General features: G+C 35.4%; 2 protein-coding genes across 2 annotated transcripts; one reads left to right on the plus strand and one right to left on the minus strand.

The window, feature by feature from the left end:
- Positions 1–37807: 37807 nt before the first annotated feature.
- On the minus strand, positions 37808–38290 carry LOC131075229 (uncharacterized). The gene has a single exon (XM_058012060.1). The coding sequence runs from the start codon at positions 38288–38290 to the stop codon at positions 37808–37810; it is 483 nt and encodes a 160-aa protein (XP_057868043.1).
- A 17502-nt stretch (positions 38291–55792) lies between these two features.
- LOC131075224 (protein VARIATION IN COMPOUND TRIGGERED ROOT growth response-like) lies at positions 55793–57304 on the plus strand. Its single transcript, XM_058012055.2, has 3 exons — positions 55793–55914; positions 55999–56909; positions 57038–57304. The coding sequence occupies exons 1-2, from the start codon at positions 55820–55822 to the stop codon at positions 56606–56608; spliced, it is 705 nt and encodes a 234-aa protein (XP_057868038.1). The 5' UTR covers positions 55793–55819; the 3' UTR covers positions 56609–56909; positions 57038–57304.
- The last annotated feature ends 14785 nt before the right edge of the window (positions 57305–72089 follow it).

A 72089-nucleotide genomic window follows, 5' to 3' on the forward strand; every position in this document is an offset into this window, starting at 1 on the left:
ATCTGTGTATAAAAAGAGTAAATTGGATCCCAATCCATCAAAGAATTTTATTACCAAGTCTACATTAAGCACATTGTTGTTCCTAGAATGAAAGCAATTGAGTTAACTTTAGAATATGACCCCCAACATACTTTCCAAACAAAAATGTTATCTGCATTCCCTCCTGAAGAGATTGAATATATTAGGAGACACAAGGATGTTAATTTTGTGCATTTTCGTGCTATTCAAGTCACAAAAGGGTCATGTATTCCTGAAAATTTAGACTTGTATCATATCTTGCACTCTATGACTATCATCAAGTTGACTACAATAATGCTTGACAATTTTCTAGTCTATCTAGATTGACCAAAAACTCTATGTGCTTTACCTTTTCCCAAAATCTTACTACTCATGCAAGAGGCAAAGCTCATGCAAAAGTTAAGTATGGTTCTTTAAATTATTGGGGGGGGGGGGGGGGTGGTTAGTTCTCTCTATGGGTTGAATATGTTTGGAAAATTCAAATATTTTATAGTCCAAATACAAATCCTGTATTCCATGATGAATACCAATAATCCTTACATTCCTAGATAGTTGGCCTTATGTTAGAACTCTTAACTAAGAAGTTTAACTCCAAAAAGGTTACATAAACACAATAGAGATACCGATGGATGCTTAATTGGATGTAGCATGTCACACCAAAGTTGTAAAATAACTATAAAATATTTGGGCAAGCTTATATGCAAAAACTCATGCTTCCTGATGGGTTTATGTCTGATTGTTTCTTTTGTACGGAGGCAGGTGCAGTATCTTCCCTGTAAATAGAAGATTATATCCTAGAATATTTTATATCATTACAAGATTAATATTACAATTTTGCTATTTGTCATAATCCAGAAGTGAGTATATCTAGCTTTCAACAATTGTAACTGGAAAGGTAATAAAGCTATCAGTTTTAAGGAATTTTTGTTAGGGATCGATTGTTTTCTTTACTCATTTAGAATATGGGTATCAAATCAATACTGGGTACAATGTCAATGCTCAAATGGCATTGATTATACTGGTCTCAATGCAAACCTGACCATCTATAGAAGGAATAGGCATTATAGTTTGATTGATGATAAATATAAGGTTTGTCTGATTACTCAAGGTCTTCATACATTGGGTACATCATATGTATGCTCATGGATAGCATTTGACATCAAGGAGATAGTAAAGATACAAAACCCAGGCAATAGCATATACCCAAATCCATGGGGAGATATAGAAGACATTTTCAAAGTAATATCTAAGCACAAAGCATCTTATTGAATTTAGATTTCTAGTTTGCTTATGGTACATCACACAACATGGAAAACAAGAAATAATCAATAAATAACAAGATTCATTTATCTAGTATTATCACAATCTGCACTTGGCCTTCAATATTTTCTCCTCCTAACACTGTTTATCCATTACCTGTCAAGTACAGAACTCTAAAACCCATGGCTATTAAAATACATAAGACAACATTGTAGCATCTTATAATCATCTATTATAAAATCAAAGCACTTGGGAGTGATTCTTTTATTTGTCATAGTCTAGGAAAACAGTGTCTACTAGAGCCTTGAACAACTGACTAGAAAGATTTTTAATTCCTTTTCTTTTTCCTTCTGATTTTTTCACTGTCACTTCCATCCTCCGAGTCAGATGCCCTCACCCTTTTCTTTCTTCTTGTTTTTTCATACTCATTGTCATGCTTTGAATTATTTTTCTTTCTTGGTGACTTCTTACTACTCTCACTGTCAGTTTCACTCTCAAAATTTGATGAACCTGATGAACTAGAAGAATCATCATTAGAGGTAGATTCATCTGACTTAGGAATAGACTTTTTCTGCTACATTATAAGCCTTGGCATATTTTTCAAATGCTCACGTAAACTCTCAGTGATACCACCAAGGCCAATAGAAGTAAAGAAATTGATAGCAAACCATGAATTTGTGGGATTGTCCTCTGGAAAAATTGAATCAAAAGACTCCTACATTGTTGGATTCTTCAACCTTTCATTAAGAAACAATATGCCAAGCTGCTCTGCCAGCTCTTGGAAGAGAATCTTTATAAAAATACGGGAAGAGGAAGTAGTATCTTCCTTTGTCATACGTATATAAGCAAGACAATGCCATGGAAGAGCATTTGTGCCAAGTAAGTGGGCAAAAAACTTTGCAACATTACGCAGTTTATTTGTTTCTAGTCTGTGTATCATAGAATGCTATTGTACAAAACACTTATCAAAAAATTCCTACTAAATTTTATTGATCATACAGAATCTTTGCCCAAGAAGACCATAATAACGAAGATATGTTCTCTCTTGACTGTAGCATTTTAACAACATGATGCATAATTCCATCTCTTGACCAGGTTCAAGCTTGATCTTTAGTAGCTTATGATCAGCTTCCTCAAAATCAACACTTGACATGATTGTCAAATAAATTGTACGTCTTAAATTGACCAAGTTTGTCTCTGTCTCATCCTGTATTCTCAGTTCTTCCTCACCTTCCTCTTCATCATCATCATCATCATCATCATCTGAATCATCACCTGAATCATTCTACCCTTCTCCTTCATCTGAAGAAGAATCTCCAAGGATATCTTTCTTCAATTTTTCATAGGTTGCCTCATGCTCTAAGAAATCAAGATCTGGCTTGAAAACATCCAAACCAGCTTCTTGATCAAGTTCATCTGCTAGGAAAAATTCATGTGTTAATTGATCTTCTTGCTCTACAAGGTCCAATTCTAGATGCACAGCTAGATGACCCTCGAACTTAGCTTTGTGAATTGCAAAAAGGCCTTCAATTAAAAACTGTACTCATTTGTCAATTTCCCCCTCATGGAGAATACTTCTAAATCTTTCAAAAATCCCATAGAGACCTTTGGGTGAGAGGTCTTGCAACAAAGAACCACATTCTTTCACGAACCCAACAACAACCTCTACACTGTCATCTGTGGGGTTCTCCAGTAAAAGGGTGAGAAGTTCCAAGGCAATGATCTCATGTGCAACTTGTTGATTCACTAAATGAGCTATGAATTTGGTTGTTGCTATCAACATGTGCTTGTCATTGCGTTTGTATGCCCTCTTAAGCTGCAAAATAATTCTTCACAAAAGCAGATTGCCAACTTCAGGAAATTTTGTATTTACCACAACAACCAACGCAGCAAAAATATCTGTAAATCCAGGGGATGCTAATTTGGATTTCATACAAGACCTACAAAATAGACCCATCCCATGGATGAGATTCTCTACAAACAACTCTGGAATCATGTTCTTGATGTTAGATGCATTTACCTTGTTTGCATGGACACTTTTCTGCTCAATGCCCTCCGAGTGATCAAAATAGTGAAGAATAAAAACAAGAAAAATTTTACAAAAAGAAAATGTGGAATCCTAAAAAGAAGTTTAATTTTTTCAAGAAAAAGAAGAGTCTCTTTACTAAAGAAGACTCTGAAGTTGAAACAGATGACTCACCTTGTGAAGGCAATGAAACTTTGTTCATGGCAGAGATAGAAACTTCTTCAAAGAAAGACCTGATTAGCAGAATAGAAAATAAACTTTATGATTTGGATCAAAGTGAAGTTGATCTTGAAGGAGACTTACTTTGTGCTCTCAAAGAAATGAAGAAATTAAAGAAGCTTGTAGGTTCTCATAAAAGCTCAAATCAGATCCTACAAGTTGATCTGAATGACTCAAAATTGGCAATTACAAACCTGAAATCTCTTCTTGATGAAGGAGAAAATAAAATTGAAACTTTATAACAGCAAACAATAAAAATGAAAAAAGAGATTGAACAATATGAAAGTACCATGCATTTGAATGATATCTTGAGCAAGCAAAAGCAACACTAAAATTTGACTAGTATAGGTTTTGATAAGTTTGAATCATCAAACCAAATTACTAGGCCTACAAACAGAAAGCAATTTCAGGCTTACAACAGAATGACGCCATATAGGTTCGGATTTTTTCATGGCTATTACTTTTATTGCAATAAGTTTGGCCATAAGGTAAACACTTGCAAATTTTTGCAGCATAGAACTCATATGTTTGGACACAAATAAGCCTATGGCTTTCCAAACACTGTGAAGTGGATTAAATGTAACACCTTTGGACATACCTCTACTCAGTGCAAATCAAAGCCAAACATTGATAAGGTGTGGAAACAAAAGTTTGTACCTAGCACTGAATAATCAATGATTGTGTAAACTACATTTCTATCAAATAAGAAATCAATGTGGGTGTTGGATAGTGGTTGTTCACACCATATGACAAGAGATAGAAATAAATTCCTTCACTTGCAAGATTTTGATGAAGGTTTTGTAAGATTTGGTGATAATTCAGGAGCCTTTGAAAGAGGTAAGGGTACACTTCTACTGAATGATGATACTCCACTCCATGTTGTATATTTTGTTGAAGGATTAAAACATAATTTGGTGAGTGTTAGTCAAATCTGTGATAGCGGTTATAATGTAACTTTTAGTTCTCGAGGTTGTACTATCAAAAATAGGTCTCGTAAAATTGTTGTTGCTACTTTGAGAATAATTGGAAATGTTTACAACTTGCTTGACTCCTCAAACTGTGAAAACAATGAAGGCATGTGCCTTATGGGTCAAGTAGAGGAAAACTGGCTATGACACAAGTGCTTGGGGAATGCGAAGTTTGATAATCTAGTTTGAATCAGCAAGAATCAGAATGTTAGAGGCTTACCCATCTTGAGTAAACCAACAAACTCTGTGTGCAAAGAGTGTTTGAAAGGAAAAAAGACAAAAGTATATTTTAAATCTAAAGAACACTCTTCTACTAGACTATTACAACTAGTTCACACAGATTTATTTGGTCCAACAAGAACACAATCCATCAATGGTGAAAAATACTTCATGCTCTTTGTGGATGATTGCGCAAGAATGGTATGGGTCATTTTTCTCAAACACAAATCTAGAGCATTTGACAAATTTAAAATTTTTCAAGAAAATGGATGAATGTGAAACTGATCTAAAATTAAAAAGCTTAAGATCAGATAAAGGTGATGAGTTTACATCTCAAGAATTCATAGATTACTGTGAAAGTCATGGCATTAAAAGACAATATGTTGCTGCCCAAACACCTCAATATAATGGAGTGGTTGAAAGAAAAAATAGAACAGTCAAAGACATGGCTCGCACAATGCTCAATGAAGCAAATCTTCCAGATGGGTATTGGAAAGAAGTTGTTCACAAATTAGTTTATTTTCTGAATCATGTGAAAATCAGGGTAAAATCTATCTTCACTTTGTATGAACTTTGGTATGGTAAAACTGCTTCTATTAAATATTTTAAGATTTTTGGATGCAAGTGTTACATTAAAAGAGATGAAGAAAAACTAGGAAGCTTTGACACTAAAACTGATGAAGTTATCTTTCTTGGATACTCCACTCATAGCAAAGCTTATAAATGTTTCAATAATAGGTTGAATAAAATTGTTGAAACAATTAATGTAAGAGTTGATGAGAAATTTCTTCTAAGTGATGATGTGTAGGATGTTGACGAGGATACTCTAATAAGACTTGGTCAAACTCCTAAGCCTGTTGAAGTAGAAATAACAAATGAAGAGAATGCACTTAGTCCTGAGATTGCATCCAGTCCTAAAGAAAAAATTCCTCTACATACACCCTCTCGAATCATTACAAAAAGACATCCTCAATGTAAGGTTATCGGTGACATAGATGCAAGAATCAGTACTAGGAGAAGACAAAAAACTGATGAACAAGCTCATATGGCTGAGCATTATTGTTTGGTAACTGATTTTGAACCTAAATCTGTGTTTCATGCATTGATTGTTGATTGTTGGTTAAATGCAATGAGAGATGAAATTGGTCAAATAGAAAAGAATAAAACCTGGGAACTAGTGCCTAGACTAGATGATAAAAATATTATAGGGGTAAAATGGATTTTCAGAAATAAACTTGATGAATTTGGTAAAGTTGTTAGAAATAAGGCACACTTTGTTTGTAAAGGCTATGCACAGCAAGAAGGTATAGATTTTGGTGAAAAATTTGCACTTGTTGCTTGGCTAGAGTCAACAAGAATATTTCTTGCATATTCTTTCTATAAAAACTTTAAAATCTATCAAATGGATGTTAGAACAACATTCCTAAATGGTCATCTTGATTAGGAGGTGTATATGGAACAACTAGAAGGGTTTGTCCCTGCAGATAAACCTGAATATGTATACAGGTTTAAAAAGGCTCTTTATGGCCTTAACCAAGCTCCAAGAGCTTGGCACTCTAGGTTGGATGCCACCTTACAACAATAGGATTAACTAGAGGTGGGGTTGACAGTAACTTATATGTTAAGGTTGAAGGTAATGATATTTTAGTTGTTGAAGTATATGTGGATGATATTATTTTTGGCTGCAATAATGATTCCTTGTCCAAAAAAATTTCATAACTCATAGAATCTGATTTTGAAATATTCATGTTGGGTGAATTAACCTTTATTCTTGGTCTTCAAGTAATGCAGCTTGAAGAAGGCATATTCTATCATAAACAAAATATGCAAAAGGAATTCTTAAGAAGTTTAACATGACAAATTGCAAACCAGTTAGTACTCCAATGGAGACTGGCTGCAAATTGACTAAGACTGATGATTCTCCCAAGGTAAATCAATCAGAGTATAGATTCATGATAGGCAGTTTACTATATTAGACTGCATCTAGACTTGACCTGATGTATGTAGTATGTTTGGTTTCAAGTTTCCCATCTGCACCTAAACAATCTCATTTGAATGTTGTGACAAGAATCTTCAAGTACATTCAAGGAACTTTTTATATTGGATTATGGTATCATTAGAAAAATGACTTTTCTCTTGTTGGTTTCACCGATGCTGACTGGGTTGGTTGTCTAGATGACAAAAAAAAGTACCAGTGGTGTAGCTTTCTTTCTAGGAGATTGTCTTGTTGCTTGGCACAACAAAAAGCAAGATTGTGTCACCTTTTCTACTGTTGAATCTAAGTACATAGTTGCTACAGCATGTTGTACTCAAGTAATTTGGATATCTCATCAAATTACAGACATGGGCATTTCTGTTACTAAGCCAATTTCAATTTTCTATGATAATACCAATACCATCAATCTTTCTAAAAATCTTGTCATGCATTCTCACACTAAACATTTTGCTATCAAATCACATTTTCTGCAAGAACAAGTGTTATCTAATGAGTTTCAACTTCTATATATTCCTTCTTAGGCACAAGCAACTGATATTTTTACTAAACCATTATCTAAAGAAACATTTGAGAGGTTCTAAGAAAAGTTGGGAGTCTTCTCTCCATCTTGTCTTCTCACATCTTGAACATATTGAGGGGGAGCATAGCTCTCCACATGCAACACCTTTTTTCTTTTCCCTTTGTCCTTGAGACAAAAAGGGGGAGAAAGCATCATTGACATACAAGATTGGCATGTGGTAGGCTTGAGTGGTAATTTGACTTCAGTGATTTCAGTGATGGTTTGTATGTTTATTGACATGGCATTTGGTATTTGTATGTTTATTAATAGTGGTATTCTAGCATTAGCAGTCTGGCATTGGCATTTGGTATTCTGCATTCTGCATCTTGAGTTTTTTGAAAATGGTATTTTGGCATTACAAAGTCAATGATCGCATGTTTTTTTGCCATGAAGGACAAAGCGGGAGTTTGTTGCCCGTTAGTTGTCCTCGATGACAAAAAGGGCTCCATTGTGACAGGTTGTATATCATTCATACAATTTCATTATGGTGCATGGTTATGAGGCACATTATATAGTGCAAGGTTGACATGGCTTATATTTCACTTAGCACCTAGTGCTTATGGCATTTAATATTTTATATGTTGATTACTAAGTCTTTATTATAAATTAATTAAGTCTATTATTAAGCATAGAGAAAAGTGCTATTGACATATGTTCATTTGGCATTTTATGATGCATGACATTGTTTACATTAGCTTGTTGACATGTTGAAGGTTGTTATTTTAAGAGCTAATCAAGCACTAGATGACTATTGATTTGGAAAATCGGTGATATGAAATATGGTGACTTGACATTCATTATATGCTTTGAGCTTATGTGACTAATGATTTTGTTTTGAAAACACTTGACATTGGTCATCAGAATGAAATGTTTCAAGTTTCTTTGTTGACTGGGCATTTTATGATGATGTGGCAATTATTTGGTCTATTGACCTTTTGGATTTCAAATCATATTTAATTATTGTTTGGGACTCAACTTGTAATGAGTTAGGGCAAGACAAAAGAAAATGAAAGCATTGTTTCAAACCTAATGTGATACCACCACCTTGATAACTCTTCTGGTAGTTGCAGACCAAGATTCATCTAGAATCTTGAAGTGGGTTTCAATTATCGTGAACAACAGACTTCAGAGATTAAGTTGGTGTTCACTTCGGTCGAAGATTCTGGAAATAGGCAGATTTTGTGGGATTATGTCTTCTTTCGGCTTGGGTAATCAAGTATTTTGTATTGTTCATGTTTTTCTTGAAGGTAAATATGTTTGAAACTTGATTCGCTCGAATCTGGAAAACAAACAAAAGCATTGAAAAAAAATTTCAGTTACATTTTGTTTTGGATATTCTAGCAAAAAAAATGATTATTTATTGTTGAAAGATTTATCTTTTTCAAAACAGAAAACAAGAGGGATCCTGAACATAAAGAATAATTCCATTCTCTTTGTAATTTCTATTTTACTTGATATTCGAAAAAAAAAAAAAAAAAGTTATGAGGGGATTAACTAGAAAGATGACACTAGAAAGATCTTTTCGTTGGTCAATATTCAGTTTTTTTGTTGTTTTAGTTATTCTTCAAACCCTAATAAGGGTTTTGTAACCCTTTACGAGGGTTACAATTTGAATACCTTTGGTTTCATTGGACTAGAAATTTAAAAAGAGACAGTTTGTCATGTTTACGGTGAGAAAGTGATTGAATTGGAATGAGGAACAAAGCATTTTATTGTTTTTCAAATACAGGGTATAAAGTTTTTGGTTAAATGATATACATTGGCAAAAGCTTTGATTTGTTACTGTGATTTAAAATAGAGTATATGCTACACTTTCTATTTGTATCACATAGGGATACATAGAAATATGTTGTATTGTGATAATAGTACCTTGTAACTGAAATTATTGCATATCATTATTTCAGAAACCTCGTTCAAACACTGGCAAGTTTTTAAATGCATAAGCATGATGCAGTTATAAATATTTCAGTGTTTGCAACTTGAGATATTATTGATATAATATGAGATATGGGTGTTGGTGCTCCCTGAAAATTGATACTTCTAAATTCAGTGTACAAAGTTGGTTCTCTCTGAATTAATAAAAAGAAATTCTTTGCCGAGTGGTTTTTCTACCCCAAGAGCGTTTTCCACTCATGAAATCTATGGTGTTATGTGCTCATCCTTGTCTCTATCTGTTTCATTATTTTAATGCTCTAATACCTGAGTTATTTATATGGTTTAATATTCACAAATCTTGTCATGTTCATTAATTCTTATTCTGCATTACTTGTGATGTTCAAATTTTGTTTACTTTTGCAAAAGTCAGTTATGGTCAAGTTTGATTCTCTAGGGGTTGGTATCTCATTGCTACTCATTGGTTGCAACTTGTCAAAAAAATTTGTTGTGTTGTAACTTTTATATTTGCTCAAATTGTGTCAGAATAACATTCACTCTGATTCACCCCACCCCCCCTCTCAGAGTGAATCCACTTCCAACAAGTGGTATCAAAGCATAGGATTCCTTCATATAGGTCTAACCTAGGGATTGATTTTGGTCTTTGGAAGTCCATATGGCCCAATCACAATAAGGTGCTTCACTTTATAGAGCTCCTCTCTTTGATGGCATAGATTATGTGTTGTGGAAGATTAGGATGGAAACTTACTTGGTTTCGGTTGATCTTAATGTGTGGAACATTATGACCATAGAATATGTTGTTCCTACTACTATTCCCACTGATCCTGATGCTAAGACACAATATGAATTAAATGCCAGAGCTAAGCATGCTATCTTGTGTGGTCTCACCAAGGATGTTTTTGTAAAGGTCGTGCATTGTCCATCTGCTCATGATAAATGGAACAAACTTGAAACTATTTATCAAGGGGATGCAAAGGTCAAAGAATCTAAGATTCTCACACTGAAAAATCAATTTTTCTTTGAGAATGAAAGAAGATGAGACTATTGCATGTTATTTTATAAGATTAGATGAAGTTGTAAACTCTAGAAAAGGTCTTGGTGAAACTATTGATGAAAAGGATGTTGTTAGGAAGGTCATTCAAACCTTGTTACCTAAATTTGAAACTAAGGCTTCAACCTTAGAAGAAAAGAATATTTTTTCTTCAATGGCTCTTGATAGCTTACAAAGCATACTCACAGCCTATGAAGTGAGGATAGGTAGTAATTCTTCCACTTTTAAAGAGGTTGCTTTCAAAGATGAAAAGAAAGAAGAACCTGGTAGTGAATCTGAACTTTCAGATGATATAGAAGCCCTACTTATTAGAAAGCTGAAAAATAAGTATAAGGGAAAATTTCCCTTCAAATGCTTTAATTGTGGCAAAACTGGACACTTTGCTACTCAATGCCCTCTGAGTTATCAAAAGAGTGAAGAATAAAAACCAAAAAAATTCTACAAAAAGAAAATGTGGAATCTTAAAAAGAAGTTTAATTTTTTCAAGAAAAAGAAGAGTCTCTTTACTAAAGAAGACTTTGAAGTTGAAACAGATGACTCACCTTATGAAGGTGATGAAAATTTATTCAAGGCAGAGATAGAAACTTCTTCAAAGAAAGACTTGATTAGCAAAACAGAAAATAAACTTGATGATTTGGATCAAAGTGAAGTTTATCTTGAAGGAGAGTTACTTTGTGCTCTCAAAGAAATCAAGAGATTAAAGAAGTTTGTAGCTTCTCATGAAAGCTCAAATCAGATACTACAAGTTGATTTGAATGAATCAAACTTGGTAATTACAAACTCAAAATCTCTTCTTGATGAGGGAGAAAATAAAATTGAAACTTTAGAACAACAAACAATAAAACTGAAAAAAGAGATTGAACAATATGAAAGTACCATGCATTTGAATGATATCTTGAGCAAGCAAAAGAAACACAAAAATTTGACTAGTATATGTTTTGATAAGTCCGAATCATCAAAAAAAGTTACTAGGCCTACAAATAGAAATCAATTTCAGGCTTACAACAGAATGACACCATATAGGTTCAGTTTTTTTCATGGCTATTGCTTTTATTGCAATAAGTTTGGCCATAAGGTAAACACTTGCAGATTTTTACAGCATAGAACTCCTATATTTGGACTCAAACAAGCCTATGGCTTTCCAAACATTGTGAAGTGCATTAAATATAACACATTTGGACATACCTCTACTCAGTGCAAATCAAAGCCAAACATTGATAAGGTGTGGAAACAAAAGTCTGTACCTAGCACTGAACAATCAATGATTGTGCAAACTGCACTTCTGTCAAATAAGAAATCAATGTGGGTGTTGGATAGTGATTGCTCACACCATATGATAGGAGAAAAAAATAAATTCCTTCACTTACAAGATTTTGATTAAGTTTTTTTAAGATTTGGTGATAATTCAGGAGCGTTTGAAATAGGTAAGGGTACACTTCTACTAAATGATGATACTCCAATCAATGATGTATGTTTTGTTGAAGGATTAAAACATAATTTGTTGAGTGTTAGTCAAATTTGTGATAGTGGTTATAATGTAACTTTTAGTTCTTGAGATTGTCCTATCAAAAATAAGTCTGGTAAAATTGTTGCTACTGTTTTAAGAACAATTGGCATTATTTACAACTTGCTTGACTCCTAAAACTGTGAAAACAATGAAGGCATGTGCCTTAAGGGTCAAGTTGAGGAAAATTGGTTGTGGCAGAAGCTCTCGGGGCATGTGAACTTTGTGTCATGAACCATGCCTAATCTATGTATAATAAAGCCAAATGTAATAGAAATCATAATTTGTGAATATAATGGTTTAAATTCTAATCAATAAATCTTTTGTGTACCTTTATATTGATGTATTATATTTTGGTGTATTATTTTGATTTATTATATTGATGAATTATTAATTTGATTATCCTAATACATTTAAATTGATTTATTATTTGCTAATTTATAATCAGTAATTGATTGTATGATACACCAATTAAAAATAATAATAATAATAATAATAATAATAATAATAATAATAAAATAAATAATAATGATGTTCCTATGTTAAATCAACATAGAGATAATAACATAACAAATAATATTAAATACCAAAAGTATCGGATCTTAATTATAACACAAGAGAGGGACGTGACCTTTATTAAAGCCACGTCTCTCCCCAAGGGGCATCGGACCCATTAGTATAAGACCTGGGTTGCACACGAAAGGAGGGGGGAGATTAAAAAAAGGAAAAAAGCCACGGGAGATAAGAAAGAAGGATACGGATAGACAAAGGGAGAAGGAAACATCATCGGTGGCAGCCCAATCTATTACAAGACAATCCAATAGCAGTCAATAGGAGGTAAGTACAGTTTGAATGTTCTTTTTATTATTAATACTTAAGTTTCACGTATAGCTCACAAAACATGTTGTAAATTATTAAGTATGAAGTGTATTTTGTTTTACAATTTAAGAAAGAGAGATTTAAGAAAATAACCAATCAGCACATATAATATGTAGACCAGAAATATGGTCTACTGCTAATATAGTTTTAGAATTGTTAATTCAATCAGTAACTCGGATACAACTTAATGTCATTAATGCAATTCAATATAATTAATACTAATAATTTAAATTAATATGGCCATTACAACTAAACTATTCAGGATAGTTTAATACATTAATAAAAAACATTCATACAAATTTATTCTATCAATAATATCAATAATGGTAATAATTAAGCAATGCAAATTTACCAAATGTAATGATAACATAATATGTGGACAAATCACTAAATAATTAATTGACAATGCAATTTAAATAAGCCATATTAAATTTAATTACTTAACCTATAGATGGTAGTGAACTTATTCTGCGTCTTTCTCTAATACTTGCAAAGATAGGGAGTGTGTGGGGGAAAGGCAGAGTAAATGAGTCACATGGCGAAAATGTCCCAAGACAGGTAGTAATCCCTAAGGGAGCCGCATGTAGACTGTGTCATGCACCCTTGGCATAGTAAATCTTCCATCTAGTAAGGATTAGCAGAATAGGGAAGAAGAGGCTCATGCAATCTATGGGGTGTAAATCATACAACACAAATTTACAATCCTTTAACTTATTGGAAATACTTTAGTATTTCATTATGGGCATAAGTAAATGATTAATAGGTATGCATAGTATTAGCTATGGTTGGATAATATGGGAAAAGACCAATTTTGTATAAAGGATGAGCTCCTATTCCTAGATCCTAAAATTATTGCTTTATTTATGTTTTAGGGTGATTTTAAGAAGGGGACATCACAAGTGGTATCAGAGCTTGATCCTGCCAGCCTGTGAATACAGTTAATACAAACCTATCAAAGGAGAGGTAGTAAAGCCAAAATGAATGAGCAAATTGCAAATGAAATAAGAAACCTTATGGAGTAAACCCATCAAACTTTTATTAGCCAAATGGAGAATTCAAACCAAGCACTTCTCCAAGCACTGCAAAACATGGGGAACTCTATTAATGACCTTAAGAATAATCCTCCAAAGGGAAGAGACATAAGTTCCAATCATTCAGAGAATAATGGGTCTTCATCATCTAGAGTACCCAAACCACCCTTCCTACGTAGGGAAGATATGCCTAGGGAGGAAGAAGGAATTGATCAACCTAAGAATAGCTCCATAGACAATGCTAGAGCCTATGCAAGTCTTGAACTAGAAATTAGAGAACTTATAACCTTTAGGGAGTTTTGTGAGGCCCAAAGGCATGAGACAGCTAAGAAGGCAAGAATACATCCAAATAAAAATTTTCAACATAAAATAAATAAGGTAATGCTCCCAAATTTTGATGGATCCACAAAAATTACAGCCCATGCTTGGTTGCAAAAGTTGAACACTTACTTCACCCTTAGCCCAATGACTGAAGAAGATGCACTCCAATTTGCGATCCTTCATCTAGAAGGATTAGCACATGAATGGTGGTATCACGGAATCCACACACAAGGTCATCAAAATATCACCTCTTATGAAGAATTTTCCCAAAAGCTGATTAAGAGGTTTGATAGGAAACATCCCCAAGAAAACTTTAAGAAATTGACACAAATTAAATAGCAAGGGTCAATAGAAAATTACATTGTAGAATTCCAAAAGATTTCAGTCCAAGTGATAGGAATTGAGGATGACAGGCTCACTTATCTATTCATCGAAGGACTAAAAGACTCACTAAGAGGCTTAGTGAGTGCCCTGAAACTTGCAACTCTTGAAGATGCCTTCAAAATAGCCTTGAGATTAGAAGTGTCACCATCCAGAAATAAAACCATGAATAACCATAACAAACAATTTCACAAAAAAAATAATAATAAATTTGACAAGAGTTTCCCTTCAAAATCAAAATGGGATGAGCTAAGGAAAAAGAACTTATGTTGCACATGCAAAGGACCATGGGAACCAGGCCATGATTGTAACAAGAAAGAACATATCACAAAAAATCCATGTTATAGATGCAAGGATGAATGGACACCAGGGCATAAATGTGGAAAGAAAGAATGAGTACACAAGATAGAAGAAACCTTCGAAGAGGAAAATGGGGAAAAAGAAAGCAAGAAAGCAAAATATGGAGATGAAGATGAAGAGTATGGGGTAATTGCCACTTTCACACAAGCTCCTAGAAATAGATTGTTGAGAATCAGAAGCAACCTCAAGGGACAAAAAGTCATATCTTTGGTTGATAGTGGGGCATCCCATAACTTTATTGATGAAAGACTTGTTGCCAAGATGAAACTAAAGACCAAAAACTTTAAGGGATTCTCAGCAGCCCAAGCCACGGGATCATTGGTTAGATGTACAAAGATGATTCCACAACAAGAGATCACGTTGGGAAAAATCTCCATTAAAGTGGACTTGCATGTGGCACCACTAGACATAGACATAATCCTAGGTGCCCCATGGATATACTCCCTAGGGTTTTTTCAATTTGACCTTCCTAACTCAAGGATCCACTTTCAACATGAGGGACAAGAAGTTACCTTGGAAGGGATACCCGATGGATCTGCAAAGGTAGTCTCATGTAAAAGAATGGAAAGAATATTTCGGTAAGAATAAATACATAGCATTACTATTGATATATATATATTAAAAAAATAAAAAATAAAAATAAAAATAAAATCATTTGACCTAATTACAAGATTATCATGTTATAATGTAGAAAAGGACAAGGGGAATGGGCAGCACAGTGCATGATCTTGGACAAATCAACTCCACAAGGATCAGCCATACACATTGACATACAACCCATCATAAAAAAACATAGAAGAGTATTTGATGATATTCCACCAGGGTTACCTCCTAAGAGGGGATTTGAGCATATCATAGAATTAGAAGAAGGGGTAAAACCAGTCATTACAACCCCTTATAGACACCCCCAAAAATATAAGGATGAAATCAAGAAGACCATAAAGGAACTCTTAGAAATGGGCCACATCCAACCTAGCTCGAGCCCGTTCGCATCCTTAGTGGTACTTGTAAAAAAGAAGGAGGGGACAATGAGGATGTGCATAGATTATCAAGCACTGAACAAGAAAACTATTAAGAACCGCTACCCCATTCCCAGAGTGGATGAATTGATAGATGAGCTTCATGGAGCTAGATATTTTTAAAAAATTGATTTACGATCGGGGTATCACCAGATCAGAATGTGGAAAGAAGATATACCAAAGACCGCCTTCAGGTGTCATTATGGGCATTTTGAGTTTCTAGTTTTACCTTTTGGCCTCACTAATGCCCCGGCCACTTTCCAATCATGCATGAATCATGTCTTCCAGAAGTAGTTAAGGAAATTTATACTCATCTTGTTTGATGACATCCTCATTTATAGCAAAACATGGAAGGAGCATCTCCAACATATTGAGGAAGTGCTAAGTATCTTAGAATCTAAATCCCTATATGATAAGGCTTCAAAATGTGAGTTTGGTTTAGAAGAGATCCTTTATCTAGGTCATAAAATCCATGAAAAAGGGGTCAACGTGGATGAGGAAAAAATTAAAGCAATAAGGGAATGGCGAAAACTCAAGTCATTAACACAACTCAGGGGATTTTTAGGGCTATGCAGTTACTACAGGCGTTTTGTAAAAGGATTCTCCAAAATAGCTGCTCCCCTAATAGACTTAACCAAAAAGGGGGCATTTGGATGGAATGAAGTAGCAGAAGAAGCCTTCGAAAGGTTGAAGGAAGCAATGAGCTCATGTCCTCTCTTGGCTATCCCAGATTTCACTCTACCCTTTGAATTGCAATGTGATGCTTCAGGAGAAGGGATTGGTGCGGTACTTATTCAAAACAAACATCCTATTGCTTTTGAAAGCCGCAAACTTACAGAAGTCAAGAAACATTTCTCCATCTATGACAAGGAGATGTTAGCTATCATGCATGCCCTAACCAAATTCAGACAGTACCTGGTATGTGGGAAATTCAATATAAAAACTGATCATAATAGCCTAAAGTTTTTCATGAGTCAAAAAGACCTCAATGACCATTAGCAGAAATGGGTGAGCAAAATCCAGGCTTACAACTTTGACATTGAATACGTCAAAGGATCCAATAATGTAGTAGCAGATGCCTTATCCTGATGAGGTTACTTAAATACCATAACAAGCATCACAGGGGATTGGAAAAGTGACATTATTGCAGAATATGTTAAAAATCCACAAGCCAATGAATTAATTGAAGGAAAGGTATCAAATGATGAATATAGGATAGTAGATGAACTTATTTTGTATAAAGATAGAATATTCCTTGTACCCAACTCCAAAGTTAGAAGGAAGATTATGAAAGAGTATCATGACAACCCTGTAGTGGGGCATCCTTGTTATTACAAAACCTGTAAACAAATAAGGGAAAGGTTTTCTTGGAAAGGCCTCAAAAGGGATGTTTTGAAATATGTCCAAGAATGTATGACTTGTCAAAAGAATAAGGTGGAGCAGAACCCCCGTGCTGGTCTATTACAACCACTTCCCATTCTTGATAAAAAATGGGAAAGTATTTCAATGGATTTCATCACCGGACTTCCTAAAGTACAGGAAAAGGATAGCATCTTTGTGGTAGTGGACAGATTGACCAAGTAAGCTCATTTCATAGCTATATCTACTCACTATAAGGCCCCTCAAATAGCAGAAGTATTCTTTTGAGATATCTTCAGGTTGCATGGATTACCAAAGAACATTATTAGTGATAGAGATAGCAAATTTCTTAGCTTGTTTTGGCAAGAACTTTTCCGATTGGCAGGAACAGAGTTAACACCTAGCACCAATTATCATCCACAAACAGATGGACAAACAAAAATTGTCAACAAATGGATAGAAGGGTATCTCAGAAATTATGTTACGGGCCAACAAAAAGCATGGATCAAATGGTTGCATCTTGGGGAGTATTGCTACAATACCACCCATCACATGTCAATTGGGATGAGCCCTTTTAAGGCATTATATGGATATGAGGCCCCCACTTTTGGAAATCTAGTCATCCAAAGTAGCAAAGTACCAAGAGTAGTGGACTTCATACAACAAAGCACATATATTATGAGGACTCTCAAAGACAATCTTCACCACGCCCAAAATCAACATAAGATCTATGCAGATCGAAAACACATGGAAAGGACATTCGAGGTTGGAGATTTAGTTTTCCTAAGATTACAACCATATAAACAATCTTCAATCAAGGTAAGCGGGGCTGAGAAGTTGAAACCCCAATTCTATGGGCCATATAGGGTTCTACGGAAGATAGGAGAAGTAGCCTATGAGATATAATTACTTGAGAACAGTAAAATTCATAATATTTTCCATGTATCTAGACTGAAGAAAGTCCTCGGGCAGCAAATAAGTCCTTGTATAGAATTGCCACCACTTGACAATGAAGGCAAACTTATTTTGGAACCAGAAATCATCCTAGATAGGTGAGAGAAACAATTGAGGAACAAAATTATCCCCGAATACTTAGTAAAATGGAAAGACTTATCTAGAGAGGATGCTACATGGGAAGGGGAAGAAATTATGACCCATCCAAATCTTAATTTGCTTGAGGACAAGCAAATTTGGGACCGGCAAACTATCATGAACCATGCCTAATCTATGTATAATAAAGCCAAATGTAATTGAAATCATAATTTGTGAATACAATGGTTTAAATTCTAATCCATAAATCTTTTGTGTACCTTTATATTGATGTATTATATTTTGGTGTATTATTTTGATTTATTATATTGATGAATTATTAATTTGATTATCCTAATACATTTAAATTGATTTATTATTTGCTAATTAATAATCAGTAATTGATTGTATGATACACCAATTAAAATAATAATAATAATAATAAGAATAAGAATAAGAATAAGAATAAGAATAAGAATAATAATAAATAATCATGATGTTCCTATGTTAAATCAACAAAGAGATAATAATATAACAAATAGTATTAAATACCAAAAGTATCGGATCTTAATTATAATGCAAGAGAGGGACGTGACCTTTATTAAAGCCACATCTCTCCCCAAGGGGCATCGGACCCATTAGTATAAGACCTGGGTTGCACACGAAAGGAGGTGGGGAGAAATAAAAAAAAGGAAAAAAGCCATGGGAGATAAGAAAGAAGGATACAGACAGACAAAGGGAGAAGGAAACATCATTGGTGGCAGCCCAGTCTGTTACAAGACAATCCAACAACAGTCGATAGGAGGTAAGTACAGTTTGAATGTTCTTTTTATTATTAATACTTAAGTTTCACGTATAGCTCACAAAACATGTTGTAAATTATTAAGTATGAAGTGTATTTTGTTTTACAATTTAAGAAAGAGAGATTTAAGAAAATAACCAATCAGCACATATACTATGTAGACCAGAAATATGGTCTACTGCTAATATAGTTTTAGAATTGTAAATTCAATCAGTAACTCGGATACAACTTAATGTCATTAATGCAATTCAATATAATTAATACTAATAATTTAAATTAATATGGCCATTACAACTAAAGTATTTAGGATAGTTTAATACATTAATAAAAAACATTCATACAAATTTATTCTATCAATAATATCAATAATGGTAATAATTAAGCAATGCAAATTTACCAAATGTAATGATAACATAATATGTGGACAAAGCACTAAATAATTAATTGACAATGCAATTTAAATAAGCCATATTAAATTTAATTACTTAACCTATAGATGGTAGTGAACTTATTCTGCGTCTTTCTCTAATACTTGCAAAGATAGGGAGTGTGTGGGGGAAAGGCAGAGTAAATCAGTCACATGGCGAAAATGTCCCAAGATGGGTAGTAATCCCTGAGGGAGCCGCATGTAGACCATGTCATGCACCCTTGGCATAGTAAATCTTCCATCTGGTAAGAATTAGCAGAATAGGGAAGAAGAGGCTCATGCAATCTATGGGGTGTAAATGATACAACACAAATTTACAATCCTTTAACTTATTGGAAATAATTTAGCATTTCATTATGGGCATAAGTAAATGATTGATAGGTATGCATAGTATTTGCTATGGTTGGATAATATGGGAAAAGACCAATTTTGTATAAAGGATGAGCTCCTATTCCTAGATCCTAAAATTATTGCTTTATTTATGTTTTAGCATGATATTAAGAAGGGGACATCACACTTTGATAATCCAGTTCGAATCAGTAAGAATCAGAATGTCGGAGGCTTACCCATGTTGAGTAAACCAACAAACTCTGTGTGCAAAGAGTGTCTGAAACGCAAACAGACAAAAGTATCTTTTAAATCTAAAGAACACTCTTCTACCAGACCATTATAGTTGGTTCACACAGATTTATGTGGTCCAACAAGAACACAATCCATCAATGGTGAAAAATCCTTGATGCTCTTTGTGGATGATTGTACAAGAATGGTATGGGTCACTTTTCTCAAACATAAATCTGAAGTATTTGACAGATTTAAATTTTTTAGGAAAATGGTTGAACGTGAAACTGATCTAAAATTAAAATGCTTAATATCAGATAAAGGTGGTGAGTTTACATCTCAAGAATTCATAGATTACTATGAAAGTCATGGTATTAAAAGACAATATGTTGCTACCCGAACACCTCAACAAAATGGAGTGGTTGAGAGAGAAAATAAAATAGTCAAAGAAATGGCTCGCACAATGCTCAATGAAGCCAATCTTCCAGACAGGTATTGGAAAGAAGTTGTTCACACAATAGCTTATATTTTGAATTGTGTGAAAATCGGGGTAAAATCTACATTCACTCTATATGAACTTTGGTATGGTAAAGCTTCTTTTATTAAATATTTTAAGATTTTTGGATGCAAGTGCTACATTAAAAGAGATGAAGAAAATCTATGAAGCTTTGACACTAAAAATGATGAGGGTATCTTTCTTGGATACTCCACTCATAGAAAATCTTATAAAGATTTCAATAATAGGTTGAATAAAATTGTTGAAACAATTAATGTAAGATTTGATGAGAAATTGCTTCTAAGTGATGATGTCCAGGATGTTGACGAGGATACTCTAATAAGATGATCAAACTCCTAAGCCTGCTGAAGCAGAAATAACAAATGAAGAGAATGCATGTAGTCCTAAAGTAGAAATTCCTTTACATACACCCTCCAAGATCATTACAAAAAGACATCCTCAAAGTCAGGTTATTGTTGACATAGATGAAGGAATGATGACTAGGAGAAGAGAAAAAACTGATGAACAAGCTCAGAAGGCTAAGCATTATTGTTTGGTAACTAATTTTGAACCTAAATCTATCTCTGATGCATTGATTGTTGATTGTTGGTTAAATGCAATGAGAGATGAAATCAGTCAAATAAGAAAGAATAAAACCTAGGAACTAGTGCCTAGACTAGATGATAAAAATGTTATAGGGGGAAATGGATTTTCATAAATAAACTTGATGAATCTGGTAAAGTTGTTAGGAATAAGGCATGCTTTGTTTGTAAAGGCTATGCATAGCAAGAAGGTGTAGATTTTGGTGAAACATTTGCACTTGTTGCTCGGCTAGAGTCAATACAATTATTTCTTGCATATTCTTTCTATAAAAACTTTAAAATCTATCAAATGGATGTTAAAACATCATTCCTAAATGGTTATCCTGATTAGGAGCTATATATAGAACAACCAAAAGGGTTTGTCTCTATAGAGACACCTGATTATGTATACAGGTTGAAAAGGGCTCTTTATGGCCTGAAACAAGCTCCAAGAGCTTGGTACTTCAGTTTGGATGCCCCCCTTTACAGCAAATGGATTGACTAGACATGGAGTTGACACTAACTTATATGTTAAGGTTGAAGGTAATGATATTATTTTTGGCTACAATAATGATTTCTTGTCCAAAACATTTTCAAAAATCATGGAATCTGAATTTGAAATGTCCATGTTGGGTGAATTAACCTTTTTCTTGCTCTTCAAGTAATGCGGATTGAAGAAGGCATATTTTTGTTACAAACAAAATATGCAAAAGAAATGCTTAAGAAGTTTAACATGATAGATTGAAATCCAATTAGTACTCTAATGGATACTGGTTATAAATTGACTAAGACTAATGATTCTCTAGAGGTAAATCAATCAAAGTATAGATTCATGATAGACAATTTACTATATTTGACTACATCTAGACCTAACTTGATGTATGTAGTATGTTTGGTTTCAAGTTTCCAATCTAGACCTAAATAATCTCATTTGAATGTTGTGACAAGAATCTTCTAATACATTCAAGGAAATTTCAATTTTGGATTATGGTATCCTCGGAAAAATGGCTTTTCTCTTGTTGATTTCATTGATGCTGATTGGGTTGGTTGTGTAGATGACAAAAAAAGTACCAGTGGTGCATCTTTCTTTCTAGGATATTGTCTTGTTGCCTGGCATAGCAAAAAGCAAGATTGTGTCACCTTGTCTACTATTGAATCTGAGTACATAGTTTCTACAACATGTTGTACTCAATTAATTTGGATGTCTCATCAAATTATAGATATGGGCATTTATGTTACTAAGCTAATTTCAATTTTTGGTGATAACACCAGTACCATCAATCTTTCTAAAAATCCTATCATGCATGCTCACAATAAACATGTTTCTATCAAATTACATTTTCTGTGAGAACAAGGGTTAGCTAATGAGTTTCAACCTCTATATGTACCTTCTCAGACACAAGTGGCTGATATTTTAACTAAAGCATTATTTAAAGAAACATTTGAGAGGTTCTGAGAATGGTTGAGAGTCTTCTCTCCATCTTGTCTTCTCACATCCTAAATATATTAAGGGGGAGAATAGCTCTCCATAAGAAGCACCTTGTTGCTTTGCCCTTTGTCCTTGAGACAAAAAGGGGGAGAAAGCATCATTGATAGACAAGATTGGCATGTGAGAGACTTGAGTCATATTTTGACTTCAGTGATTTCAATGCTGGTTTGTATGTTTATTGATATGGCATTTGGCATTTGTATGTTTATTGATAGTGGTATTCTGATATTGGCAGTCTACCATTGGGATTTTCCATTCTCCATTCTGCAGCTTATCTTTTTTGATAGTGGTATTTTGGCATTACAAAGTCAATGATCGCATGAATTTTTGCCATCAAGGACAAAGGGAGAGTTTGTTGCCCCTTAGTTGTCCTTGATGACAAAAAGGGTTCCATTGTGATAGGTTGTATATAATTCATACAATTTCATTATGGTGCATGGTTATGAGGCACACTGTATAGTGCAAGGTTGACATTGCTTATATTTCACTTAGCACCTAATGCTTATGGCACTTATTATTTTATATGCTCAGTATTAAGTCTTTATTATAAAGTACTTAATTCTTTATTCTTAAGCACTAAGAAAAGTGCTATCAGGATATGTTCATTTAGCATTTTATGGTGCATGGCATTGTTTACATTAGCTTGTCAGCATGTTGAAGGTTGTTATTTCGAGTGCTAATCAAGCACTAGCTAACTGTTCATCTCGCAAATCGGTGATATTAAATATGATGACTTGACATTCATTATATGCTTTGAGCTTATGTGACTAATGATTTTGTTTTCATAGCACTTGACATTGATCATCGAAATAAAATATTTTGATTTTGTATGTTGACTGGGCAACTTATGATGATGTGGCAATTATTTGGTCTATTGACCTTGTGGATTTCAAATCATCTTTAATTATTGTTTGGGGCTCGACTTATAATGAGTTAGGGAAAAACAAAAGAAACTGAAAGCATTGTTTCAAACCTAATGTGATACTGCCACCATGATAACTCTTCTGGTAGTCGTAGATCGAGATTCAGCTAGAATCTTGAAGTTGGTATCAGTTATGATGAACAACAGGCTTTGGAGATTAAGTTGGTGTTCACTTGGGCCGAAGAATCTGGAAACATGAAGATTTAATGGGATTATGTCTTCTTTTGGCTTGGGTAATCAGGTATTTTGTATTTCTCATGTTTTTATTGAAGGTAAATAAGTTTGAAACTTTATTCCATCGAATCTAGAAAACAAATGAAAGAATTGAAAAAAAATTTCAGTTACATTTTGTTTTGGATATTCTAGCAAAAATAAAAAGATTATTTATTGTTAAAAGATTTATCTTTTTCAAAATAGAAAGCAAGAGGGATCTTGAACAGAAAGAATAATTCCAAATTCTGTTTGGAATTTTTGTTTTAGTTGATATTCGAAAAAAAGAAGTTATGAGGGGATTAACTAGAAAGATCTAACTAGAAATATCTCTTCCTTGGCCGATATTCAGTTTTTTTGTTGTTTCCGTTATTCTTCAAACCCTAATAAGGGTTTTGTAACCCTTTACAAGGGTTATAATTTGAAGACCTTTGGTTTCACTGGACTAGAAATTTAAAAAGAGACAGTTTGTCATGTTTACAGTGAGAAAGTGATTGAATTGGAATGAGGAACATAACATTTTATTGTTTTTCAAATACAGGGTATAAAGTTTTTTGTTAAATGATATACATTGGAAAAAGCTTTGATTTGTTACACTAATTTAAAATGGAGTATAAGTTGCAGTTTCTGTTTGTATGACACAATGATACTGAGAAATATGTTGTATTGCGATAACAGTACCTTGTAACTAAAATTATTGCATATCATTGTTTCAGAAACCTTGTTGAAACAGTTACAAGTTTGTAGATGGATAAGCATGATGCAGTTATAAATTTTTCAGTGTTTGCAACTTGAGATATTATTGATATAATATGAAATATGGGGGTTGGTGCTTCCTGAAGTTTGATACTTCTAAATTCAGTGTATAGAGTTGGTTCTCTTTGAATTAATAAAAGGAAATTCTTTACCGAGTAGATTTTCTACCCCAAGAGGGTTTTCCACTCATGAAATCTATGGTATTATGTGCTCATCGTTGTCTCTATCTATTTCATTAGTTTAATGCTCTGATACCTGAGCTATTTATTTGGTTTTTATTGACAAATCTTGTCATGTTCATTAATTCTTATTTTGCATTACTTGTGATGTTCAAATTTTGTTTACTTTTTCAAAAGTCAGTTATGGTCAATTCTGATTCTCTAAGGGTTGGTATTTCATTATTTCTCATTGGTTGAAATTTTCCAAACAAAGTTGTTGTATTCTAATTTTTATATTTTCTCAAATTGGGTCAAAATTACATTCACTCTGATTCACCCCCCCCCCTCCCAGAGTGAATCCACTGATGGTATGATGAAAGAATAAGATTCTGATCAACTATTGAGAGGGGGGGTGAATCAATAGATAGAAAAACTAATACTAACTTCACCAATCTTAAAATCAATCTCTTAATTTAAACTTATAACTATCAATGTAATATCACTGTTAGGATAAAAACTCTTATGATAAACCAGTTGACTATTACAACAAATTAATAGTAAACAACTTCAAACTCATAAACATCCAAATGCTTTTTCATATGTCAGTAAAACTTCATTTCACAATGCTTCTGGTTATCATGACTTATCAGAGTGTATTAAGTAGTCAAGCAAATCAACCATAAGAACATAACCACAAAAACATTCACCACTTGACACAAATATTTTTAATGTGGAAACCCAAATGGGAAAAACCACAGTGAGATGAGACTCACAAGATAAATATCTAAACTCTTCTGAAGTTCGTCGTATTAGGAACCTAGCCTGTTAAAGCTTTACAAAAGTCCTCTTAAGAATAGATTCTTTTAGGGACCACCTGGTTAAGGGATTGACTATAATTCCTTGTTAGAAGCAATAGCCTATAAGGAGTAACCTTGGTAGAGGATTTGAAAATCCAAGCTAATGGATCACCTTGTTAGAGGATTTGAATAGCACCAAGCTTGTTAGAGCTTACCGAGTTAGGGGATTTCAATTCTGCTGTAATTGTTAGAAAATAATAGGAGTTTGCTGATGTGTTTGAATAGCACTACACTTTCTTGATCATATCCTTTTCATGCTCCTATCTGCCTTTACTCAAACTATAGATACATCATTCGGTTTGGCAACCACACACTCAACTGATCTCTACCAACACAAAAACTAAACAACTCATCAACCTTATATACAAATCCATTAGGTCGGTAACACAACAATAACTTAATTCTCATAGAGATTACAAATAAGTCGGTTCAAGTATGACCATTAGATTACATAGCCATCTCTACACATCAATCAAGAAAACCTCAACTGCTCCTTGATCACTGCTCCATTAAACCTAGTGACTCATCATGCGCTTTGAATTATATGCAATATACTTGCTCATTCCCTAGACAAAAATCAACGCACCCAAATCACTTGAAATTGTCTTCACACAATGATCATACATGTCATAATCATTACCGCTTATCATAGAATTATTAACCAATATAACCAATTCACCAAACTTAATCAGTTAGGGTTTATCAAAACAAGTTGTAGGGTTTACCGGTTACGTCAGTAGGTAGGGTTTACTAGTTACCAGTTCAACTCTCCAATACATAGCAATACTGGTTTAACTCCACAAACTTACATACCGGTTATAGTTTCCTTCTATTAGCTCTTCCTACCAGTTACAAAACAATATTACAATAATATCAACAATATCATTACCAATTAATTGACATCAATGACAACATAACATATCATTAATTCAATCTTCATGCAAATGCCAAAAATATCCCCCTTTGGCATTGATGGCATTACAAATATCAATAACATTGATTGCTCTCCATGTCTTCAGCTTGTCACTGGTTCTTCTCCCCATAATCACAGAGTTCTTCTCCCCTTTGACAACAATTGCAAATTGAAAGTAAAACATGTAATGTCAAATTTCATTGTTTAGCATCAACAACCTGCAACTTGATGCTCCCCCTGTGGAATAACTCCACTTCTACACCAATCCTTCTGTAAAATTTTGCAAGTAGCTCCAGGACTGATGTAATCTACATCATGCTTAGCTAACCTCTTGAAGGGGTACAACCCCTAGCTGACTTCTAAGATAATCAAAAGTATTCTTAAGAAGAGGTTTAGTAAAGATATCTAAAAGCTGCTCCTTGGTAGAAACATGCTCCAAGATCACATCTTTACTCTACACTTTTTCCCTTAAGAAATGGTACTTCAATTCAATATGCTTGGTTCATGCGTACAAAACAGGATTCTTTGAAATATTTATGGCATGGGTACAATTCATTTAAGCTATAACATACTCAGCTTCAGCAGTAAATTGTGATGTACAACTCTACTTCTTACTACTCCATGAAACAAGTCTTCCTCAAAGAAAAAATGCTCCATCGATTGTGCTTTTTTGGTCATCAGCATTTCCTGCCCAATTTGCATCAGTGTACACCTTCAAGTCAAAATTTCCCCTATATGCATACCATAATCCATAGTTAATAGTACCTTTCAAATATCTAAAAATACTCTTGGTTGATATCAAATTTATTTCCTTAGGATTCTTCTAGAATTTAGCAACTATGCCAACTGCATGAACTATATCCAGTTGGTTGTGAACAACATAGTGCAATTTTCCAATCATTGACCTATATTCCTTCTCATCAATAGACTTGGATTCATCTTCCTTATACAACTTACAACTTGTAACCATTGGTGTCCCAACTAGTTTACAGTCACTCATGCCAAATGTCTTCAAGATCTCTTTCACATACGTAGACTGTGTGATGAAAATACCATTCTCCATTTGTTGTATTTGCAAGCCTATGAAAATTTTTATTTCCCCCACTAGAGACATTTCAAACTCATTTTTTATTTCATCTACAAAACCATTGCTCATGTCATCATTACCTCCAAATATGATATCATCTACAAATACTTCATTGACCAGTATTTTATCTCCTTCAGATTTGAGATATATGTTGCTATCTTCACTGGTTCTCAAAAATCCTATCTTCATCAGATGTGCATGAAGCCTTTCATACCATGTTCTCGGTGCCTGCTTTAATCCATATAAATCCTTATGCAATCTACATACCATGTCTTTCTCATCAGTCAAAGCATAACCATCTGGCTTCTCAATGTATACTTCTTCTTCTAGTATCCCATTCAAAAATGTTGACTTAACATCCATCTAGTATACCTTGAATTTCCTATGTGCTGCAAATGCAATTAAAGTTATGACACCTTCCAGTCTTGCCACTAGTGCAAAAGTTTCACCATAATCTTCTCCTTCCTCTTGTGCATAACCTTTGCAAACCAACCTAGCTTTGTTGCAAACTACAACACCATCTTCATTCAACTTGTTCTTGAAAACCCACTTAGTACCTATCACATTTTTATTTATCGGTCGGGGTACTAGGGTCCATGTGTTGTTCTTCTCAATTTTATCTAATTCTTGCTCCATAGCTTTAACCCAATGATCATTGCCAAATGCTTCCTTTGTAGTTCTTGGTTCAATAATCGAGATCATGCAAGAATTCTCTCTGATTCTTCTTCTGGTTAGTACTCCAACATGCTTATCCCCAATAATCTATTCAAGATTTTGATTAAGTCTCACATATCTTGGAATAACATGATCATTATCTTCAGGTTTAGCTTCTTCATTATTATCATCTTCTTTTGAATTTATTTGTACCAGTTGAACTGGTTCATCAGTATTTGCTTTACCGGTTTCGGATTTCACAGTTTCTAGTTCCAAAAACAAAATGCAAGGATCTTCATCCTCTTTCTCTAAACTAGTTTCCTCTGAGCCTTCATGATATTCATCCACTCAAACATCAACACTCTCAATAAATCTCTGACTGGTTGTTAAAACACTTGTAGGCCTTACTCTTGGTGGAATAGCCAAGAAATATACCTTCATCACTTTTAGCCTCAAATTTGCTAACACAATCACCTCTCTTAATAAAACCTTTGCTTCCAAATATCTTGAAATAAATAACATCAGGTGATCTTCCATACCAGTATTCATAAAGAGTCTTGTCCTTACCTCTTTTTACCAAAACCCGGTTCATAGTGTAGACAGTTGTGCTGACAGCTTCTCTCCAAAGAGTTTTCGCTTCACCTCCTGGAATCAACATTGTCCTAGCAACTTCAACAATTGACTGATAGTTTCTTTCTATGACACCATTCTGTTGTGGTGTCCCTGGTGCAAAAAGTTGTCGTTTGATACCATTTTCTTCACAATATCTAGTGAATTCATCATAAGTAAATTCACCGCCTTGATCTGTCCTCAGACACTTTATCTTCTTACCGTTCTCCTTCTCAGCTAAGTCTCTGAATGCCTGAACTCACCAAAAGCTTCAGTCTTATCTTTCAAGAATGTGACCCACATCATCCTTGAGAAATCATCAGTGAAGATCATAAAATACTTGTCACCTTGAATACTTTTTGTCCTTATTGGTCCACAAAGATGTGTATGAACCAAATCTAACAAATGTTCCACTGAAAAATGTTTTCTTTTAAAAGTTGAGGATGTCATCTTTCCCAACTAACATTCCTTACATAGAGCATTAACCGGTTTGTCCAACTAAGGCAAACCTCTCACTGTCTGGGACTTACTCACTTTAATAATGTTATCAAAGTTTACATGACAAAATCTCCTATGCCAAATCCAACTATCATCTATCTTTGCAATTAAATAGTTGTTGACTTTAGGATTAAGATGAAACAAGTTACCTTTATTTTTCTTCCTGGTAGCAATCAGTTCACCTTTGCTCCCATAGATTTTGCACATACCATTTTTAAATTCCAATGGGTATCCTTTGTCATTGAGTTATGCCACACTCAAAAGATTATGCTTTATACCTTGAACCCAATAGACATCATCTGCAATGCTCTTTCCATTAACAAAAATAGTTCCCTTAACTTTAACCATGCAGGGTGAGTCATTACCAAATCTTACAACACTGCCATCAAATCCCTTCAAAGAAATAAATTTTTTCTGATTGCTGGTCATGTGATGTGAACAACCACTATCAATGATCCAATCATCAAAGTTATCCATCCTGGATATTAATGCCTTCTGATCTGATATCTCTTCTTTAATGGTTACAAACACAATATCTTCATTAGCATGACCATCAACATCAATAAGACAATCTTTGTTTCCTTAACCCTTATACTTCTTGAATTTCTCTTGTTTGTTCTCATTATCACCATTAGGACAATTAGTAGCTATGTGTCCAATCTTGTTGCATGCAAAACATTTCAAAGGTAGTTTATCTCTATATTTACCAGTGCCTCTGGGCAACCGCTTGGCCAACAATGCTTCAATCTCAACTAAACTATCTTCATCATCAACTTCTTTGCTGGATTTGGATTCATAATTGTGACTGGCATCTCTAGTTTTCCTCATAGATGGGTTAGAAATAAAAGCTCTAAATGTAGACTCATATTTCTGTACACTACCATCATAACTATTTAATTCAAAAGAAGTAAGCTTGCCAATGATAGAGTCAAGGGTTACCTTAGTTTTGTCAATAGACTTTAGCTCCTCAATGGCTGCAACTCGGATAGCATAGATTGGTAGAAGGGTTCTCAATACCTTACTGATCACTGTGACATCTTCCACTTTACCTCCTGCACTCTTAATTTCACCGAGTATCTCTTTTAACCTTTGACCATACTGCTGGATATTCTCACCTTCAACCATCCACATGTCATCAAACTTTCCTCTTAGACTCTCTTCTTTAGCATTCTTAACATGTTCATCACCGCTATAAATATCTTCAATTTTTTTCCATACCTCATATGTAGTGTCTAGACCATGAACATCTACATACTCAGCATCAAACAAAGAACTGATAATAGCCTCTAATGCTTGATGGTTTTCTTGTTGCTCTTTCTTTTGATCATCAGTCATAATCATAGTAGGTGCAACATATTGAGTATTAACATGTTCCAAGTACTAGTTTCCAAGACTCTTGATATAAATTTTCATTATGTCGCTCCATATCCTATAGTTCTCTCTATTAAACTTCAGATCTTCCTTCTTCATCATGATCTGCAAGATCTTTACCTCAAGTTGTAAGGCTTATACCTTAGAGGACCTGATAAGCTCTGATACTAATTGATGGTATGATAAAAGAATAAGAATCTAGTCAACTACTGAGAGGGGGGGGGGTGAATCAGTAGATAGAAAAACTGATACTAACTTCACCAGTCTCAAAATCAATCTCTCAATGTAAACTTAGAACTATCAATGTAATATCACTGTCAAGATAAAAACTCTAAGGATAAACTAGTTGACTGTTACAACAAATTAACAATAAACAACTTCAAACTCATAAACATCCAAATGCTTTTTCATATGTTAGTAAAACATCATTTCACAATGCTTTCGGTTATCATGACTTATCAAAGTGTATTAAGTAGTTAAGAAAATTAACCATAAGAACATAACCACAAAAAACATTCAGCACTTGACACAAATATTTTTTTGACGTGGAAACCCAAATCGGAAAAACCACGAAGAGATGAGACTCACAAGATAAATATCTGAACTCTTCTGAAGTTCGCCCTATTAGGAGCCTAGCTTGTTAAATATTTACAAAAGTCCTATTAAGAACAAATCCTGTTAGGGATCACCCGGTTAAGGGATTGACTATAATGCCTTGTTAGAAGCAATACCTTGTAAGGAGTAACCTCGGTAGAGGATTTGAAAATCCAAGCTAATGGATAACTTTGTTAGAGCTTACCTAGTTAGGGGATTTCAATTATGTTGTAATTGTTAGAAATCAACAAGAATTTGCTGATCTATTTAAAAAGCACTACACTTGCTTGATCAGATGCTTTTCATGCTCCTATTTGCCTTTACTCAAACTGCAGATACATCATCCAGTTTGGCAACCACACACTCAACTGATCTCTGCCAACACTAAAACTAAACAACTCATCGACCCTATATACAAATCAATTAGGTCGATAACACAACAAAAACTTAATTCTCATAGAGATTACAAACAAGTCGGTTCAAGTATGACCGTTAGATTACATAGAAATCTCTACACATCAATCAAGAAAACCTCAACCACTCCTTGATCACTGCTCCATCAAACTTAGTAACTCATCACGTGCTTTGCATTATATGAAATATACTTGCTCATTCCCTAGACAAAAATCAACGTGCCAAAATCACTTGAAATTGTCTTGACACGATGATCATACATGTCATAATCATTATAGCTCATCATAAATTCATAAACCAATATATCCAATTCACCAAACTTAATCAGTTAGCGTTTATCAAAACAACAGGTAGGGTTTACTGGTTACCAGTTCAACTCTCCAATATATAGCAATACTGGCTTAACTCCACAACCTTACATATTGGTTATAGTTTCCTTCTCTTATCTCTTCCTACTAGTTACAAAACAATATTACAACAATATCAACAATATCATAACCTGTTAATTGACATCAATGACAACATATTAACATATCATTAATTAAATCTTCATGCAAATGCCCACATCCACTTCCAATAGGTACGTCGTAAGGCCCTGGGTTGATGGGTGCCTAATCTTTGGAGCCCCCAGGATTGCATATAATGTTATACCCCTGGTAATGCTTGTGTTTATTTCTTACCTTATATGGTCAACAACTAGGTTTTCAACAGTTAGACGGCATGTCAATTTTACTAAACTACATCTAGTTATATGGGATTTAAAAGTTTTTATTTGACTTTCGATGGTATTTATGGTTGGAGGCATCCATCCAATTTTTTTATACCATCTCCACTAGCTATGTGCAATGACCTTTTTTAAAGCTCTTTCTTTAAAGTTGTTGCACGACTTTTATGATTTGGAGGAATCTATTTTGGATGTATGGAGGGTCTCTTTTAGTTAGTGTTATAAAGGTTGTGTGATCATAGGATTTTAATTATGTAAATTTTTTTAAAAAATAAACAAGTGATCAAATTTTTATCAAGATGAATCTTTATATGGACAAGGGAATCTATGAATGTAAAGTACAAGTAAAATGAATATTTTTTGCTTTATATAAAATATCACAACTGTCCATTATAAGTGTGTCATTTATAAAATAGGGTGTTCATCTAAACAAGCATTATTGTTATGTAGAAAGATACTATTTTTATTGTATAAATATTGGGGTGACAATGTCTATGGATTAAAGGACTTCATATTATATGTTCGTCCTAGAAAAAATTTAAAAGGTGAGTGCAATAAATACCTTATGTTTTGTCATCAAATGTGCAAGGTTCTCAAAAAAATTTATGATCATTTAAAATTAGATATAAGTTATTTAATAAAAAAAATGTGTTGCTTTTATAACAATAAATAGATTTTTTGTGTTTGACTATTGGATCATTTGTGTTGGATATAAAGGTTAGAGATAACAATATTTATGGTAACTAAAAGATGTTGAAATCATTTAGGTTGTAGTTACATTATATTTTAAATAAGAATATGATATTTTTTCTAACAACAAATGATATGTGTTTTGTTCAACTACTAGGGATTTTATGATTAAGCTTTGGTTGAATCTTTGAGCATTCAATTTAAGGACATTTCTCACTAGACATACTAATGTGGTGAGCTACATAATGACTAACATGTTTAATGATAGAAAATAGATCATTTCACATTTCTAAAAAAATTGAAGTCCTACATAATTGTGATGACTTGATAGCACATGAAGGTATTGAAAATTGCAATAGCCGACCTAGCTCTAGCTAAGAAAATTAAATCCAATGTTTAAAATTCCTAAACTAACCAAGTGGTCAATCAACTATGAGATCTTACTGGTGCGTTCTTGATAGAGATTAATCTTTTCTTGTCAATCCCTCTTGGAGTTCTCAAGGTTGAATGGTTTGTCATAAATGAAGAAAGTGACATTTGGCATGTGTCATAAAGTCAAGTGGCCCCAAGTGATTATACAGAATGAATGGAACTTTAAACTATTGTCACCCACAGTCTCTCGATGGGCTTTCCCACCATTTGACATTGGACTTAAGAAACTATCAAAAACTGTATTGTGGGACCATGATGCACTTAAGGCATCTATAAATGTGGCAACTTATTTAAATCCATGTCTAGATATAGAAGTCCAAATAGAGATGTTTGTTTCATAAAAAAAATGTTTCAATGTTCAAAAGTTAGAGTCTTATTGCAAACTGAAAATTCTTCAACAATAGAGTTTGAGGAATCTAAAGGAGCTTGCAAGTTTCAAACTTTTATCAAATTTTATAGTGCACAAACTTGAGCTAGTATGGTATAAGGGAGCCAAAAGATCTAACATATTGTGTCTTGTCGGAGGATGTTTACCTTTTCATAATTAAAAACTTACAAAGGTTTCCCAACTTCTCATTATTCAAGAAGTTAAAGAAATTAATTTTATATAATTAAAAGAGGGTTGAAGATCTTCTAATATTAGTGGTTGTCATGAATTATAGGTACTCCATCTAATCTATAATGACAATATTAAAGGACTTCCCAAAATAGGAAATTTCCCGTGATTAGAGGAAATCAATATGAGTTGCTATTCTTGTGAGGAAATCAATATCGACAATTTTGAATTCCATGTGGACCTTCAATCTAATGAGGATCTTCTGTCTTGTCTAATACTCTTCAAACATAAAAGGTTCTCAAACTTAGGTGATGTAGGTACACAAGTGGAATTGAAAGAGTGGTAGTGGCTAAAGGACAAGACCATTCATGGGATAAGCTACTTCTGTGGATGGAAGACTTATCATTCTATCATAGCTTTGTATGACTGACATGAAAATAGCTAGTTTTTGTAGTTTCTTAAAATGCATATGCTAAATACAAATGAAATAATGTAAAACATAAAAAATGTTAGAAATAAATCTCAAATATAATTTCTTTTATTCAACTTACTTCAATGTATTATGTTTTGTACATTGTCATTTGACCAATACAAAAGGGAATTTTTATTGAGGTTGTAGCCTCTTTTATAATATTAGGGCATGGGAAATCCAAACCGGAGCATATATTATTTACTTGAGTTTCTAATTTGTTAATTAAACTTCAACAAAACATGCAATCTATAAATAGGCTAACAAAAACTCTACACATGAAGGAACACATAGAATGGTAGTGTTGTGACGCATGGAGATCAAATTCATTTGAACAGTGGTGAGACTCAAAAATCACCTGCTATCATACTCCCTATTGATGCTAAGACTCGCAATTTGATCTCAAAGCTTTGAAAATTAGATCTTTGCAATTTGATGTGACCCTGTTAGTACAATATAACTCAATTTGGTGAAATCCAAACCATTGCAACTCACTAGGAAACACTTTTTGTAGATGTGAAGTACACATTTACTCATCTCTCTCCCTCATGAGAGATCATAAGGGTACTTGTTCCTTTCTCTAACATAAGAAAACTCATGTCACCTTTCAATGTGCCAATAATAGAAAGAAGTCATCACCCACTTGAGTGAAACATTCAAACCTTGATTTATCACTACCTCTGTTTACATTCAAACACATAGACTTGTACAATATTTTACAAACATACTAGTAACCTTTTACTCTTTGTTCCAACATGGTTTTTTTGAGTGATTCTTCAATCCACAAATTGAACAATACTGAAGATCCCAATAATTGTCTTCTTTATGTCCTTCCTCATGACAATATAAATATTGCATACTTTGAGTTGATTTGCATGAACTTGTAACACCTAGCAACATCAAATCTATTTTTCTTACCATATCCAAGACCTTCATTCTTTGATTCCTTTCCCATATTTTTCTATTCATTTTCTTTCATATCCCATTTTTTTGCATGGTCCTCAAACCAATATTCTTTTCAACAACCTTTATTTTGAACATAACAACTTGCACCTACAAAATTTGGAGATTCACACATATCCTTACCTTCAACTTAGCCATCTTTACCTAAAGAAACTCTGGGTACATCATCAATATAAATTGAAGGACATCAATCACTCATATCACAGGAGCTATCACATACTCAAGGCTTCAACTTTAGATTATCACTCTTTTTTTTCCAAGAAATTTAACCAATTTTCCAAACCTTCATTCTTCTTTATGGCTTCATAAAACAAAATTAAACATTCCTTTTTTTTTCTCCATTTTCCTTTTTAACTATCTCTAACACTTTTTGAACAATATAATTTTCATATATCCTTTCTCATCTCCTTTGTAGTTTCTACCAATTTTGAATTCTAGATCTTTTAAGTTTAATCAATGCATCTTTCAAAAAAATCTTTCTCATACATTGAACTGGAACATGTATTTTTTCTCTTCACCTTTTTACCATTTTTTCCCATTGAAATAAAAAATTCAAACTCTCCTTACTTATACTTTAAATTTATTTAAATAGTTACACATGCTATCAATTTTCCAAGATAACCAATGGTTGTCTAACTTATCAAATTTCACCAAATCCACTATCTTTGTGGACAAACTTTGATCTACCTTGATAGATCTGCAAATATGCAATCTTGTTGGGTTTTCAATAGGTTGATGGATGCTCATCTTGTTGACTCGTAGATTTAGTTGTTTAATAAAATAAAAATTATATAGTGTTAATTATTTAGTTAATATATATTTATATATTTTTGTCAATTCATTCTACTTCATAATAGTCTAATCCAAATAGAATGCAATTTTTGTAATTTAACTAAAGACATATAGGTTTAGTTATTTAATTCTTATTTTATGGCTTCATTAACTTATAACACAAATCATTATATTAAATATAATATTATAATAATATTGAACCCTCCAATTTTAATTAAAAAAAAGGTAATCACATTATTAATATATTCAACACAATCTAATTTTTTAACTATGTGTCGAGATCTTTTTTTTTTTTTATTAAAGTGGATGATACCACTAAAATTATATTAATTATAATTATTTTTTACATGGTGACTGGTTCAAAGAGCACTGAGGGGAAAGAACCAATAAGAAAACCTCTCAGTTTTGCTCAAAAAACATAACCCTACCTACCCAATACAATAGCCCATATACAGCCCACTAAACCCTGATTACAATTTCAATTACATTAGATATAAAGGAATATTTTACAACAAGCTTGTACTGGTAATTCTGTAGAGATATCATCTCAAAAAATGTAGCCAAGATCAGTAGCATCCTCAAACATTAATCTCCTTATGCACCACATGAGTCTAGATATCTACAGAGAACAAAAAACACAACAAAGAGGGAACCAAGGAGAAGTAGTCCTGACAACATAAAAATGGTTAGCATACATAATCCTATCCACACAAGAAGTAACGGAAGATGAAGACAACCTTCGGGAAATAGGGTGAAACCAATCCATATAATGGTCCATAAGAATAGCCAAATGAGTAACAACATGACAAGAAGCCATTTACCCCATCCAAAACACTACATTTTCCAACTTCTCAGAATAATCCACAACCCACCAATTTTGCCCAATATATTCCACATCTTGCTAAGCATTATATAATCCGAAAAAGAAATAGACAAATATGACCCATACCTGTATATCTATCCAAGATATATAATAGAGCGGGGGTTGTCATGGTATGATTATCAGAATATCATACAAAGAGAATATCTAGCCAAATAACACCTCTGAATGATGGAAAATGCTTCACATACAACAAACTCAATCAATGAAACTCACCAACCTTATACCCGCAAAGCATAATGATTTATTTACTAAACCAAAGCACAGAACATGAGACCCAAAAGTCATGACACAATCAGCCACCACTGCGTTTAAGAAAACATGATTGGCATAACAAACAGAGTACTTAATATGAACTGCATCATCTAATGATTATCCCAAAAAGCAATATGAACCAGCTTCAAAAAATTGAAAAGAGACAATGTCATCAATTATCATGATGAAAAAGCAAATAACATAGCCTCAACCACCAAATGGGAAAAAGGAAACCAAAACCAAGCAACCCACATTACCCAAAGTATCAAATCAATGTCAGTTGATCCCAGAGACTATCACACTCCATCCTTGAAAGCAGCTCCACTTCTAGGGATGACTATAACAAAGGTGTTGTCATAAGGCAAGGCAACACCCTCCTTATAGACATTCAAAGAAGTAAATACTTCATAAGGCGAGGAGAATTTCCAAGGCTACCACCAAAAAATCTCCCTTTAATAATGGGGAGATTCTCTCAATAAATGTCAATAACAATGGTATTATTCCAAAACACCCTCATTATAGGCACTTATGAAAGAACAGCCACATCAAGAAGGAATTTTAACATAGAATTTTCATACACGAGATAGGAAAGTCCAAGGATGCAAGTTCTATGCGGTCTACACCATCACTAATAACCTTACTTGTAAGAAAATATGCAAACACATTGATTTCTCTAAAATAGTAGGAAATTGAGAAAGTGGAGAAGCCATTAAGTTGAAGAAGAATGTGCTCCAGAAGGTATTGCATACGCCAAGAGACGCATTTTTTGGCAGCAACCACCTGACAGACAAGCATTGAATCCCCTTCAATAACAATATCCTTGATATTTAGAGAATGAGCCAGATAAAGTCCAAAAGATAGAGCCTGAAATTCAACCATGTTGTTAGTACCATAACCAATGTATTTGCCAACTGCCATGATGATATTTGAAGAATGATCAAAGATAATTACCCCAATCCCAAACTTTCCCGGATTGCGCTTAGAGGCCCCATCAAATTGAAGTTTGAAGGAAGGGGAAGGGGGAGGGCTCCATTTCGCCATCTTTTGCTTAAGATGCGAAGAAAAAACATCTGAAATAGCCCCATGAGAAGGCAACAAATGCAAAGAGGGCCAATTCCAAGTAACCCAGTTATCCTAATGAGAAAAGGTTGTTAGTTGCCCTAAATTTTTATAAATGAAAGAAAGCACCACTTCACTAATGGAGGCTTGGATTTTCCCTATGATGTCTGACAAAGACATCGACTTATGATTAAAAATTCTTGAATTCCTTTCCAGCCATAGATTCCAAATCACCAGAGATGGAGCAACTATCAACAAAGATGAATAGAATGAAGCGGGAAACAACAAGGGCCGGGATTGAAATTGTGAAAGAAGAGTTGCACAAAGAGTAGAAGACCACCCTAACATACCAAACAACCAATACCAACACTCAGAGGCAAAGGGACAGAGTAGGAAGAGGTGGTCCACCAATTCCATGCAATAACCACAAAAAACACATGGGAAAACTATCGTAATCCCAAGCCTATCTAGACGCATGCCAGTGAGGATTCCATCTTGAATGGCTAACCAGGAAAAAGCCCCTGCTTTTGGAAGACATGCAGTATGCCAGCATAACTTAGTAGGCCAACAGGCAGGTACAGAGGTCTAGATCAAAGAATTGTACCCCTCTTTCACCGAATAGGAGCCAGCCGCACTTTTAATCCAAACCAATGAATCTTCTTTATATTGAAAAACTAGAGGTCTCTTACGAAGTTCTTCAATAAAATCTAAAACAATATTAATGTTAATAGCCAAGGGAGGGATTTCCTTCCATTTGACAATTTCACAAGGTCCTGAAGTATCAATGATAAAATAATCTGTAACAAAAGGTCCCCAAAGAGATGAAAGGATTACCGGCAAAGGGGACCAATCTCGAATAGATGAGAGAGTTGGGTGCCCATTCTAGACTTCATCCTAAAAATGGGCCTTTCTTCCATTATGGACAACCTAGGATAAATGAGGCAAAATCACCTCTCTACATGAAATAAGAAAATTTCAGAACACAAAGCCCTTCGGAAGGGAAGTTGTAGTAAAAATCCTTTCTCTTGGTGAGCCCCTTAAATATTTAGCAAGCACAACAGAGGCCCATTTACAACTAGGAGTTGTATATAATTTCCAAATCAACTTAGCCCCCAAAGCCTTATTTTGAATAGCCAAATCACGAATACCCGCCCCCCCCAACTCCTTGGGACGACAAACTTTATCCCATGCTAAAAGAGGGATCTTATTCCTTCCTCCTAAATTATCATTCCAAAGGAAGGATCTGAGGGATACCTTTAAATGCTTAACAACTTGAGAAGGAGCCTGTGAAATAGACATTAGATATGTAGCTATACCACTCAAGACTGATTTAATTAGAAGAATTTTGCCTGCCAATGTTAACCATTTATGATTCTAGGAGGAAATTCTAGAGGAGATAGAATGAACAATTTTGTCCCAAAAAGAGTTCTTATCTGCCCCAAGAAAGAAGGGAATACCTAAATACATGCAAGGGAAAGACCCAACTTGAAAGATCCAAAAGCGGATAAATATGTGTCGAGATCTTAATAGCTTGTTGACAACAAAAAAAACTAAACCATGATGATTTATACAAATATAACTTGAAATTTATACATTATGACTATCTAAAGTCATTATTTCCTTATGAAAATGTAACTTCCCAACTAACCAACTATAAAACTAATAATGCATACACCAACACTTCCAGTATAACTATTTTATTGTTAAATACAAGTTAGTTGCCTCCAGACATAGATTGGTGCCTTGAAAAGGAAGGCAGAAAATAAAAAACGGAAGTCTGAGCACTTTCTTGTTAAGTCGTGTAATGCGGTATAGCGTAAGACTAAATAAACTATTAAACTAAACAAGTAGTGCGGTACAACTTCACCTTCTCCGATTACAATTGCTTAATTTTGGAAATGGGGGCCCCAAGTAGGAAATATTTTTTTTTGACTATCGTGAATCAGCAATTGCCTGCATACCCAACTTCAAGGACACAGAAGTTTCCATCGTTAGGTTTTTCTTTTTCCAGCACTTTCCTAGCAAGTTAAGGTGAGCCTGCCTTACCCTTTTTAAGTGGAGAACCCCTCACTTGTTCTCAAGAAATCAGCTTTGCACAAAGTTATTTAGTTGGTTTAGCGATAAGATGGCTTCGGGACTCTCCAACAGCGCCAGAAATTATAGGGAAATGGAAGAAGGTAGAGATGTTATCATAGGTACGTAAGAAGTAGTTTTAATCCAAGATCTTTGTTCATTTTATATGCCTTTTTTTCAGTACTATCAGAGGAAATCAGATTAATTTTTTCTCAATTTCGATTAAAGATTTATCTTGTAATAATATGGTGAACGGTTGAGTAGCGGGTAATTGGTCACCATATAGAATTTAAAAGATTGATTTTATACGAAAATTATTGCTGCCAAACTTTCTTAGATCCAGGTTTTGAGTCGCTAGATATTTATGTCTTTGAGGAAATATATAATAGAATAGAAAGGAATAAATTTTAATTTTGTACGAGGTTAAAAAAGCGGTTTCTAAGAGTTTTCTAGTTTTGAGGACAATTATGGGATACTGTGTAGAACAATATTAGATAAAATATAATTATATGTTTTTAAGGAAATACATAATAGAATAAATTTTAATTTTGTATGAGGTTAAAAATTTGGTTTCTATGAGTTTTCCACTTTTCATGATAATTATGGAAAACTATGTATAACAACATTAGATAAAATATAAAAAAGGGTTTCTAGTATTTCACTTTCTCTATATTCCAATGGGAGTGAGTGAAGTTGGACCCATGCCGGAGTGAGTGAAGGGTGGAAGTTGGGTATCCATGGTTGCATGAAAAGACCAATCCCATCCATAAGCCAGGTTTTCCTTTAGAGGGTTTGATCTCTATCTTCCTTGTTATTAAAGAGGAGTACAAAAAGATCTAGTTTTTGCTCGAGGAAGAAGACATTGTAGACCCCTTTTCATTGATATCCGACCCAATCAGACATCTCAAACTTAGATGGGATATGGTTCCAAAACTTACCCATAAGGGCTCTGCTTTGTAAATCTTCAACTAGGAATGTAAGAGCTTCATCTTCAAAAGTAACCTTTAATCGTTTTTCGTGACCATCTATTTTCGCTAGGTCCAGAAGCATTTTTGTTTAATCTTTTCCTTTGGGGACCCACATAAGACATATAATCTTGTGGTTCTATGTTTTGGGATTATCTTGTTGGCATCTATAAACTTTCCTCTTATGAAAGTGATGTTTCTTTCCAAATCATTTCATCTTATTGTGTCGGTCCATATAGAACCTTCTCCTTGGTGATTCCATTTTGGTTTGAAGGGAGATTTGGACCATGTAGGGTTTCTTCGACCCATTTGAAAAGTGGGCTGCGAGCTATTTTATCCCTCCAACGCAGGTCCACCAAAAGTTTGTATTGACCCATATTTAAATATAATGTACCATTTGGCAATGATTTGGGCCAACTTATTTGTAGTGTGCGATGTTTTCTAGATATTTAAAATTATTTATCACAAAAATAAAAATTAATAAGATCAGGGTTTTGTTTTCATCATCAAGATTCAAATATGAATAAAATTTATATTTTCAAATTAATTTGCACGTATATGTTCTTGCAATGTGATGTAGAGGGTCAGGGGTTTTAGGTGATTTCAAGAAAATATGCTTTTAAATGCTTCACACTCCTTGCAGTTACCTAGTGTTTCCAAGGCACCTTAATGGTTTTAAAAGGGCAAATCTCAATCCACTCTCCACAATGACTCCTAAGGTTGTTAAACACCTATTCCAACCCAATCCAACAAGATTCAACTAGTTTCAAAGGTTCAAGTCTTCACCATGCTCTTAAACCCCACTATATCTGCTACTAGCCCTAGAGCCTCAATTAGGCCACCTGAGGCTGAAATAAATTGTTTTCTCCAACTTTTCCCAAATAACTCCAAAAAAAAAAATATTTTCAGACACCCTTTTCGGCTTAATACAACATATCAAAGATTGAGGGTAGGTTGTTTTGGACCATGCCTTTGCTGTCCTAAGATTGGGACAAATTTGCTTGCCAAAAACCCAAGTTTTACAAAGCAAGTGTAAGAAATAATTCTTCCCCAATATTGAAACTCTCAATAGTGTTTAGTTATGCCTCAAAACTAAGTAATATCCAATAAAAATGGTTCTATGTTCTCTTTTAATGTGCTGTAGCGTCGTAAATTGTACGCACTTGCTAGGGTGGTACAATTTCACACCTAGTTTAGCACTCGCCTTGGTGCATTTTGTATTTTGCATTGCATTTCCCCTTTAGCACTTAATTAATCAAATTAATTAGGTCTAAGGTTCTATTTCATCATCTTCCACATCATAAAGCTGGGCCCTTTCATTAAAGTGTGCCCCTTTCATTTTATTCCTCCAATACATCATTTAATCAAAAACCCTAATTAGGTCCTACTATGAACTTGGGGGCTTGATTTCGGGAGTCAAAACATCTTGAAATCACCTTTAACTTCGGGATTCTCTCTAAAATCATCATATCCGACGGCCCTGAAAATTTGGTGAAAAGTTGTCGGGACCATGGCGCCCGGAGAGGACCATGGCGCCCAGAGTGCACATGGTCCCGGACATTTTTCCCAAAATTTTAGGAGCACAATCCAATCATAAAATAAAGCTTAACCCCAGGAAATTGGCAGGATATTCAATCTCTAGGTTGGCCAAAAGATGAAATTACGACCTAGGGTTTCCTACATAAGAGCTCTCTTTCTTCATTTGAAGGGATCCAAATTTTGGTTTTCAGGAACCTCATGTGCAGCGAAAGAGCAAATATTTGAAGACTTCAACAACATTCAACATCCCTCTATCAAGAACTTATCAAATTCATTCATTCATTTAGGGCTTGGAAGGCATTGAAGAACAATAGGAGATTACCGACTGAAGATTGGCTTGTACCCCTTCCTTGAGGGTTGGGTATGATTTCATGTTGTTTTCATGTCTTTGCATAAGCTTCAATATATCCTTTATTCATGCTTTAGATCACTTTGCATCTTGATTTAGAGAATTTACATCATCATTTACAAGCAATTAGGGTTTACTTTCTAGGTTGCTCTAGTTTGCTTGCTTGCATTTTAGGATCTTGCACACACACAAGGTCTGCACACACATTACTTTTACAATACAACTTGGCTATTCATGGAGGTGGAAATCACCGAAGTGAGGGTTTGACTAAGGCAAAACCCTATATAGCCGCCCATACCCTTTTCAGATATAAGTGCAGGTTTCAGGACTTAGACGACACCACAGGAGACAGATCCAGGAGAAGCAGACTGAGACCGACCTTCCCACCAAATTTCAGAGCAAAAGACCTAGACAGGGGTGCTAGGCACCCTGGTCCTGCTAGGACAGGGGCGCTGGGCACCCTGGTCCCTGGGACAGAGGCCCTAGGCGCCTTGGTCCTCCTGACAAACAGCATTTTTGACATTTTCGACAGTTTTCCAGAGTGCAAAACAGCAGTTTCAGGTGCAGTTTCTGGCACTGTATCAGGACAGTGGCGCCCGCGCCCCCATCCTGAACATTTTCAATCTGATTTTGACTCTGGGTACGCATTTGCATTCTTATTTCATCCTTGTATTTACAACTGTTCATTATTTAATCTCAATTTTGTAATCTTGTTATTCATTTGTACATGCATTTTGGGATTAGGACTTGAACTTGCATCATTTTATCTTTCAATTTCAATGAAGGAATAGAAATCCTAATAGGTAGCCTATGGCTCTCTCTTTCACAAGAAGAAGTAGCCAATTGTGTGATACCTCTAGGCTCTTTCGTATTCCGTAATGTGTGTCAAAAGGTAGGATTAGGGCGTGTTAACCTAGTCTCGCTTTTTCCCCTACACATTTTGGTGAACCCAACGTGAAACTTATTATTGCTTTCTCTTGCATTATGTGTTTAAATTTTATGCAATTTCAAAATGTCAGATTTTTATTTGCAAGATGTTTATATTTGTGATGATTATGAGTTAGATGAAGCTTTAGATGAGTTTTTGAAACCTAAATATACCAAACCTTCATTTTACCAAAAACTCATAAACATTGTTACTATGCCATTTCATTGTGATGAGAATGATAAGTCGAATGATTCCTCTCAAGGGTACATTCCTATCAACTCTTCCACTAAATCTAGTAACATGGTTGTTTTCAATGATCCCCTCTATGAAGAGATATCTCCTTTTGAATCAAAAGATGAACCTTTTAATAGATATGATCATGCTTTGTTAGATGATGCCCTTGATGACTTTGTGGCTCCTAAAAAATGCTCCCTTCATGAGGATCCTTTTGTGCAAGAAGATGACATTATCCCTACATTTCCTAGTGATGGCATTTCCTTTTCCAACAAAATTCCCACTAGAGATGATGAATTAATGATAAATGCTTACCCTTCTCCTAAAGTTTGTCTTACCCATAAACATCCCTTAGAGAAAGAAGATGAAATAAAAAGCAATTTCCTTAATTCTCTCTCCCCTAAAGATCATATTGAACATATTTTGAGGAAAGAGGATGAGTTTAACACATCTATTGATGCTATCCCTCGTAAGGATGAGGAATTAATACACAATGTTCTCTCCTCTCCCGAAATTGACAATACTTCAAACATCCCTTTCAACCACTTCACTATTTGGGATGAACCATTAGAAGAAGGTATAGATTATTCTCTACCCCTAGCCAAAGGGGATGAAATCAAGATTGAAAACTCCCTTGATAGTTTCTCACCTTCCTTGAATCTCAATCATTCTCCATCTAAAAATAAAGCATCTCCTTCTCCTCAACTTGGCTCTACTCATAAGGATACCCTAGTTCAAAGCAAGATGGTTAAGATCTCTTTCAAAGATCTCCCTCTCAAAAGTGAGGCTTTAGAGAGTAATGTTGATTCTTCTCCTAGAGAGTTTATTCCCCATGTAGATCCTTTGATGATAGAGGATGATATGACCTTTCCTAGTATTAGTTTTCTTACTAGAACATCAATGCCTACCCCTTGTCTCTCTCCTAAAATTGATTTAATCCGTGATAAGATTTTAGTGCAAGAGAAGACTATCAATAATTTTTCCAACACTTTTGTTCATTCCTCTAAACCATCCTTAATCAATTTGATACATGTGAATGAAACACCTAACAAACCTCTCTTCACTATCCAAGGTGCTTGTCCTTCTCAAAATTCTCAACCTTTAAATAAGCCTATCTTAGTGGTTCAAGGTGTTTATGCTAATGATTCTTTTTGCACTCCTAAGAAACCTATTATTACTGTGCAAGGAGGTTATTCTTCTAAGAGCCCTTATGAGTATGCTAAGCAACTAACTAGAGAGAGTTATCATGCAGTTGCCCATACGTATAACACAAGAAACAATAGGCAACCTCATCCTCCTCTAGTTATCCCAACTTCACTTCCTCCTTCCCAACCTATTCTTCCTCAAGCTCCACGTATTTCACAAGTTCTTGGTAAGGAATATGATCTCATAGAACAACTTAAAGCTACCCCTGCTAAGATATCCCTTTGGGATTTTATCCAAACTTCTTCCGCTCATCATGGAATGTTACAAGATGCCTTGAAAGATTTGAATGTTCCTCCACCTAATACATCTAGTAATATAGTGTCTTTGGTTAACTCTGTGATGAATCCTAAAGCTCAAATTGTGTTTACTCAAGATGAATTGCCTACTAGTGAAATTCAACATCAATATGATCCCTTGATGATTGTGGTTATCATAAATGACACTGCTATAAGACGAACACTGGTAGATAATGGCTCTGGCCTTAATGTGTGTAGCATTAATCTATTGCATAAGATGAATGTGGATACATCCCTTATTGAGCCTGACTCTCGTCCCATTCAAGGCTTTGATAATGTGGCTAAGTCTTCATTAGGTATTATCACCTTACCCATCACAGTGGGACCTGTTACTTTGCCCACTCCCATCCATGTTATGTCAGGAAATCTAACATACAACTTGTTATTAGGGAGACCTTAGATTCACAGTATGCAAGCTGTCCCCTCTACATTGCATAGACAAGTTAAATTTATTTATAACAATAAGACATATACCTTGATAGGTGATACTAATCTTCAGGCTTGTTTGCAAACATCTAAGCCTTCCTCTTCTAGTGACGACTCTTTGAACAAGATACCTATGAATGAATCCTCACTCTCTAATAGTCAAAATTCTTTGGATGAGCCTGAAGTTCCTGAAGAAGATTCTTCTCAACTCGAATTTACACATGAAAAGGCTTTTGATCTTGGGAAGGTTCTCGCAGAAGATGATTGGGGATTTCTTGATTTCAATCCCACCTTTGTAGGTGAGTATAGGGTTCCTCCTAGAGAGCTTAAAGTTAAAAAGAAGGAAGAAACTAGAGATCAATCAATCTTACCTAAACCTATGAGCAATAATTTTGTGGCCGCTTCTCAAACTTCTTCTCCTCACACTTCTAATTCTGAAGAGTTTGATTCTTTGTCTTAAGAAAAACCGCCTTCTCTTTCTGAAATGGCTGATCGTTATGGTCATGGTTTTCGCATTTTTGCTAAGCATGGGTATCATGGAAATGGTTGTGGCACTCGCGAACAAGGGATAAAAGTTCCTCTAGAAAATAATCTTCACAATTATGCCTTTGGACTTGGCTATAATCCCTGCAAGCCCACCAAAGCATCTAAAAGACCATCTCTCAATGTGAATGCTATATTTAGTAGTGATGATGATCTCACTTCAACTAAATCATCTTCTACTTCTGTCAACTCTCATTCCATTCATAAGGAAATCTTGGCGATGAACAAATCTCTTTATGACTCCCCTCAAATTTCTAAATCCACTTATGAATCTTTATCTCCTATTCATCATAAAGTCCTTTCCTCCAGGGATAAGGCTCTAATAAATTACACTCATCCCTCTTCTAAGATTTCTTGTGACTTTTCTTCTTCAATTTTTATCATTTTATACATGTTTTTGATCTCACTTATAGTTGAGCATTTAGCATGTCATATTCAAATACCTCATTCAATCTATCATGTCTTTAAATAACATTAATGGCTGTTATGTTGCTCATCATTATATGACATTGGTAGCTCATTTACTGGGGGCTCATTGTCATTCATGATGGTACAATTTCAAGTGCAATCATATTTTTGAAGAAACATAATAGCCTAATTTTTTATGTTATCTCTTGTTCCTATGGGGACAAGAGTGATTTCATACATCTCTTCTTTTTATGATTAAAATTTCCCTTTGGGGTAATAGTGTGGAAATATTGATCATCTTTTCTTTAGAATCCTCTTTTCCTAGATATGGGAGAAGATGTGTATTTTCTTTCTTATCCTACCCACTTCTTGTGAGGAGCATTTTACATACACTAATGTCTTGCTTGCATGAACTCATGTGAGTATGTAGTACATTTTGCTTATGTCTAAATCTCTCCCTAGAAGATTGTGTATGTCCTTCTCATTGTCCTTATCCTTGGGAGGCAATGATCTTTCCTTATTTTCATCTAAGGATCCACTTTTTCCTATTTCGTGGATGGTGTGGACTTTATTACTTGATGTTATTCCTTGTATGCATCCGTTGTTGTTCGTTAAAGGATTCTCTCTTACAAGAGGTGTAAGTCCTTGACTACAACCTCTTTTGCACTTGGTAAAATACATCTATAATGAATTCACTCTCCCAGTTGGGTTAAAAGGAGCGTCATCCTTCATTAAGAATCACTTTCACCTCGCAAAAGAAGGAAGTATTGCATTCTTATTCTCTTCTTTGTCTCATTCTAGGAGATGTTATATTTGTCTAAGACAATTCCTCTCAGGGATAGGTGTCTTTTGTACAAAGATCTCTTCTCCTCTAAGGATCTCCTTTACACATATTACAAGATATCCCTTTTCAACTATCTTATCCTTGCTTAAAGAGTGCAAAACTCTCTTGCTTGGATCTATGACATTGTTGCATTTTTGGGGTATCTTCTTTTGTGATGAAGGTAGGTATCCTTGTTCTACTTTTCTTATGACATAAACATTACACTTTTTGAGCAATGGGTCATTCTCGAAACCAGAGCACAAACTCTTAGAGCAAGATGTCTCCGTTTTTCTTTTATGCAAGGTGATTATTCTCAGAACCAGAGCACAGACTCTTAGAGCGAGATGTCACACTTTTGTACTATACATATACAGGTTGTAGCATACTCGAGCATAGACTCCTATGAGGTGCTTCTAACCTCCCTTACACACACATGCACGAGGTTGAGTGGAGCTAGTGGCATAAGGCTAGACTTTCTTACTCTCCTCCCTTACATGGATCACCTAGACAGACTCTAGGGGCTAGTTTTCCATGTCCTTTTTCCCATGGATCACCTAGACAAGATCTAGGGGCGAGAAGTCCATGTTTTCTCTCTCACTATTCTTCTCATGGATCACCAATGTGTGTATTCATGCCCTTTTTCCTTTCTTTACTTCTCTTTGCATTTTGTTTCCATTTACATCCTTCATCTTGTGTTAGAGAACTCTCAAATCCTCACACTCTTTGTTGTGTTTGAATTGAGATTTAGTCCTCTTTCTTACCAAATGATTCTCCATTAGTTTTTGATCTCATATCAAATCTTCTTGTGAGCATTTGTCATCAATATTCTTTAACAATTCGAAGTGGTAAACATGATACCTTGTTTCAACTCACTAAAATTAGCAAGCCGAAACAGGGGGGGGCATATAGCTACCCTCGAATTTTCATCACCTTCCTTAGTAAGCATTAGGTGATTTTGTGATCTAACATGTGTTTTGTAGGGTGCGGTTCCTAACTGTGTACTGCAAATACCGCTGGGGGCTTCGTTCGATAGACTTATGGATATATCCTTTTTCAAATAATGTTTACTTTTTTGTACTTTAGCTTGCATATGCACGTAGTGTTCATATGACCGCTAAAGTGGGGGCTAAATGTAGCGTCGTAAATTGTATGCACTTGCTAGGGTGGTACAATTTCACACCTAGTTTAGCACCCGCCTTGGCGCATTTTGTATTTTGCATTGCATTTCCCCTTTAGCACTTAATTAATCAAATTAATTAGGTCTAAGGTTCTATTTCATCATCTTCCACATCATAAAGTTGGGGCCTTTCACTAAAGTGTGCCCCTTTCATTTTATTCCTCCAATACATCATTTAATCAAAAACCCTAATTAGGTCCTATTATAAACTTGGGGGCTTGATTTCGGGAGTCAAAACATCTTGAAATCACCTGTAACTTCGAGATTCTCTCTAAAATCATCATATCCGACGGCCCTGAAAATTTGGTGAAAAGTTGTCGGGACCATGGCGCCCGAAGTGCATATGGTCCCGGACATTTTTCTCGAAAGTTTAGGAGCACAATCCAATCATAAAATAAAGCTTAACCCCAAGAAATTGGCAGGATATTCAATCTCTAGGTCGGCCAAAAGACAAAATTATGACCTAGGGTTTCCTACATAAGACCTCTCTTTCTTCATTTGAAGGGATCCGAATTTTGGTTTTCAGGATCCTCATGTGCAGCGAAAGAGCAGATCTTTGAAGACTTCAACAACATTCAACATCCCTCTATCAAGCACTTATCAAATTCATTCATTAATTTAGGGCTTGGAAGGCATTGAAGAACAATAGGAGATTACCGACTGAAGATTGGCTTGTACCCCTCCCTTGAGGGTTGTGTATGATTTCATGTTGTTTTCATGTCTTTGCATAAGCTTCAATATATCCTTTATTCATGCTTTAGATCACTTTGCATCTTGATTTAGAGCATTTACATCATCATTCACAAGCAATTAGGATTTACTTTCTAGGTTGCTCTAGTTCGCTTGCTTGCATTTTAGGTTCTTGCACACACACAAGGTCTGCACACACATTACTTTTACAATACAACTTGGCTATTCGTGGAGGTGGAAATCACCGAAGCAGGGGTTTGACTAAGGCAAAACCCTATATAGCCGCCCATACCCTTTTCAGATATAAGTGCAGGTTTCGGGACTCAGACGACGCCACAGGAGACAGATCCGGGAGAAGCAGACTGAGACCGACCTTCCCACCAAATTTCAAAGCAAAAGACCTGGATAGGGGTGCTGGGCGCCCTGGTCCCGCTAGGATAGGGACCCTGGGCACCCTGGTCCCTGGGACAGAGGCACTGGGTGCCCTGGTCCTCCTGACAGATAGCATTTTTGACATTTCCGACAGTTTTCCAGAGTGCAAAATAGTAGTTTCGGGTGCAGTTTCCGGCACTGTATCAGGACAGTGGTGCCCGCACCCCCGTCCCGAATGTTTTCAATCCGATTTTGACTCCAGGTACGCATCTGCATTCTTATTTCATCCTTGTATTTACAGCTGTTCATTGTTTAATCTCAATTCTGTAATCTTGTTATTCGTTTGTACATGCATTTTGGGATTAGGACTTGAACTTGCATCATTTTATCTTTCAATTTCAACGAAGGAATAGAAATCCTAATAGGTAGCCTGTGGCTCTCTCTTTCACAACAAGAAGTAGCCAATTGTGTGATACCTCTAGGCTCTTTCGTATTCCATAATGTGTGTCAAAAGGTAGGATTAGGGCGTGTTAACCTAGTCTCGCTTTCTCCCCTACACATGTGCAAACCCCAAAACCCTCACCATTAGGCTCCAAAACTGAGGATTTTCTAATTAAGACCTTTCCATTCACTTCCACGGCTCATTAAAAGTCCCCACACTATCTCCTTGGTCATATTAACCAACTTCAATCATCAAACTACCCTCTCCAAGAGGTAGATCTTCTGCTGCTATAAGTTTCCTATGCTTCCTACTCACTTCTCCCTCATCAAACTCATGGTGTACACCTATTAAAACACACTTCCTGCAAATTTTCTGGTTAGGATCATAATGTACATGTTAGATAGAGCCTCCTCTATGAGAAACAGGACCTTACATCCATAGAAGGGCTCCAAATTGCATTTTGGGCCTTCAATGCCAATGATACAACTCAGAAAATTTTAGGACAGTCAGCACAAATGACAAAATATGAGCAAAACCTGCTACAAAATCATTCCAAATCACTTATTACAATGTTTAATGACTGCCCAAGGCTTATACCATGAAAGATAAATCACTTTCAAGCAACAAAACACAAAAAATTGCAAGAAAATGAAGGTTTTATTCACTTTTTCTGTTAAATCCGTACAATATCCATACTGTAGCATCCAACCACACCAAAATAGAATTTCAAGGTTTTATAATACCTTCCCCTAACTTCCCAAACCGAAATCCATCAGCTATTCATGATTAAAATGCTTAACAAACAAGTTTTTAGCTTTTCCCCCCAAAATGACACTAGCCACTATTTTCAAATTTTTGAATTTAAAACTCTTATGAAATGGACTTCTACCCCAACCTAATGACATCTAAAGGATAAAAATGATTTATCAAATAGTTCTAAACACCTTTGAGACCCTTACCAATTCTATACCCATGAAATCCTATATTTGGTCCTATGGCCTTATTAGGTCCATTAAGACAATTAATCATTACATTAGGATCATTACAATAAAATGCCATAATTGGCTTCAAGACATCATAATTGAGTCTATTAGACCCATACACCTCCTTGTCATGCTTCCATGGTGTCCTCCAAGTTGTCTTTATGCCTAGTGCCCCTCCACCATACTCCCCACCAAACAAAGAACTCTTGTCCCAAGAGTGACTAGTCTTGTGCCAACCACCTAATGATGATGTCTTCTAATTTTCAATAGGGAAAAGGTACTCTCCAAAGGTAATCTTCGTCTTGCTACAACCTGCATTCACTTTACCAAAAACATTAGTATCAAAAAGCTGATTTTGAGTCCCTTGTCTAGGACCTTGTGTCTTCACCTCTTCTTGCCTCTTCTTATCACTATTCTGATCTGATATCATCTGCAAACTCAGAGGTTTAACCATATCTCTCTTCTCAATCACCGGGCAATCAATACCCCCAACTCTTATGCTATTGAAACTACAACCATGTGGCTCCTTAAGACTGCTATTTTGCTGCAACTTTGTTTTGTTCTTCCAACCGGTATCATTGTCCTCTTTACCCTACTCACACAACCTGATTTTCTCTCCAAAACAAATTACATTATGCTCATACTTCTCCCTACAAGGCAAAGGTGTTAAACAATATCTCTTACTACTCTTATGCACCAAGTATGTATTTGTATATCCATCATGGATTGTCCTCCTCAAGTATTGCCATGGTCTACCCAAAATTATATGTCCACAAGTCATAGGTATAACATCACACAAAACCTGATCATGATATGGACCAATTGAGAAATCAACATAAGCCCTCTGATTAATCATTACATGCTGCTCTTGACTAACCCAAGTGGCATTGTAAGGATTAGGATGATCAAATGTTTACAATCCCAACTTAGAAACCATATCAAATGAAACAAGATTATCATGTGAGCCAGAATCAATAATCAACTTACATATCTTACCCTTACTCAAGCATTGTCTCCTAAAGATGGATACCTGATTTGATGTTTGCTGCTGCAATTTACCTCTTCTGATCATAAGAAAATCTCCCTCTGTTATAGGATAGGCTTTCAATGGTTCTTTGTCTTCTTTCTTGTCTTCTTCTTCACATGTAAAATAAACTCTTCTATCTTTGCCTCTATCAGCTTCATCCTATTTAGGACATTTGAAAGATGGATGTCCAACTTCATTACAATGGTAACACCTACCTGTGAATACATGTGATCCTCTTCCACTACCAAATCTACCTCCTCCTCTATAACTATAACCAGCTCTTTATTCTGATGTAGACTCTTTGTCCTTATTGTCTTGTCCTTGTGATTCATTTGCAGACCTTCCTCCTCTTCCTCTCATGGATCCTCTACCTCTTGTGCCTCCTTGTCTCTCTTGTTTTCTCTTCAACTTCTCCTCAGCCCTTATTGCAAGTTGAAAACAATCTCCCAATGTTTGTGGGACATTCAACCCAATCTCATCCTGCAAATTATATCTCAGCTCATTCAAATACCTTGCTACCTTTTCATCTTCATCCTCTACTCCTCCTCTAATGCTCAGTTTATGAAATTGCTCTGTGTATGTCATCACATCCATGTCTCTTTGTTTCAAGTTTTGTCTCATCCTCTTTGTTTGTATAGCAAAATCAGATGGTAGAAATTGTGCCTTCATCATTGCTTTCATCCTTTTCCAACTTGTAATCTTATTCAATCCTCTTGCTATCCTCTCAGCCTACATACCACTCCACCATGTTAATGTTGTTCCCCTCAACTTTGCCTTTGCAAATTTCACCTTCTTGTCATCATCCGTGTCTTCCAACTCAAAGTAGTTTTCTAAGGCCTCTATCCACCCTAGCACTTCCTCACTATCCATTCTTCCCTGGTAAATAGGTAAATCAACATGTCCTTTCATTACTCCACCTTGTACTACCTTTAGTAGTCTTACCAACCTCTTCTCTTCAGGGTCTACTATCTCTTCCCTATGCTCTTCATGCCCACTTCCTTCATTATGTGAGTCAAGATGCTCATTGTTTTCATCCACCCTAGGTTGTTCTCTTTCCTTCTCTAAGGCTTCTATCCTTGCAGATAGTTGCACTCTCTCCCTTCTCTCTCTTTCTCTTACTGCTTCAAGTTCTCTTTTTTCCCTCTTCTCTCTTTCAAGGGCTTCCTTCAACTCTTCAATTTCCCTAGCCATTTGATTCTTCGGTGCCATCTTGTCAAAACCTTCCCAAAGAGATCTACTCACTGCTCTGATACCAATCTGATGCAGAGGGTCAGGGGTTTTAGGTGATTTCAAGAAAATATGCTTTTAAATGCTTCACACTCCTTGCAGTTACCTAGTGTTTCCAAGGCACCTTAATGGTTTTAAAAGGGCAAATCTCAATCCACTCTCCACAATGACTCCTAAGGTTGTTAAACACATATTCCAACCCAATCCAACAAGATTCAACTAGTTTCAAAGGTTCAAGTCTTCACCATGCTCTTAAACCCCACTATGTCTGCTACTAGCCGTAGAGCCTCAATTAGGCCCCCTGAGGCTGAAATAAATTGTTTTCTCCAACTTTTCCCAAATAACTCCAAAAACAAAATATATTTTCAGACACCCTTTTCAGCTTAATACAACATATCAAATATTGAGGGTAGGTTGTTTTGGACCATGCCTTTGCTGTCCTAAGATTGGGACAAATTTGCTTGCCAAAAACCCAAGTTTTACAAAGCAAGTGTAAGAAATAATTCTTCCCCAATATTGAAACTCTCAACAGTGTTTAGTTATGCCTCAAAACTAAGTAATATCCAATAAAATTGGTTCTATGTTCTCTTTTAATGTGCAAACCCCAAAACCCTCACCATTAAGCTCCAAAACCGAGGATTTTCTAATTAAGACCTTTCCATTCACTTCCAGGGCTCATTAAAAGTCCCTACACCATCTCCTTGGTCATATTAACCAACTTCAATCATCAAACTACCCTCTCCAAGAGGTAGATCTTCTGCTGCTATAAGTTTGCTATGCTTCCTACTCACTTCTCCCTCATCAAACTCATGGTGTACACCTGTTAAAACACACTTCCTGCAAATGTTTTGGTTAGGATCATAATGTACATGTTAGATAGAGCCTCCTCTATGAGAAACAGGACCTTACATCCATAGAAGGGCTCCAAATTGCATTTTGGGCCTTCAATGCCAATGATACAACTCAGAAAATTTTAGGACAGTCAGCACAAATGACAAAATCTGAGGAAAACCTGCTACAAAATCATTCCAAATCACTTATTACAATGTTTAATGACTGCCCAAGGCTTATACCATGAAAAATCAATCACTTTCAAGCAACAAAACACAAAAAATTGCAAGAAAATAAAGGTTTTATTCACTTTTTCTGTTAAATCCATACAACATCCATACTGTAGCATCCAACCACACCAAAATGGAACTCCAAGGTTTTATAATACCTTCCCCTAACTTCCCAAACCAAAATCCATTAGTTATTCATGATTAAAATGCTTAACAAACAAGTTTTTAGCTTTTCCCCCCAAAATAACACTAGCCACTATTTTCAAATTTTTGAATTTAAAACTCTTATGAAATGGACTTCTACCCCAACGTAATGACTTCTAAAGGATCAAAATGATTTATCAAATAGTTCTAAACACCTTTGAGACCCTTACCAATTCTATACCCATGAAATCCTATATTTGGTCCTATGGCCTTATTAGGTCCATTAGGACAATTAATCATTACATTAGGATCATTACAATAAAATGCCATAATTGGCTTCAAGACATCATAATTGAATCTATTAGACCCATACACCTCCTTGTCATGCTTCCATGGTGTCCTCCAAGTTATCTTTATGCCTAGTGCCCCTGCACCACGATGTCTTGTAATTGAACATCACACAACTATGTATACGAAGTCCTTGGTTGCTGGTCTCGGCTACCCGTTTATAAATGCATTCTTATATTTATAATTTATTTTGTGAGAAGAAATACAAGAGGAATGTCCCCCAACCGATCACATCGACACCACTCAAGTCATGAATTCAAGCAGCCCAGAATACTGGCGTTCGACTGTGGAGATGACAAATTCTGGCACAATTAAGTCCTCCCAGCCAAACACGCCGATTCGCAGGTGAGATAAAATTTCTCGATTCTCTCTCTCTTTCTCCGCCATATGAGTCCAACTTTAAAACTCACTCCATATTTCAATTAACAGTGACCGAGGACTGAAGTTTTCGGCTCAAGATGTATTTCTGAGTCACAGTGGTAAGCAGAAAAATTTTGTTAGGCAGCTATACAGAGACCTCACAAACCAGGGCGTGTCCTGCTTCTTTGATCAAGATCGCGAAAGTTTGCCACTTGGTGAAGATTTCCCCTCTCGTATATTTGAAGCTGCTAAGACATGCAAAGTAGCAGTTTTACTTCTCTCTATGGATTTCCTCGAATCAAAATGGCCAATGCAGGAACTGGCTGCTTTCGTGGAAGCGAAGAAAAAAACAAATCTTGATCTCAAAATTTTACCCCTGTTCTTCCAGATTTCACCGGATGCTCTTAAAAACATTACGGCAGACGATGAAAAGTGGAAACAGTTGGAGAAATCTGAGGTAAAGCGAGCCGAATGGCACCAAGCTTTGAGTGCAATACGGCCAATTAACGGGTTGAATTTTATTGAAGGTGATGATGAAGTGAAGTTTAGAGATGAAATTGTGAAAGGAATCTGGCATCTACTTCCAACACCCTCACCAAGGTATCATGTCCCTTGTATGCAAGGACAAGCACGAATGTGCCAGGTAAAAGCACCTCACTACCTTGTTTTGCTTTTATGACGCATATATTCAGATGCTAACGCATATATTATATTTATGGTTTGCAGGAGGTTGAAGATTTCTTCAACACTGTTCATTCCGACAAAAGGGGAATCCGTATTGCAGGATTGTATGGAATACCGGGCCAGGTGAAAACTACACTTGGCAAGGCTTTTTGTAACTTCAAATTGAAGGATTTTGAAGGCAAAGTTGCCATCTGGAATTTTCCAAAGGCGATTCGTTTCAAAGAATTAAAGTTGCCCTGCAATATCTCACTTTCTGCCATCAGTCGTACCTCCAAGAACTGATAGACCAAGATCAGGTGACCAATTTCACATCTTTTAATTTTGTTTACGGGATGTTCTTCCTTTCCATAAGAATATTTTTAAGTATTCTGAATTTACTAATAAGATGTGTTAAGTATTCTGCATTTTCAAATGTAACTTACAGGCACAAGTTGAGCTTTATAGAAGAGTGGAGGGCAAAAGGGTATTGTTGGTGCTCGACAATATCACAGTAGAATATATAGACGAAGTGGAGCATTAGCTTAAGGCAGAGTTGGGAGAAAACAGCTGGATCCTTTTGAGCGCTCGGAGTGTAGATGTTCTAGTAAAGCATTTCAAGATAGATAAGCAGTCGTGCATGGGCGTACCAGGGCTCAAAGAGGAAGAGCCCGTAGCCATCTTGTTGGAAAGGACATCTGTAGAAGAGTCAACGTTGGGGATAGAGGACAAAGCCTTTGCTGTCAAGTGTGCTGCAGACAGATGTTTGTTCAAAGAGATCGGTCGTGGAGAAGGAACATTTCATCCGTTAGCTTTAAAAGCTTTTGGTAGCCATCTCTTCACTAAATACGGTCCGCATTTGTCAAAGTGGGTTTGTGAGATAAAAAGCTGGGTAGACCGATGTGGTTATGGTTTGGATGACTTGTTGGCTGTGCTGGGCAAAGCTTTTGACAACATGTGTCCCGAATATCGCATGATATTCATGCTTCTCACCCTCTATATGCCGCCTAATATGTCTCCCAACAAAGTTACCGAGTGGCTGGCAATAATTCTCAACAAAGATATCCCGTCTATTGAGAAAGCAGTGAGTTTGAATATTTTCTTTCAAGACTTTTTAGTTTATGATTTGGGTGTTTTTAATTGAAAAATCGCTGAAGACTTTTTTTATACATGGTTTCAGGTTGACGATCTCTGTCAGAAGGCTTTTATTGAAGAATCTATACCTGGAATTCGCATACACGACCTATATTTTGAGTTTGCTCAAAGCAAAGCAAAAGAAATGGGGAGATGGCTGTGGTGGAAGGGTGACCAACATAGTACACGTGGGTTAATATCAGAAGAGAATGCAGGGTTTGATTTGGTTAAGTTGGAGCAGTGCATGTGTCTAAGATCGTTACAGATCGCCCATCGTGACCTTCAAAATCTGTTGGTGCTTCAGCTTGTAGGTGTGCAGAATATGAACAAACTTGTTTTGGGTGAGATGGGCTGTCTCAGAAGTATTACATTACATAATTGCAAAGACCTGGTAGCCCTTGAAGGTATGGTAAAATTGCAACAGTTGGCGTGGCTTCAGATAAGTGAAGTAAATCCAATGTTTAAACTTCCTAAGCTAAGCAGCCTCAAAGGTTTACGATATCTTGAGATCAATTTAGCAGGCAGCCAGGTGATCAATAAGCTGGGAGATCTTACCGATTGTGCTTTTCTGAGAGAGATTAATGTTTATTGTCGATCCCACTCGGAGCTCCCAAGGTTGAAAGGTTTGCGGTATCTGGAGAAAGTGGACTTTAGAGTGTGTGATAAAGTGAAGGGGTCCCTCGACTGTACAGAATGCGTGGAGCTTCAAAGTAATCTCATCAGCCGTAGAAGTTTTAAACTATCCAAAACTGTATTGTGGGATCGTGATGCAGTGAAGGCATGTCCAGATATAGATGTGCCGAGTGCTTTACAGGCATGTTTAGATACACATGTCCGGATAGAGTCGTTGGATGTAATAAACGTTGCTACAGCGCTCATAAGTTTAGTGTCTTGCGACGGACTGAAAGATCTTCAATTATGGAATTTCAGGATTTTAACGGAGCTTCCGAGTTTCAGACTCTTTTCAGATTTGATTGTGCTCAAAGTTGGCAAGTGTGGTATAAGGGAGCCCCCGGATCTAACATGTTGTGTCTTGTTGGAGGATATTTAGTTTTCCAAACTAGAAAATTTACAAAAATTTCCCGACTTCTCACTACTGAGGAAATTAAAGAAGTTAAGATTATATGATTGCTGCAGGGTTGAAGATTCTCCTGATCTTAGTGGTTGCTATGAATTACAGGTATTCCATCTAGTCTATAACGACAATATTAAAGGACTTCCCAACATGGGCGAGTCCCCGCAATTAGAGGAAATCAAATTGAGTTGGTATTCTTGTAATGAGGATATTCAATCCTCTGTGGAGCGCCCTGGAGAAGAAACCTTCTCAAACTTAAGTGATGTAAGCGCGCCAGACACATTGAAAGAGTGGGAGTGGCTGGAGGGCAAGAGCATTATGGGAATAAGGTCTGTCCGTGGAGGGAAGATGTATTATTCTATCACAGCTCCCTATGAATCGCACGACCGAAGCCAGTTTTTGGGAAAAGTAACGGTAGATGAAAGGTTAAGGTTTCAACCCGGCGCATGTTTGTCTGTATTTATATTTTGTTCGGGAGTCATGAGTTTCATTTTGTTTGTTTTACATTTAATGCTGGCTTTTCATGCTGGGTTTTCAGATAAGGAATGGGTTGAGCGCAATTCTTATAATAAATTTTCTTTTTGACTTATCGTTTATTTACTTTGCGTGGTGGATAATTAGGGTTCCACTAGTACTAGCAGCTATACGGTTTCTCGTGCAACGGGAAGCTGATAGGCAAGGGGTTTTTTCTATGCCGAGTGATTAAATAGGCGAGAAGTTGAAGCAGCACAATGTGAAGGGAAGTGGAGTTAATTTGAAAATAGAGGGAAATATAGAATATTGGAAAAATATATATTAAAGGAGAAAGATGGAGGTTTTTTTAATTTTTATTTAATAAAAATATGTACTAGGAATTGCACCTTGGTGTGCAATGGGTATGCCAAAAAGATGTGGAAGAGCAATTAGAAAATATTTGGCCTATTAATTGCATACATTTGTGCAACACATGAGTTCAATTGGTAGGCCATTCAGAAAATGATGGTGTTTGTGCAACAAAGCTAAGAATTACCTTTCACATGATTAGTGAAATGCTTTTCATTGTGGCACCATGCTTGATGCAGTGGTGATGTCATCCTATGTGTCGTTGTGCTTGCCATGATACCTTGTGTGCATGTTGGTTTGTAATGCATAGTGTGAATGTCACTTACAATGAAAAAAATTGTTCATCCAATTTTGTTTCAATTAATATTTTCTTATTATGAAATTAAGTGATAGAGAGAGGGGGCGGAGAGATTACGAGATAGATATAGATATAGAGATAGGGAGGGAGAAACAAGAGTGTGTGTGTGTGTGTGTGTGTGTGTGTGTGTGTGTGTGTGAGAGAGAGAGAGAGAGAGAGAGAGAGAGATGTTTTTGTAATACAAAATGCCTTGGTTAAACATTGTCTTTCTCCATATTTATGAAGTGGAATACATTGGACAGATAATCTGACAGAAAGTTTGATGTTCATTTCCCACTTAATCATCCTTGTGTAGGGTGCCAATTACTTCCCTATCTAATCCTTAGATTCTCAAAACCCACAAGTGCATATTCAAATTCTCAATGTCTTTCTCATAATAAGCAATGAAATCATTTAGCATCATATTGCTAGTCTCACACTCTTTACTATACCTTATCTTTCCCAAAAGTGTCACCTCCTTACCTTCTTCCTTATCTTCTTGAATTAAATTCTTACCCATCCTCATCACAGTAAAAGACAACATTAATTTAGTAGAGATTAGATGTGAAAATAGAAAATCAAGCTATAAGAAATTTGTAGGTTGTTAAAGGATTATCTCAAAGACCAAATTATATATGATGAGATGTGAAAATAGAAAATCAAGACATAAGAAGTTTGTAGATTTTTAAAGGATTATCTCAAAGGCCATAAGAAATCTGTAGATTTTTAAAGGATCGTCTCAAAGACCAAATTATATATGATGTGGCACTGGTTACTTATTAAATCCTACTGCTATGAATTCTAAATAATGAGTTTAAATGGTAATAAGCCCCCATTTTGGCATAGGCAGGTGGGAAAGGTTGTCGAATCTGGCTTATACCTACCAATTGCATTTGCTTGAACATTTCTAAAAGCTTTTTCAACAAGTCTATTTTGTTCATATCCTCGAATCATTGCAGTTCATGAAACCACATTTTCGTGAGGCATTTTGTGAAACACTTCACGTGCCTTGTATATGCATCTATATTTTGCATATATGTCTACCAGAGCATTTCCAGCCATAATATCTAACCAAAATCCCCCTTCTATTATGCTATTATGTATATCCATACCCTGGTCCAAAGCTCTGATTTTGGCACAGGCAAGGAGGATGTTGGCAAAGATTTTAGAGTTGGTTTTGTATCTACCAATTGCACTTGCTTAAAAGTTTCGAAAGCCTTATCAACAAATCCGTTTTGTGCATATCCTACAATCATTGCATTCCATGCGACAACATCTCTTTGAGACATTCTATCAAACAATTCACATGCGTTATCTATGCTTCCACATTTTGCTTATATGTCTACTAAGGCAATCGCAACTGTAATGTCTAATAAAAATCCCCCTTCCCTTATGCTTTGATGGATGTCCATACCCTATTCCAAAGCTCCCAATTTGACACAAGCGGGGAGGATGTTGGCAAAGGTTGTGGAATTCTGATTTACACCTGCCAATTGAATTTGATTAAAAATTTCTAAAGCTTTATCAACACATCCATTTGTGTGTATCCTGCAATGGCTGCAGTCCATGAGATGGCATGTCCCTTTCATATAAAGAACCATCACATTTTGTTATGCTTTCTAATGTCTTCTTTCAATGACGCATTTCCTGAGTTCCTTTATTATTAAGAAAAAAAACTCTGTAAATAAAAATGTTCACCAAATAGGGAAACTTTCTGTACAATAAGTGAATAACATTACATTTCGCTGCAAGATTCATTGCCTACAACTATAGAATAGGGAGGATTCTGATAATAGTCGTGACTGCTACCATTGTATCCATGCTCGTGGTAATTGTAAATCAAATCAAATGTTTGTTTTTCATAATAATAGGTGAAGGCAATTTGGAGGGCTAGATGAGAGTCTAAACTGAGTTCTGTGGAGGAGCATGCCCATTGGTCTATTGAGAATTTACGTAGTCTCGCAGTCTCATCGGTGTAGGGGTGACCCGCAGCTCTATTTCATCTATAAATGTGAGAAGACAAGTCAATCGCGGGACTTACGGCAGACACGTCACTGCAGAAAATAGGTCTTCCATTTACTTATTTCACGCAAAAACCGAATGACCGAATAATTTGCAATCGACGGTTCAAAATGTTTGAATCGTCTTCCATTGATATTATGCAATATCAACTGTTGATGCTAAAAATAAGCTCGATTCATTTCATTGTAGGAGATGCCTTCGGCGTAAAAATAGTTTGAAATTTTTAAATTTGAATCATTATAATTTAATTGTTGAAATTAATTGTGTTTTTTTCATTTTTTTCAAACTTTATAGTAATTTAGAAATGATAGCGAAGCATTGCAACTTAGCAATTGGACTTAATACGTTAATGGTATTACAATGTGTTTTTTGAAAAGTTTATGTGAAAATATAAAATTGGAACTATTGTAGTTCTATATTTCAAACAAATAAGTATTATATTTTTTGAAATGATACAAAAAGATATGTATAAACTATATTTTGTAAGTTTTAGATGCAAATTAAGGTGTAGAAAATAAATAGAGAGTTAAGACGAAGAGAAGGAAAACACACAATTTATCGTGGTTTGGCAAATTTGCCTACATCCACACTCAAAGCAGGGGAAGCAATTTTATTATGTTCATAATTCCGGTTATACATACACAATAGCTTGTAGCTTCACAAAAACCATCATATAAAATGATATTCAAACAACTCTTTAAAGAGCTTCGAGAGAGAAGTTGAAAGGCCAAGTATTTGGCGGCAAGATAAGAAGAAGTCCATACAACCTCTCACTTGAAGGCCAATGAACTACTACAACAAAGAGATTCCCCCACTCAATCCTTCTATCATATGTTGGAAAGGCTGAGAGAAGCCCAACAAAACTCGAACTTCTCCCGCGTAACAACTTTAGTGAGCACATCAGCTAGGTTCTCCTCAGTGGCATTTTTGTTTACATAAAACTTGCCATCTTCAACCATGTGCCGAACACAATGATTGCATATGTCAATGTGTTTGACGCTGGGACGTCTGATGCTTAGTCATAAAGATGGCATTGCAGTTATCACAAAATAAAACAAAATCTGATTGCTTCAAACCCAATTCACTGAACAAAAGTTGTAACCATACTATCTCCTTGGCTCTCTCAGAGAGAGCTATGTACTCAGCCTCTGTAGATGATTGAGCAACTGTATGTTGCAATTTAGAACCCCAACTAATCGTTACCCCTACAAATGGAAATGCATAACCTGAAGTAGACTTTCATTTGTCTAAGTCCCCACCAAAATCAGAATTGGAAAATCCTTGCAAGTGTGTCTTTCCCTTCCCAAAACATAAACAAAAATTTGAAGTGCCTTTAAGATACCAGAGAATGTACTTAACTACCTCCAAATGTGGTTTACTCAGATTAGCCATAAATCTGCTCACCACTCCCACTGCATGAGCAATATCCAAACGAGGGGATACCATAGCATACATAAGACTACCAACAACAAATTTGTAAGGGATACGATCCATAAACTCCTTATCTTCTTGTGTTTGTGGACATTGTTGAGAAGACAACTGAAAATGAGAGGCTAAGGGGACGCATACAAACTTAGCATTTGCCATACCAAATCTGTCCACTACCTTTTTAATGTAGTCTTGTTGAGATAGCTTGAGCTCTCTCTTTTTCCTATCCCGAAGAATGATCATCCCAAGGATTTTCTTTGCTGCCCCTAAATCTTTCATGGCAAACTTGTTAGCTAAATGAGTCTTAAGCTCACGAACAATCTTCATGCTTGTGCTGACCACTAGCATATCATCCACATAAAGGAGAAGTATATCAAATTCGCCATTGGGAAGCTTTTTGAAGTATGCACACAAATCAGATTCACAACATGTGAACTTGTGATCAGTCATAAATTTGTCAAACTGGAGATACCATTGTCGTCGGGCTTGGTAAAGCACATACAAGCTCCGCTTCAATATACAATAAAGATGCTCTTCGCTTCAATATAAAATAAAGATGCTCCTGACCCTTTTTGATAAATCCTTTAGGATGGTGCATAAATAATTCCTCATTAATGTCGCCATGTAGAAATGCCGTCTTCACATCTAATTGTTCGAGTTTGAGATCCCATGTTGTAACCAATCCCAGAACAGCTCGGATGGTAGTCATTTTTACTACTGACGAAAAGATTTCTTCAAAATCAATACCTTACTTCTAAGCGTACCCCTTGACGACTAATCTGACGAAATTGTTTCCGACCACCATCTTCATCCTTCAATTTATAGACCCACTTATTCCGTAATGCCTTTTTGTTAGGCGAAAGAGACAACAAATCCCATGTTTGATTCCTTAGTAATGCGTCCATTTCTTCACACACTGCACCTTGACATTTGTCACAATTAGCATCCTTCATAGCAGCTTGATAATTCACGGGCTTTGTATGTTCAGATGCCAATAAGGAGGGTTCTGCTTCTTCAACAAACAAGAGCTCATAGTCTGAAAATTTTGATGGAACTTTCCTCTGTCTTGTAGCCTTCCTCAATTCACCAACAGAACTAGAATGACTTAATTTATTTGGACCGTTAGCAGTGCCCAATTTTCCAGGATTTTTCTTGCTCTGTTTCTGAAAATTACCACCAACGTCTGCCTTTGTGAGTGAAGGGTCCCCTGAAATCTGCGTAGTGCGACCCCCTATTGGTCGTAGAGAATGATAAAAAAGACCTTCGTGTGTAGCAGAAGAATCAAGCGGTTGATTAGCTCGGGCAAACTGCTGGACATATCCTTGTCCAGTTCGAATTCGTGAGCCTGGCGGAGTCACTTCCATTAGTGACTGTGGCACGAGCAGGTTTGGAGCGATGTGTGTATCGGTGGATAAAAAGTCTCCAATGTCGTGCTTCCCGAAGTCTCCAACGTCGTGAATACATGTTCGACTGCTGCGTGGAGTGCATAGTCATACCTTTGTGCAGAGTGGTAGTAGTTTGCTTTGCGTGGGATGTGAAGGCACTGTAGGCAGGGGACCAAACTCGTGGATGTCAAGTTCATCTAGACACCCACACAAACAGTCAAAGTCGTTGCTATTACCAATATTTGGTGCCGAATTAGGTGTATCGATAGTTTGCCAAGTGGAATTACCATCACCACTTCCCATACTACCCGAAGCAGAGGACGAAGACGAAACAGGGGCTGGTGATAAAACAGAGGTCGTTGAAGGCAAGAAAGGTGATGTTCCACTTGGGCTTCCTTACTGTAAATTACTTCCATTTCTGCAGGTATGGGTATCTGAAAATGATGACAAAGGAACATAATCCTTAGTATCTTCCTGTGGTGTTTGCTTGCAAGGCAGGGAACGTGTGCTCAACAAAAACATCTCTGCTTCGAATGATTTTTATATCAATTAGACTTCACAATCTGAAGACAAATTGGACTTCGCCATACCCAACAAATATACATTTCAGCGATCTGGGATCCAATTTTGTCCTCTTTTTTCTTTAGGAACATGTGCAAAGGCTTGCCATCCAAAAACCCGAAGATGTGCGAATCAGACTCTCTTTCCCAGCCATTCTTCCTCTCGAATATCAAAATTCAATCAAGAGGATGGACTCCGATTAATCAAGTATACAGTTGTATTGCAAGCCTCTACCCAAAATTCTTTACCCAGTCCAGCATTGGAAAGCATACGTCGAGCTTTCTCAAGAATTGTTCAAGTGAATCTTTCAGCTGCCCCATTCTCTTGAGGCATGAAGGGAACAATTTTAATCCTTCGAATACTATTATCTGCACAAAAATTATTAAATTTTGAGGAACAAAATTCTCCTCCATTGTCTGTTTGTAGACATTTGATTTTGTGCCCACTCTGATTTTCAACAAGAACTATAAATAGTTTGAATTTTGAAAATACTTTTGGTTTTCTAGAAAGCATATAAATCCAAACAATCCTTGTACTATCATCAAGAAAGGCAACAAAATAGTTTGCGCCTACCAAAGGAGTTACCTCGGTAGGACCAAAGACATCAACATGTACCGATTCCAATGGTTTTGTCCTCTTGTCACGTCCACCCGTCAAGAAGCTGACCTGGTTTGTTTGACATAAAGGCAATGTTCACAAAATTTTAAATCCACCACTTTGAGACCCAGAAGCTAGTCCCTTGTCAGCATAACATCGAGTCCTTTCTTGCTTATGTGGCCAAGCCTTTGATGCCAAAGGCTTGCTTTTTTGTCCTCAACAACCATGGCATCTCCCACTTCATTGTGACTCTCAAATACATAGAGACTACCTAATTTATTACCCTCAAGGCAATCAACATGGTTCCCTTGGTGACCTTCCAAGTATCTGACTGAAAATTAACATCACATCCTTGTGTAAAAAGATGACCAACGAATATCAAGTTTCGTTTCAATTTTGGGACATGTCTAACATATTTTAACAACCATGTTTTTTCCCCTTCCAACGGTAATAAAACATCACCTTTGCCAATAATTTCACAAGATTTATTGTCACCTAAAAAGACATTTCTAAATTGACCTTTTTGGTAGTTCATGAATGCTTCCATACATGAAGTTGCATGATAGGATGCCCCAGAATCAAGCACCCATGAATCTGAAGTGATGTCAGCAGTGGAAAGAACTAGAACACTATCTTCTTTGTCATAAACGGTATTAGCTTTTCTGTCCCACACCTTCTCTTGTGCCTTTTTGTAATTTATACAATCCTTTTTCCGATGACCAAATTTACCAAAAAACCAGTAGTCACCATTTCTGCCTCTAGACTTCGATCTCCTTACAGATTTGGATCTTTGATTATAATTATTTCTGCCTCTACTGTGGCTCCTTCCTCTATTGTTAGAGTTTGCAACTGTTAAGGCTTCACCTGATGAAGGTTTCTTCATTCTTTTTTCTCAAATCTTTGCTTAGAAGACTAGCTGCTACATCATCAAAAACTAGTTTATTCTTGCTAGATACCGAGGTGCTAACTACTGTTACAACTCCATCCCAGTTGCTTGGTAAGGAGCATAACAAGATAACAACTTTGTTCTCATCATCTTGTGTCATTCCCACCGAATTTGCTTGGCTAATTAAGGTGTTAAATTCATTGATATGGTTTGCCATAATGCTACCTTCCTTCATCTTGAGTTTATACAACTTATTCATTATGAACACCTTATTTGTAGCCGATGCCATTGCATACATGTTTGTAAGTTTGTCCCATACCGCTTTCATTGTCATTTCAACTGTGACATTGAAGGGGACATTATTAGACAGCGAGAGAAAAATCATTGCTCTTGCCTTCTGTATACACCTAAAAATGGTCTGATTATAATTAATTAAATAAGCAATTATTTAATTAATCTCCCTCCCCAATTTAATTGAATTCATCAAGCAATTTGATTAAAATTCCCCTTTCATCTACTTATTAATAAATCTAAGGATTTATTATATAGGTTCATTTCACCCCTTTAATTAATTAATTAAAATTAATTAATTCCCTCATCCAAAATCATTTCTTCTAAATCCCCTAATTAATTAAAACAAATCAAATCAATGAGTTGTTGAGATTAATTATCCTTTTCCTATTATTTGAATTTCTAAAATCAAATTCTCCTAACTTCTACAACTCCTAAACCTAACCCATTCTACCTACCACCTTGTCCCCTTTCATCTAACATCTTCTAGAACCTTTGTGACACTTGTCACTAAGTGTTCCCTTTAATCCAACCCCCTTTGCCATCCTCCTCCAATTTAACCATTGATATCTTCAGATCAATCTCAACTATTGATTCATGCCAACTCACCCCTACCCTTGGAAAATCCTATAAATAGACCCTATATTGGAGCTCAAAGGGTCCCAATTTGATTTCATCATTTGCATTGTTACTATAGGCATCTAGCTTATAGTTTATCATCTTTAGTAATGTTATCATGCTCATTTCAGCTTAACTCTTAGCTTAATCATGCTAGGATAATCAATGCATTCATATAGCTTAATCATGCTAGGATAATCAATGCATTCATATAGCTTAATTATGCTATTCTTGCTAGATCATGCATTTTAATCATTCAAATCCTCCATCTAAGTGTAGTCAAGTCACTGGAATTTGCATACTAAGATCTGAGAGCAAAATTCATACTCGCATTTACTAGGAGGCAATAAGTCGATTAGCTATGGTTTTGTCTTTCATTGTTTCAATTTACTAACCATTGCTTATAATGATTTATTGAGTGTATTGTGGTTGCAGGTACAGGTACACTTCACAGAGCATGACACCTTCTTGTCTAGTTTTTCTCATTCTTCATCAACCATCGTAGATGGCTTCTTTGCTTTCCCTTCAAGCGCAAGTGAGAGGTCTTTCTTAATCAGCAAGGAATCCATCTGTACTTTCCAAAAACTAAAATTTTGTCCAGAGAATTTCTCTACCCTCACATCTTCCATGATTTCAAAATTTCAACTAGTGATCGAACCTCGCTTTGATACCAATTGTAAGTTTTAGATGCAAATTAAGGAGTAGAAAATAAATAGAGAGTTCAAAGATGAAGAGAAGAAAAACATACAATTTATCATGGTTCAACAAATTTGCCTACATCCACACTCAAACCAAGGGAATCAATTTTATTATGTTCATAATTCTGGTTATACATACATAGCAGCTTGTAGCTTCACAAAAACCATCATATAAAATGATATTCAAACAACTCTTTAAAGAGCTTCGAGAGAGAAGTTGAAAGGCCAAATATTTGGTGGCAAGATAAGAAGAAGTCTGTTGGACTTCACCTCCAACATATATAATATTTTTGGGAAAGTTAATTTGTAATTTTTAAATTTGAACCATTGCAACTTAAAATTTGAAATTAATTGTATTGTTTTTTTCAAAATTTGTAGCAATTTAGAAATATGATATGGAAACACATCTATAAAGTGGATTTAATATTATTAGGAAACTAGCTAAAATTATTTAGGATATTTTAAATTTAAACCGTTGCAAAGCAATAGTTGAAATTAATACCATAATGGTATTACAACTTGTTTTTTATAAGTTCTTTTTAAGTGTAAAATCGGAACAATTGCAATTTTTTTTTTATTTCAATATTTTTTTTAATATTTCGTGAAATGATACAAAAGATATCTATAAAGTAGATTTGATATTATAAGAGAAGTTAGTTTGAAATTTTTAAATTCGAACCATTGCAACTTAATAGTTGAATTTTTTTTTTTTTCAAACTATATAGCAAGACATCTATAAACATTACATACAAAAGCTTTAATTTATTTTTGTGTTTTACAATAGAAAATATTAATGCAAGAAATCTATACATAAAATGATATTCAAAGATAGAATTATTGAAATATAAAATAAAGAAAAAAAAAATTTAATTTAAAGAATGATATACAAAGGTGTTTTCGAATAGAAGACTATAAAAACATATAATCTAGGAACCACAATTATTAATGGTTTGACATCACTTAAAATGTGAGTCATTGTTCTTTAAAATTCCCCCCAAAAAGGTTCCATCTAAAACAAGCTTAAACAAAAAAATATTTTCAAGCAAGTTATGATTTTGTCCCATCCATGTATGTGGAAGAGGCCACACACAATCTATCAAATAGGATCTGTAATGAAAAGACAAAATCAAAATAAATATAAAATTGAAAGTGCTTATATAAGCATATATATTTTAAAATTAAAATTAAGTTGGTTACAAAGTTGAAATATAGTGTGTAAATGGTTATGGAACAACATATTTTTAAGGCATATAGGAGTATACTTACATCTTGAAGATGCAACGTGTGGGCTATGAAGTTTGATCAACACTTCTAGCCATGGTGTGATTGCCTAAAAATGGAAACACTAAAAAAAGTGTGGATCACAGCCTTAGTGTAGTTAGAAAGAATGGAGACATAAGGAAGCTTTTTTTTTCACCAAATTTAGGGAGGGAATAGTTTTATACCTTGAACAAATATAGGGTAGATGTGTGTTGGCATAGTGTTGTCATTGATGTCAACATGTAGAAGAAATGAGTTGCAAAAGAGAAGAGATAAGTTTCAGAAGAAACAAGTTGTAGATGAGCTGGTTCAGGCTTAGCATTAGTACCATGTTCTCTTCATGTTGATTACACATTATTGTTGTATTTGTAGACACCTAAAATTGTCATGTCTAATTAAATAAATATTTTATTTATTTAATTACTTTAGCCTAATTCTTTTATTAATTAAATAAATCTTTATTTATTTAATTAATTCATTTATCCTCTTCTAGCCTTATTTCTCATTTAAATAAATACATTTATTTATTTAAATTATCCTTTTCCTAAATTAAATAAATATTTATTTATTTAATTGATCTCATTTCTTCTATTAATTAAATAAATCTTTATTTATTTAATTAATTCATTAGCCCTTTTCTACCCATGACACATGTCATTCATCTCTTAATTCCTACACTACCTACCTCTTTCATTATTTTATTATTTCTTCTACCTACCCTCTAATTATAGCCGACCTCCTTTTACACCTCTCAATCTTATCCATCCATTTCATATTTGTGTCTTCTATATAAGGAGATACTTCCTTCATTATCAAACCCTAATCAATCATCCTAATCAACCTAGCTAATCATTTTATGCACTTGACTACACTACAATCCTACTTGCAACCACATTTCGTTCTTTGTTGAGCTCTTGTGCACATAAAATCTGAGAGCAAATATATCAAGCAAGATCAATGGAGATAGGAAGAATGGAGATCCAAAACCCTATTGGACATGTGATGGTACAATCTTTGTGATTTCATTTGATTTGCATTGTCTTAGGTAATCTTCATATGTTATGGTGGATCTTTGTTGTTGTTAGGCTAGGGTTTGGTGGTTGAATTCATTTAGCCTTTCAATTTTGTTATTATTGTTATCTATTTTCACCATAAACGGGTATTCTCTTCATGTTGATTACACAATGTATTCACAGTGTGCATGTAGATACATCGGGTCTTGCTGATAAAGCCTTTGAAAATGTGTTGGGAAAAGACCAAACACATTTTGCACCTCTGTAATGATGCATTTTGTTGTAAGTCTGTCTTTCGGCAAGAGCTTTTTCCATTTTGGTTGACCCATAGTGTCTCTCCACATGTCACTGTGACTTCGCATTTCAGCATGACCTATTTCGGGCTATGCAATTCCTTTGTGTTATATCGATATCCCCTACTTTTCGTTGTGACACTTGTCAGGTTTGGTATGACTATACATTTCGGTAAGACTCTTTTTGATTTCTATCAACCTTTGATGTTAAGCTGGTATGAGCCCTTTTTCGTTGTGACATGTAAGATGTATTGCCGATAATATCTCTTTTTCTATGTGACTCTACACTTTGGTAAGACCCTTTTTGCTTCATGTTGGCTCTTTAAGTTGCGTTGACATGAAATTTTTTCACTATGATAGGTAACCTCTCTTGCCAACGATAATTATTTTTCATTGTGACTTAGTTTATTGGCAAAACCAAAAATGCTTCAAGTGCAGGCCCTTTGTGCTATAGCAATAATAGTTCTACTTTGTTGTGATTGTGAGGAGTCTTGGTGAAATGTCTCTGATGTCGAGAAAGACTATAAATGACATGTTTTTCTTCTTACCAGTGCACGCAAATATGTGAATTGTCCATGTGGGTGGTTAACTAAGGTTGACCATATGACATAGATGGAGATACTGAGGACGTGGAGCATGTAGAATGAATAAATGTCCATATGGATGAAAGAAGATTTTTCTTGCAAAGATGAGTTTCATGAACACACCAAACATGATAGTTTGCAGTCCAATCAAATTTGATCGTAGGAAGAAATGTTAGATAGTTGCATTTAATAAAGAACAAGTTGTAGGTTGTTGAGTGGCTCCAAAAGATATGATCCCACAACCATGATAATATCATAATATCTTTAGTCGACAAGACATCAAGTCACAAAGTAGGTGAATATTACTAAATGTAAAAATTTGATCTCAAAGGTCAATCCAAAACTAGAAGAAGATGTAATTAATGTTGGGGGTCAATCTTCCTGTAGGTAGATTTCTTAGAGGCTCAAGTAAATTTATTTTTGAATTATTTTTGGAGGAAAATACTTAGTGTACAGAGATGACAAAACAAGGGGGTAGTTCGATGTGATGTGTGGT

This window comes from Cryptomeria japonica, chromosome 8 (genome assembly GCF_030272615.1).
Source record: "Cryptomeria japonica chromosome 8, Sugi_1.0, whole genome shotgun sequence".
Taxonomy (NCBI): Eukaryota; Viridiplantae; Streptophyta; class Pinopsida; order Cupressales; family Cupressaceae; genus Cryptomeria; species Cryptomeria japonica.

Bases quoted from the DNA above. Each gene is read 5' to 3' on its own strand.
- LOC131075229 (XM_058012060.1), bottom strand. From the start codon at position 38,290: ATGGCGAAATGGAGCCCTCCCCCTTCCCCTTCCTTCAAACTTCAATTT.
- LOC131075224 (XM_058012055.2), top strand. From the start codon at position 55,820: ATGAATTCAAGCAGCCCAGAATACTGGCGTTCGACTGTGGAGATGACA. The intron at 55,915-55,998 runs GTGAGATAAAAT...TTCAATTAACAG, and splicing joins CCAAACACGCCGATTCGCAG to TGACCGAGGACTGAAGTTTT.